The 72,089-nt window shown below is 35.1% G+C and overlaps 1 long non-coding RNA gene across 1 annotated transcript; it reads right to left on the bottom strand.

The window, feature by feature from the left end:
• Nucleotides 1-22,680: 22,680 nt before the first annotated feature.
• Nucleotides 22,681-47,895, bottom strand: LOC132597193 (uncharacterized). The gene is made up of 3 exons (XR_009563607.1): nt 47,795-47,895; nt 46,624-46,709; nt 22,681-22,764 (listed from the first exon to the last, which is right to left on the bottom strand). It is a non-coding gene; the product is annotated as an uncharacterized lncRNA (long non-coding RNA).
• Nucleotides 47,896-72,089: the final 24,194 nt, after the last annotated feature.

Below are 72,089 nucleotides of genomic sequence, written 5' to 3'. Positions count from 1 at the left end.
TGGAAGGAATAGAACTCTGCCGATCCATTTTGGACTTCTGACCTCCAGAATGTCAAATAATAGATTTTTGTTGTTTTAAGCCACTAATTATGACAGTTTGTTACAGCAGCAATAGGAAACTTATACACAGGGCAATAGGACTGGTAAGTACTGAAGCAGTTACTTTAACTCTTCTCTGTTTGACTTCCAAATTTCTGATTTTCCTTCTTATATGGCCAGCCTATCTATCTTTCCAACTACAATTGAATCAATGACAATGACATGAAAATCTTAATTTCAGTATTTTAAACCATTTTCTTCTAAAAATATGCATCTTAGAATTCTGCTAAAATGTTGCTTCCTGAAATGCTAACTTCAGTTTCTTGAATATATTCTGAATTTACTAATTTTTTAGCTGGAATCCTGTCCCCTTCCCCTCACCCTTCATACACACTGGCATGCACAGTTTCATCAGCACCCAACTCAAAAGGCTACTTTCCCCGTGAATGTAATCCTGATTCTTTTCAGTATCTGTAACTCCCAGTTGCACTGTGTACCTGTTTTACAATCTTTTATCATACTATGCCATGTGTTACAGTTATTTATATCTGCCTTCTCTCCCTCTACTAGATTGAGAGTTGCCTGCGTGTGTGGATGATATTTGCCTCTATTTTTATAACCATGAGTTCCTAGCCTAAGATATGGCTCCAGGTAGGTGATCAGTAAAAGTATGTCGAATTGAACTATGGCTGCTTAGAACTGTGTCTTTATAAAGCCTGCTCTCACCCATTTAATAACTTCTAGGTCTGCCACAAGACTTTAATAAATATGGTGCAAGCCCCAAAAATGCACTTTGGGGTCAAATATATTGAGTTCAATCCTCTTCTCCACAAATATTGCTGAAATGAGCCTGGATTCCATCCCAGTTTCTGTCAAAGAGAACTTTATAGGCAACTCCTGGCTTTGGCTGAGGCCTTTATCCCAGGGACTCAAAGCCCATTACAGCTGCAAATGCTTCAAATCATAACAGAAAAGGAGGTTATATTACTAAATTATGTGAACTTTTTCAAATTCAACACATCAATCATTCTCCTTAAAACTGTAAATTCCCTATACAGTACAACACATTTCTGAAGTAAAGAAAAATTATTTTATATCTTGCTGGTTAGCATTAGAAAACATAACTATTTTTAAAATGTCCCATCTAGTATCCCTACATTATTAGTTTCTGATTGGAAATGGCTCATTAGCAGAGACCATTTTTCTTAGTTATTATAGGTGCTCCTTTGCCTCTTCTCAATGTAGACATCTCTACTGGGCTATTTTGGACTTTTATTTGAACTCTTCTAAGAGGGAATATATAAAACTCCGGATTAAATCATGATACCTGTTTTATTTGTATTATACTTTAACTTGTAGTTTCCTGATACTACTTTAGTGGTTGTTGAAAAAGTCTTAAACATATACGTTCCTCTGGGGATGTTTGAAGGTTTGCATCTAGATACAGTAGATACAATTTTCTATATGTATTTAATCTGACAAATGTCTTTGTCAACTGAAGAACTCCAAAAATGTAGCTAGACAGGCATAGAAATTTTGTAATTGTGGAAGGGTTCTGTCATATTAAATTTCGTATTTTGGTGCCTCAGGTAATTTTTTTTTTTTTTTTGCTGTACTCGGGCCTCTCACTGTTGTGGCCTCTCCCATTGTGGAGCACAGGCTCCGGATGTGCAGTCTCAGTGGCCATGGCTCACGGGCCCAGCCACTCTGCGGCATGTGGGATCTTCCCGGACCAGGGCACGAACCCGTGTCCACTGCATCGGCAGGCGGACTCTCAACCACTGCGCCACCAGGGAAGCCCCCGTCAGGTAATTTTTTAAATACTTAATGTTAGTCATTTTTTATGCTTCAAATATCCTATATCAATCTTTGCCATCCTCGGCCACTGGTAGACTCATTTCTAAAGTCTTCCAATTTGAGTGTCTGTGATAGACTGTTTATGGAATGGCATTTTAAGAAATCAGATCTTCAGAGCTCACTTTTCCCGAAAAGGTAACTTTAGGGAATATTTCTACTCCTTCACAATCCCAAGATTTCCAGGTGAAAGCAATGGGTGCTGCCTTGGACTTTATGGCATTTAGCAATTGGGGGTTATTCTTAAACTGCTTATTTTCAGGATGTAGATGAATGCACCCATTTTTGTTGGGGGAGAGAAAGGAAAAGGGAGTCAAACATACTTTGGGGTCTTAGGAAGTTTGTTATTGATATTGTTGTTGGTCAATTTATTTTCAAGCACCTGTGTTCACATATTCAAAATATACTGCCATTACTGCTTTGTGTAAAATCATTATAATGTAGTGGGAAAAGTGAGGATGCTAGAGTCAGACAAACTTGGTTTAAATTCTCATCTATGTTCTTAATAAAGTGTGTCAGCTTCCTTGTCTGTTAAAATAGAGAAAATTTTTATCTACTTTGGTATTATGAGAGTCACAAGTGACATTTTACCTGCAGTTCATGATGTGTAATGAGCATTTCACAAAGTTATTATTATTACCTGCTTACAGTTAAAAAGAGAAAAATTAGACTGACTGTTTTCCATTATCATTTGGGAATTACACATATGAATTAAGATTCCTCACAGAATGCTGACTGACAAAAAGAAGTCTAAGTTTCAATTAGAGGAAAGGTTTGAATATTGTCAAATACTTTTTCACTAATTTTTAAATTGTGGTATTGGATATATTATAGGACTGTGGAGAGGGATTGTGGAAGTAATGTTTCGAATGGAAACATTAAGGGAATAAGGACAAAGGACAAGAAGGAGTAGCTGAAGAAGATTAGGGAAGAGAGAAAATTTAGAGGAGAGTTTTAAAAATATGTGCAGTGTATCCACAATCTTAATTTCCCCTCCTCCAAACAAAACTACAAGAAAGTCTACATTATTTTTCAATGTTTTTATATGAATTTGTATGTGTGTATATGTGTGTGCACCTACATGCAGTTGTGTCTATTTTCTTCACAGTAATAAAATACTAAGGTAGGATCTAGTGTAGTTCAGAGACACCCAATTCCTACAATGAGCATTGCAGCACTATTCACAATAGCCAGTGCATGGAAACAACCTAAATGTCCATCAACAGAGGAATGGATAAAGATGTGGCACATATATACAATGGGATGTTACTCAGTCATAAAAAAAGAACAAAATTATGCCTTTTGCAGCAACATGGATGGACCTAGAGATTCTCATACTGAGTGAAGTGAGTCAGACAGAGAAAGACAAATATCCTATGATATCGCTTATATGTGGAAACTAAAAAAAAGTCTACAAATGAACTTAACTACAAAAGCAAAATAGAGTTACAGATGTAGAAAATAAAATGGGGAGCAACGGCAGGGAGGGATAAATTGGAAGATTGGGATAGACACCTACACACTACTATATATAAAATAGGTAAACTAATAAGGACCTACTGTACAGCACAGGGAACTCTACTCAATACTATGTAATGGCCTATATGAGAAAAGAATCTAAAAAAACAGTGGATATATGTATTTGTATGACAGATTCACTTTGCTGTACACCTGAAACTAACACAACATTGTAAATCAATTATACCCCAATAAAAATTAAAATAAAAGACACCCAATTCCATTTAGGTTATACTTCTTGGGCCCACCTAAAATGATTTTTTTAATATATTCATACTTTAATCATTTTCAATGTGCTATTATTCAAAAGCATAAAGAGAGGTAAAGAGAGAGAGGCAAACAATTAATTTGGTGATCCACTTCTTATGAAAGTTAACTGAATCAATACATGCTAACTAAACTCATGAAGAAAAACTATCCACTGAAGCAGAAATATCACCTCATGTAGGAAGCCTTCAGTGGACAAACCCAGGCAGAATCGATGTTCTCTACCATCTGCACTTAAACCATCAGGACATGAACAAATATCAAGTAGGAGAGCTGCATATGTGCCTTTCTTTCCATCCTTTCAGATTGTGAATTTCCTCAGTGTAGAGACTGTGTCTTGCTCATTTTTATATGCTTAGCTCAATGAATATTTGTATAATTTTTTGCTTTAGTAAAAGTTTAGTTTATGAAATAGAATACCAATTTTTCACATAGAATAGAATTTTTTAACATTCCTTTCTACTCCCTGGAATAATTATATTTGCAAACTGTGGCATCTTTTTCTTACTATAAAAATAGATGCTAAGCATGCAATCCAGGCAGAGGGATCTGTGTGGTCTTGAGGGATATTTCGTTCAGGCTGTGGTAGAGCTTGGAAAATCATCTTTGCTTTTCTATAGACTACAACTTTCTAATGGCTCAAGCGCTGATGCCTCTCAAATAATGTCTTGTTCTCATTTCAATAGTACTAGAAAAATACTGATTTATTTAAACTTTATTTTCCCAAAATTCTACACAGAATGCCATGCTCCTGACAGGGTATATTTCTCTAAATAAATTAAAATTAGTTAAATCACAAACCTCTTGATTTACAACAAAGTTACAAACCATCTCTTTGGGTGGGTTACTTCTATAAATTATTAATTTCTTTACCATGAATTTATTCTTGTACTAAGAGAATGACATTTTACGACCTGGTCCTCAGATTTTTGGGGTGCACGCTTCTTGGAGTCTGCCGATGCTTTTGTAATCACGAAGACAGCAACAGATGAAAGGCGAGGTTTTAGGACTTCTGCTGTCTTCTAGATTTGTAAAAGAAATTGTTAAGAAATCAATCTCTTCTGTGCGTGTGTGCATGTATGTGTGTCTCTTAAAAATCAGGCAATGAAACAATCATTTTCATGTATTTTTAAAAAACTAAATTGAATGAATTTACTAGTTATTTTAGTTTCATGTAAGTTTAAGTTAAGGGGAAATAAAATTTGGGATACCTACTGAGTTAATTTCCATATCCATGTTAGATATTGGTCTTATGCCTTCCAGCACTTTTTAAAACATCTGTAACTAGTGAATTGGGACAAAATAGTGAAATGCAGCATCCAAATGGAACTATGGAGGTTTGGATTTCCTAATGGAAAACTGGAAAATATATCTTTTCATACTTAGAGAATTCTCTTTCTTTTGGCAGACTATTATACTTTAGGCCATAAATGAAAGAAATTAAATACTGCATCAGCAAATGGTGACAGGGAAGAAACATACAGGCATAAACATATTCTTAAAAGGAAGCTTTTGGGTGGCCTGAGCAAAACCTCAATTAAAACCAAATGTTTAATATGTATCCAAACTATAAAATTTACCTGTCAAAATTAACCCCACCCTTAGCCATTTAAAAACTCCAAGTCTCACAAACAAAATAACGGCTGTTTCCAACTTCTAAACCATGTGATAGTAGACTATTAAGCTGCCATCGTAGGGATTCTGTAATTTCTCTGAATAGCAGCATTATTTATATCTTTAGTTTATCACAACAAACATTTATTGCATTTCTATTGTACGCCATTACTGTGAGAAACACAAGAGCAAAGATGCTCAAATCCCAGTCCTTTCATTTAGAGAATCACAATCCAACAGGGTAGGAGGGGGGTAGGGTTGCAATTTACTTTTTAAATCAATGAGATTGATTGTAGTTTCTAAAAGCAGTCATTTTTTTCTTTTTATTATGCTTATTGGGTTTTAATAAGATGTGGAAGAGATTATTTAATGAATAAATTATTTGAAAATGAAATTACCCTCACAGCTAGTCTTAGATTGTGCTTACATGCATGAGAGAACTGAGCAGATTTGTCACCTAACGAAGTCACATTTACCTCTTTTCCAGAAGCACACTGTTAGCAGGAATATACCATGTACATGAGGATATTCAGGTTTCCAAGTTTTTTTATTCAGGTTTATTCAGGTTTTGTTTATTCAGGTTTCCAAGTTTCTTCTTTAAATCATACCAAAGACATGACTGTCCTCAAATTAAAGTTGCAAATCAAACTGCCGGAACTAAGTCTGCAAATGATGTTCATGCCTAGATATTTTGTATTCAAAATCTTTATGTCTGAGAGAGGTATTATATTTCTTTCTTTCTTTTTTTTTTTTAAACTACCTTAACAGCAGCTACATTCCAGTTGATTTGGTGAGATGAATGCCATTTACACTTCAGTTTGCACCTTTTTGAAAATGCTCATAAGGGAATAAATCTACACTTTCCAGAATAATTGTGCATAAGGAAGTCTGAGGCTGCTAAGGAGAGGTGTTAGACACGTATGGGAATGTACTAGTTACAATCACACCTAAACTTCAATGATTTCCAAAGTGATAGAGCTAAAGTATACAAGAGAGCTGAGAGAGTTGGCCAAGATTAATTATACTTGACTTTTGTTAATTATAAACAGCAAAAACTTCATAACTTCTGTTGGTGGGACATTTGGTTGTAAAGCTTTGTGGAAGCAGAAACAAGAGATTGCATGCAATTATTTGTTAAACACTTTAACTTGCTTCTTTGTACAAAGGAACATATGGGTTACAATGTCTTGGCATTAAAATAGCACTAGCTTATACGTGAGTAGGTTATCTAGATTTATCAAGAAGTTGATATGATTCTTCAACCATTGAGACAATCACATGGTTGTGCCATTTGCTTTCCTATAGTGATTTGTAGCAAAATTTTCAAATACAAAAAAAACCCCCAAAACACGTGGTGAACTTGAAAGATTATGTGCTACTCAAAACTAGGCATGTAGGGAGATGAAACATAAGAGACTGAATGGGTAGAATACAGCTTAGGCATGGGTGGAAGTAGCCCTAAAGAACAAAAGAAAGCTAGCAGATCTCTTGATGCCTTCAGCGGGGAAAGAGGCAAGCCCTGGAGCCAGCCCAGCTGTGGCCTAGCAAGGCAAAGTGTGGATTGGAAAATTCTGACTTTGGAGGCATATAGATTTGGATTCAAATCCTAGCCCTGCAATGTATTATTTATGTGATCTTAAAGCATCTTCAGAGTCATTGTTTCTAAACTAGTGAAAATAATACCTGCTCCATTAAGTTGTCATAAAGAACTAAAATAATGAAACTCATGTATAGGAGGAACCAACATAAGAGACTGAGAAGTGATGGTTGGGAATACAGGGGAGACAACAAGGATAGAATTCTGTTACAGAAGAAAAGGGTGTCTCATGATGAGTACATTATCAGCAAGAGAATGTCTTATGGAATGAAATGTTGCTGAATGTTACAGAAACTGAAAAGTATCTGTAGGATTTGGTATGAGATGAGTGAAAACGTCACAATGTACAGTCCTCCCTCAGTATTGGCTGGGGATTGGCTTCAGGACCCCTTGCAGATACCAAAAACCGCAGATGCTCAAGTCCTTTATATAAAATGGTGTAGCACAACGAATACAGTCACCTCGTCTTATCCAAGGGTTTCGATTCTGCAGATACGGAAGGTAGACTGTAAATGTTTTCCTGTAAATAAGGGCTAACAGGAGGAGTGCTGGATCCAGCCCAGAGTGGAAAAGACAGAGAATTGGGGATGAAAGGGAGAAATGCTGGTCAGAGTGGAGGAGTGGCTAAGGGGCAGATGAAAATATGGAAGTATGATCAATAAGAATGTTATATGGTCCCCACATTTATTTTATCCTTCTAGTTTGAAAGTTCTATTAAAATATATCAACTTTTTATGAGACATAAATCCTCTTAAATAATCTAAAAACACAGTGTTAGTAATTATGATATGAAATATTTATAGATTTCCCTTGGACAGTGTTAGTAATTATCATATGAAATACTTGTAGATTTCCCTTGGATAAGCGTTAGAGATATGAAACCCACATCAACACACTACGCTTGGACACTGATTTTTAGCATTGTATATTTTGTCAGATTCATCTTAGTGTTCATTGTAGAACCTAAAATTATATTCAAACATTAAGGCAATCAATTTTTTTTCAGTGAGTAAATGGAATTAGTGATAGGCAATAATGCAAGTCATTTGAGGTGATGATAAAAACATTTAATTTCTATTTCTACTTGTGAATAATACCAATAAACTAAAAAAATGTAACACCAAATAAATTATGATTAATATAACATATATAGTGTGATTGGGCAATTAATTTCTCTAGGCTTCTAAAAGAAAAATATATAAAATGGAGATTCAAAAAGGGTCAAATTGAAATAGGGTTGATTGTAATAGCAAACAGTACACCAAGGAAAATTACATGAAATTCAGAATTCATGTGGCAGGAAGTGATTTTGAACACAGTCCTGCTTGAAGAAGTATATAAGATTATCTTAAAGAGAAAATTGGAAATATCTGTCTCAAACTCTTTCTTATGAAGCCATCATGACACTGCACCTGTGTAGCATCCTTTGAATTCAGGAGAAGTTCTAAAGGAAGAACTGTGGCTTAGTGGAAAGGAAGGAACTCAGTCCTGTATGAGTGAACTCCAAGAAATGTTCTAAAAATGAATTCACAAAGAAAGTTCCAAAGCACCTACTATATGCCTTAGGGATAAAAGAATAGAGACTGCCAAGTTTTAAAATCAGTTTCTAAGAGGTTTCTAGCTTTGCAGCATACTTGAATTTTAACAAATGCAACATCTTCCTTTAGTGGAGGAAAAATAAAGAAACTCTCTCACAAGGATTTTGGATAGCTCATACAAAACTTTATTTTGATGATCTAATTTTAAATGGATTAGAAACATGCAGATTAAATTTCTCTAGAAAGAAGCTACTTAGGAATTGAGGGTAAGCTGCTGGGCCAACGATAGCTTGGCACTGGACAGCCTAGAGTCTTTGAAAATAACTCTCAAATATTTGATGAACACAAATGGCAGCCAAGTTCCCAGAAAATTTTAAGCGTTGGTGGTTACTTATATGTAAGCTAAATCTCCTAGTGGATTTACAATTACTAGGACATTAACTGTGGGATATGTAAGGAAGTAAGCCATCAGAAGAAATACAAATATGGCTAAATATTCCTTTATACTCAATTCCTAATTGACTTTGTTCCCCATGTAATAGTGTGTGTGTGTGCGTGTGTGTGTGTGTGTAAGTCTGTTTATTTGAGTCCAGCATGGTGGATACTTAGTTCACCATTCATAGTATAGTACCCTATATGCATATGTTGATTCTCATTACTATTGTTGTTTTGCAACATAAGTTTTAGAAAATAAAAAGTAACTTACAATTCTCCAAAAGCTTATAAGAATTTTAATCCATTTTGTTTGTATTGTGAAACATGCAAAGAAGGACAGAAATCACATGCAGAAAGAATGGGCAACCATAAAAAAGGTGAAATACCAAAGCTTCTTTGAATTTCTTGCATAATCTGCCATCTCTGCCTCCCTCCACTTATGTTTCTTCATCTGTCAACTAGCTTCAGAGCCTCTAATATCTTCAAATGTATTATACTCTGTTTTCTGGGTAATTTTTCTAAAAATTAGCTTATGTCCCCTACAAAACATTCCTCAGTTGAATGTATTGCTCATCTTTCAGCCAGGTCTCCACACCTATGCTCAGCCTTTTGGAATTCCTTGGCCTCAACACCTCTGCAAATCATAGTCCCTTTTTAGAATATGATACCTCTCCTTTTGTGTTGCTGAACTGTGCACATTTATGATGCAACTGTGGTGTCCATATCCTCTCTAAAGCATGACTTGACCTTCTTGGGCTTAATGAAGAACTTCATCTCCTGGTTTCCAGCCTGTGCCCCCACTATTCCCTTGATAAATGAAAGCAGATCTTAGATTCATCCCTGTAGCCTTGTATGGAAGAAGTGGCTAACCATACAACAAGAGTTATTCCCCCTCTTTTGTAGGATAGAGTTGTTTTTCATAAGCAGCTCCACAAGCACTATTTGATTTCCCAACTTCTCTTGCATTTGGATGGAATCTTGTCAAGTAAAAAAAAAAAAAAAAAAGTGGAATTTGCATTTCCAGGACAAAGTAATGAATAGGCAATGTTACCATATCTTTCCTTTTCTACTCCATCTTGTGATAAGAAGCATAGCCCTTTGAGGCCCAGGGGGATACTTGAGCAAGAAGACAGAAGGGACCTGTGTCCCTGAACCACCTCCTGAAGAAAGCTGCATGCCAACCAGGGGCATCGTCACTGGACGGTTGCATGAGCCAGAATTAAACTTGTATTTTCTTACACACTGAAATTTTGAAGTTTATTTGTTACAGCATCTAGAATTACCCTACCTAACATGCACAGGAACAGCAGGTAACTCAATTGTTGCTGAAAGAATAACATGTGATTGAATAAGTAGTGAGTAAAACTGCCCAGCTCTCTAAAAGCTCTCTTCTAAGTGCAAGAAACATCAGCCTGAGAGTTTATTCATCTTTGGTATTTGATCTCAATAAAAACACAAATGACACTGAAGAAGGCAGACCTATTATCAAATGCTACCAATTAAAAGTTTTAATTATGCTCTTTAAGGATTCTCAGAGTTTCCCATTTTCTAATATGTAACATGCTACTGGGACATCCTACTACTACTACTACTAGTACTACTATGATGATGACTAGTGGCAAATATTTACTGATTATTTCCAATGTACTAGGCATGTTGTAAGCATTTTATATGTATTCACTCATTTAATCTCACAACAATACTATGAAGACTAGTGTAGATAATGAAATTGAAGCACTGAAAGGTTAAGTAACTCCAGCAGTCAGGCTCTAGAGATTATATTGCTTAATAGGTCTTGGTTAAATTAAATTTGCACAACAATGTAATAAGGGTTGGGACTGGAGGAGGGCATGGCACTAAAAGGCTACAGACAGGGAAGATAAGTGTAGTGTATGACACAGCCCTGTCTAGGGTATAAATTGATCCAAAAAGTTAAAAATAAACTTTTACTGAATAATATCCTAGATGTTTACCAGTGAATAGCAAAGGGATCTTAAAACACGTTAACTCTGTTTTCAAGCAGTATACAGTCTATTACACTAGCTGGTGGGGCCCAATAGATTCCATTTATTTAAAGAGTTTTCTAAAGAAGTACATGGATCACTGTGGCCTCCAAAACCCCTGGGAATAGAAACACACTGTGGCTACATGCATCTATGCAGAGGCTCCTTTGAAATGTTAGCAATGAAGACATAAATTAAAAAGAAAAAAGGAAGAACAATGGTAGGAACAAAACTGTTTCTGCTTCCTTAGAATTCAATAGTTTTATCCCTTTATTTCAAATTAAATAAGAACCATTAGTTAGGAGGCTTAGTTCTCAAGAGCTCTAACCATATACAAATGCAACTCAGGTGGTTTCCTCTCCGAGGGCTCAAAATCAAGTAGAGGAGAGAGGAGCCAGGCCAGCAGGTCTTGTGGTTTCCATTGTTTCATTTGGCTACATTTGCAGCCTTTGGCTTGTTCCATATACTTATGGAAAGGCAAACCTCAAAGGTTTGGCTAGAACTTTACAAGTTGTTTGTGAAATTCCCAAAGACAGAAAAATAAACCACAGAGCTTTGGGTGAAAAATGTAGCACTGTGTTTTTAATGGAAATTCTCATAATAACTATCCTCCTTCAAGTGTACAATTTCTACCCTCAAGACTCTTTGCTTCACAGTATGCATTTTCATATATATCCTTATTTTTTTCTCTGAAAGAGGCTCTCAGCACAAGTAGGATAAAAATTAAAACCTGAAAGCAAGTATGGAACAGTATTGAGTCATTGAAATAGCTTGCAATTCAAGAGATTAGGGTTTTAGTCCTAATTTGCCACTAAGAATATATTTAAACTTTAATAGGTCACATGATCTTAGTTTCATGTATATAGATTTTTAATTGGTCATTTAAGATTATCAGAATTAGTTATACCCTTTCATTTATATTACATTCTCTTCAAGCTCCATCTTTTTTGTTGTTTTATAGTTTTCCTCTTCTACTCTGATAACTCTCTCTAGTTATTATCTCACACATAGAAACGCACTATAATTTGTATAGCTTATGTCTTTGGGTACACATTGTATAAGTCAATGGCTATTCAAGAAAACAGAAGCCATCTAGTGTTTCAAACAGAGGGAATTTCATGTAAGGGAATTGCTCTATGAGTAATAAGCCAAACAACAGATGCTGAAACAAATGGAATTAGGCAATAGCAGGAAGCCTTCAGGTTATTCAGTAAATTCCTTGCAGCAACACACCAAGTATGGCATATTTTGCCTCCAAAATCTAAAGTGATCTTTCAATTTAGAGGGATTATCTCAACATGCCCCAGCCTACAAGATCTGTAGAGACATCATCCAAGTGGATCTAAGTGTTCATGGTGTTCACCACCTAATCTCTGACACTGTGTGTCTCATTAAGTCATCTAAGGTTCTTGCTTCTTGCTGCTTCCAAGAGCAACCTGAATACCATCAATATAATTGACCTGTGTGATGTTCTGTGGAACGTGCTGATAATTAAAGTCTGAATAACATTATGACAGAGAGCAGAAAAGGTAACACAGCCCTGAGCTTCTCTTTTTCTTTCAGTAAACTCTTGATCACACTTAGAAAACTGCAGTCCTTGTAGCCATCACTGTTACCATGATGGTTACTATAGCCATTACTTAATCCTCCAAATACTTCCTTTCAGCCAGTGTTATACTTCAAGCAACTGTGTATTTAATGCCTCTGCCTGTCACAGATTGCTATTATTTCAGTTTCCATGTGCAGGGAGGTTATCATCATGTTAAAGATTAAGCAGATGAGTCTCCCAATCTTAGTATCCTGCACTAGAGTCTGTTTCCTGGGAACACTCCCAGTATCAAATACTATTTCAGATTCCAATCAGTAAATGTAAACCATTCTAGTATTTCGAGTGAGAAACTCAGCATACAAAATTAAACAGGTGGTAGAGAAACTGAGAAGGCAAACGGGATGGTGAAGCAAATCAGAGATTAGCAAAAGGAGAACACTAGCAAAGTAGACAGCAGGAGACCAGTACACTCCATTGGGACTGGAATGACACTAGGAAAGGAGTGCTATTCACCAGAATCCAGACATCAGGGAAATCCTGCAGGTTCCAGAACCATGTCCAGAATTGCTCTGGAGGAGTTAGGGCCACAGAAATAGGTTCTATTCAGTGAAGAGTGAGAACCTTGGAAAAGATATGGCTACTGCTCAAAAATGCCCACCCAAAACAGAGAGAGGAAAGAGAGAGAGAAGAGGGAGAAAGGAAGGAGTATAAGGGAGGGATGGGGAGAGGAAGAGCTTCCTGATTCCTTTCCTCTTCCTCTCCAACTTTAACCAGTGCTTCCATTAGCCAAACCTCACCAGACAGCAGTTGGCAAAGGACCTTTGGAAATGTAGCTTGCCGGTGAAGGCGGGGAATGGATCTGAGATCAAATAACAAAAACAATGGCCTATGTGTGAATCCTTGTAAAAGAGATAGTGCTGTGTAGTAAGTGTAGAAAATTTTTAATTCACATGTCATGGTATGGATTCGATTCTCTTATTTGTTTCTCTTGGTATCTGTTTTAATGGTTGTCCCTGGTGTGATACATACACTGCCGCAGTAAACAGTGTAGTATGGAGCCACAAAAATTTACATACTCATTTTCTTAATGATGACTACCCAAGTCGTCTTCACACCCCTGATACCACAGTCAGTGCTACAAAGAGCTTCCTTATGGACTTTGTTAATTTATGAAAAGTGAAATTTTTGAGTTTTGGGCTATGTGAATATTAATCTCATCAGGTATGACACATTTCTCCAGAATGGACCACTCCAGTATATACTACACCAAAATTACATATTTTTGCTATAGTCTCACTAATAATTAGTACTGATCAACTTGAAGGTTTTTGCTAATCTGAGCTGTAGCACATGTACTCATCATTGTCTTAATTGCATGGTTCCACTTCTTATAAGAATATCTCCAAGTATCTGTTAACCATTGTTTTTCTTTCCATATGTTGGTTAGTCATAACTTTAACTATATTTCTATTGTGTTTCCTTTCTTTTAGTTTTGTTGTTGTTTATTTTACAAATTCCTTTAGTATTCTAGATATTAGTACCTCGTTGGTTCAATTCATGCAAAAATCTTCTATTTTGATATTTATTAAAAGTTAGCATTTGGTGATCTGTATTGTAAAAACTATTTTTGATGTAACAAAATCTAATTTTTTATGGTTTGTGTTCTTCAGTCTTGTTAAAGAAAATTTCCTCTAACACAAATACACAAAAAATATTCTCCTTGCATACCCTTCTTTTAATTGTATAACTTTATTTTTACTCAATCCGTCATAGTTTACCTTTGTTTTTTTAAGAATGACCTTCCTTTTCCTCTAATTAGTGTGTGATTTTCCCACATCATATGCAAAACACTCCATCAATTCCCAAATGACTGGCATTTGCACTTTGAATTTCTCTGCTTATAAGGTACTCTCATTCTGACCACTCTATTTTGTTCCATGTGTATATTTGAATTAATCTTCATCTTATAAATGGTAAGTGAATGTCTAATTGAAGCAGATTTAGAATTCAGTGCTTTTTCTAATGAATGTTTTCTTGTGGGTGTTATTCTGTGGACTAATTTCCTAGAGTACAGAATATATATCTATAACACAGCGACTTCTTGTGTAAGCATTGCAGCAGCACTTTTTATATTATACAATAGTAGAAACTGGTTAAAAGACCAACCACATATTCAGATAATCAGTGATTGGAAAACAAGTTTATAGGCTTAGGAGACAAAAGGAGGGCTTACTTTATCATCTCTTCTTCATTCTTAAATACACATTTATCTTCAAAAATTTTAATACACTACATATTAATGCTCAATGTCAAACAAATAAAATAAATAAAGCACAGTCTCATACAGAAAAATAACTTGAAGGGGTTCAGTGAAAAAGTTGGAAGATATTAGGTATATTACCAAAACTTTAATGGTGGTAAAGACAGTTAAACAAAACAGTAAAATGAGAACATCCTGTACCTCCAGAGGAGACTATAAAGAAGGTCTTATAATAGCAGATTTGTCAAGCTAGTACTCTGACTGAGGCTGTTCTCTGCCTTTGTTTCAATAGTCCCCCAAATAAAAATGACAACGTAATATGGGTGTACATGTGTATGTATATGTCACTGACAACACTTTTACTATTTTTTCATAAGAGAGTCTGTTTTTTAGATTACATCTTTCTTACACTTTGTTGTCCAAAAATCCTTATTGTTCTGAAATAAATTATGGTTGTAAATTTTTTTTTTTTTTTTTTTTTTGCTTTTCTTAAAAAAAATGACTTCCTTCTTTGGCAAAATAAAAATGTTTTTAACTCAAAAATTCTTTAAAATTTTATTTGTATTTCAGAAATACAAAATTCTGAAAACTGCTGCTATTATTTGTTAGGTCTGTGTGTGTATCAGAACACCCCCTTCTCCTCGGTTGTTACACTAAATCTCCAGCAGTGTTAACCTGAGGCTGAGCGGCAGGTGTGTGGTCACATTTTGGGTGACTGGACTAATTTGATCAATTCCAATGATCACTTTACTTAATATCCATTGTCTATTAGGAAAGGCGAACTTTTGACCTGTATCTGAGCTGTTTTTCTTCTCTGTGGCTTCTGGCTCCTTCAGTGCCTTTTTATTAAATGATTTTTTTGGATTTATGTTTAGTTCATATTCTCTCAAAAGAAAATAAAGAATGTAACTATCAACTTGTTCAATTCTTGGATGGACTTTTAAACACAATCTATTAATTTTACACATTTTTTGACTGAAGATTTACTTATGACAAACCTAACACCTGATCTCTTTCAAGGCAATGAGTTTCTCATTGACCTGCTAGGCTGCTAGCCCTGGAAAAGTAAAGTGATAAGTAATCTGCTACCATGAAAATAAATCTATAGCACTGTGTTTTGGAAACTCACAATGACAAACAACAAACGAAGAGATATTATCAATTACTACAGATTTTTATATTAGAAAGGACTTTACAGGAAATTAAATAAAATGGTGAATTCATTAAATATAAATAATACTAACATTCATGTGAACAACAAAAGCATTAGCGTATTTTTTTGATTACTAGGCAAGGAACATTACAAATGCATTTAAAATGTATTTGTATTTTCATGAAATCTACCTTACATCATCTCGTCCGTTTTATATAGATTTTAGCACATACAAATTCAGTGCATATCTTTTTCTCTTCATCATAATGTGAATATCTTAAAAAATATGTATTCTCTTATGTATTTGTTCTGGGTTTACTTGATGTTTGGTTAAATCATTCTAAGTACATCATACTAAAAAAAACTATAATAAAAATTCACAAAAAACTTAACATTTGAGAAGGTACCTGGTATGCAGATGAAATGTATTTTCTTGGAATATATTCATGCATGCTATACTTTCTGCATATTTATTTCTTCTCTGTCATCATTCGAAACTTATTACATATATCATGAAAATGTCACTAATCTGATAAATATGGATCAATGAACAGTCAAAAATATGACCTTTAAATAAGACAAGAGAAGGAAGGGAAAGAACCAACATCTATTGCTTCATTATTATTTGCCAAGAACCCTGCTATGAGATTATATATATGTGTATGTATATATACACATATATATAAATCATCATATCAGTCTCATAAACTATCATTATTATCTTTATTCCAGAAAAGACAAACTATGTTGACAGTTTTTTTAAATGCCTAACTAAACATATTTATTACTGTACATGGAAATTTAAACCAGAGTCATCTTCCAGTCCTCTGCTTCCATCTATAATTGACTTGGATCAGACAGACTCTTCTGCCAAGAAACTACTAAAGCTGTCTAAAATTAAAACAAACAAACAAACAGCAGTTTGAAGGAATCTTGGAGCAGACAAGGAAGCCAGGATTTGAGGGGCCGCAATCCTGAAGAGAGGAAAATGCAATTAAAAAAAGCCCTCCATTCACCACTGATTTTTTTCCACTTCAGACGTTTGCAAGTCCCAGGACAGGATAAAGAGGCTGAACAAAAAACAACATCATAGATTTTGTGGCCAACTCACTCAGATGGGATGGGAAAAAATAGTAGAAATCAAGGTTACCATGGCAGCAGGAATTTGAGGAGCCAAATTAGGAGAAAAGGGAATCATGGAGAAGTGAAGTGACATTTGGTGTAACTTTCCCCTCAAATCTGAACCAATTCCTAATCTTTGCATGAAGGGGTGAAAAATCAAGAAACTAGGAGGAAAATGTTTGGTAAAGGCTGAAACACGCAAGAGTGCTTAATAATCTGACAGTGCTAGGCTGCTCTCCAAAAAGGAGGAGATCTGAAAAGCCCCAGCCTTTCCATTGAGACTACTCTGGGAAATCTGTCAATACACTGTAAGAGTAAGGACAGAGTAGAAGTAGACCAGTCCTACCAAAGCCTGAAAACAGCTTAGAAAAATTGTAGTCTCAAATTGGATCAAGGTGATCTTCCCATATGCTACCTGCCTACCAGATGAATATTAAGTCTTCTCTGAAGAAAGGTAACATCATTCAGAGTCTTTAGCATTCTTTACAAAGATTGACACTCAGTTAAAAATTACCAGTCATGGCAGAGACAGAAATAAATTATCAAAAACCAAGAGAAAAAAACAGACAATAGAAATAAACCACCAGTGGTCAAGATTTTGGAGTTATCAGAAACAAACTTTAGTACAGCTTTAATTAAAATGTTCAAAACCATTACGAAAATAGATAAAATGATGAACTTTACCAGAGATATGACATCTAAAAATAAAGCAGATGACTACTTTTGTACCATAAGTAAAATTTCTGAAACTAAATATTTAATAGATATGTGTAACAGCAGAAAAGAAAAATAGTGACTAGAGTATTGCTCAGTAGAATGGAGAACACTACCTATTTCTCTTTTTAATGTCATTACACTTGGTGTTACTTCTCTTGTGAAGAACTTGTTGAGTTTCTTATGACTAACTCAACATAAATATCACTTTTCAGAGAGGCTTTCTACAACTGCTCAAATTAGTAGGTCTCCTCTACTCTACTTACCTATCCATCACACTTTCCCCTTTGTTTCCTTTAAAACACTTATCAGTGCAAAAGACTTTAGCTGATGAAATTGAAAGGTGTAAGGACCATTTTTCCTGTGTAAGCTTAGGCAAGTTACTTACCTTCTTTGAGTCCAACTTTTTCTTCACATATTAATACTAATGCACAAGTTAAATATTGTTAGAGAGTAAATGAGACAATGTATGTAAAGCACCTAGGTCAATGTGAAGGCAATTTTTATTTTATCAAAGAGTAAAACAACATTCTGAAGAGTTGTTTTGAAGAGGCTATTTGGGAAATTAACTAAAACCCAAGGTGTAGCTAATACGAAAATGGCTGCATCACAGTGGAAACCATAACAGACCTGATATCAAATGGCTTGGACCAAGTTCTCATTCAAAACTTACCTGTGTGGTGGCACTGTTCTGTCAATTTCCAGAATTATAAAGAGTGAAAATTGTACACATCATAATTCTGAGAATTAAGGGGAAAAAGTTTCAATATAAACCTGATATTATCATTAAATCTGCCCACCAATAAACTAATTCACTGACCATTCCCTGATATATCAAACATTCTATGGTTTTCATTGTCCAAAAATTGATCATCATTTCTCTTTTGAGGTTTGGTAATGTATATTTTGATAATATAGCTTTGCTTTACTGCATCTTGATCAACTGGAGAAAGATATAGAAATGAGGTTCCTGTCTGGGAGTTTGCCAAAATCACATTGATTTTATAATTAAGTGCTGTTTCCTACATGAAGCATTTAATTCTCCGATGCTCAGGTACTGAAAATGATGTTGTCAAGTTAAAAAGAAAGTAAATTATCATTTGCTTCCTTGGATAAAATATTATTGAGGTTGGCTTGAGATCAATGAATAGATCATTTATGGAGACAACATTTTTTCATTCACTGTCCTAAGCAGATATATACAAAGTTGATTTTGTATTCGCTAAATAAGGAGTGCACAAGCTTTTCTCAAAGCAAATATTTTAGACTTGCCAGCCATAAGGTCTCTTTTGGAACTACTCAACATTGCCATTAGAGTTTAAAAGCAACCATATGTAAACAAATGGAACTGGCTATGATCCAATAAAACTTTATTTACAAAAGCAGGCAGCCAACCCATGGCATATAATTTTCTTCTGTTTTAAGTGATTAAGAAATTACTATGAGGAAAAATAAATGCACAGACAAGGAAATGCTTTACCTTTTTAAGAAAAATAATTTATCATAAATCAATGACACAGAAATTTTTCAGATAATCCAAACCCTAACAAAGAAAAATAAAGGGTTAATACTTACTTGCAGCAGAAACTTGCAAACTGTATCTATAATTTGTTCTTTTCTTCCTGGACACACAGACTCCCTTGCAGTGAGATATGGCTGCATTTTGGCCAACAGAAATGGGACAACTTTTAAAATATGTATCATTTCTAGGTTTGGGTCATAAAATCCCCCCATGTATTATCTTTACCTACTTCCCCATCTGTCAGCCAGATGCAGAGGATCCAGCAAAAGACTGAGACACCAGGAGATGGAGTAGCCTGAGTCACTAAGCGACTATGTGAAACACAACCCCTAGCTCTTTCATGCCATCAACAAAACACTATATGCATGACAATTAACTTCCATTTTACCAACTGACTGAAATATCAGAGCTGACATTTTACCAACTAGTATTAACAACCATAAAACGTAAATTAGTAGGAGAAATCTAAATGCATAGAATTGACTTAATGTGTTGGCAGCAGATGGTGAGGACACAGATGTAGTAGGCTTTTGAGTACAGACCCCTGCTCTGTTGTAAAACACCTAAAATGGGGGCCTGGGATACCTTAGAAGTAAGACCATGTGACAGTTCTTCCTGTGATTTTAGAGGAAGTTGCTGGAAAGAATCAGAATGCGGGTTAGTTGCCACTAAGGTCTTAGTTGCCTCTAACAAGGTATTACAAAATAAAGATGCGCTCAGACAATGACTGGCTGGCTTTCATGGTGAGAACAAGGGTTTTAGAGTTTGGAAAAGACAATGTTGAAGGTCAAAAATGGATAAAACTGAAAAAAATTTTTTGAGTGCCACAGACCTAGTAAGATTTCTCAGTTGATCCAAGTACTTGGTCTGGTAGCAAAGATCAGGTGATCAGATTAAGTGTGTTACCTTCCCACTCAAGATTACTTTTTTTCTAATTACCTTTAATTGTCTGCTATTATAAAGGAAGGAAAAAGGGAAGAGGAGAAGACGGTGAAAGAGAGAAGTAAGGATGAGAACAAAAGAAAGAAATCATGCTTGAGAATTATGTCTAGAAAAAATTTGGATGTGATTATTGGTACATGAAAGTGGATGGCAGGACATAACTTCAAGATCTTCTAGTTTTAAAGGGGGTTTATTTCCAAAGAAACCACAAACCTGGGCCAAAAAATGTTTTTGTGTCCAAGCCTTAAAACAACCTGTGGACCCAAAGGCAGGAAGAAGATTGTGAAAGCTCTTTAGTTCCCAAATATGATGGTGATGAATAAAAGAGGACAATGCAGAGCGTGGAGCTAGAAGCCTTGGAGAACATCTCCCAGAAAGTGAAATCTAGGTTTGGATTTTTCTCCCATTCTTCTCTTTTCCCAATGGGAAACCACCACAAATCTTTGAAATGAAATAGAAATGTTTCAAATAGATCCAATTCAAACAAAGGGGAAAAAAAAGCATTTTGATCATTACTACATATAGCAATGATACGACTTACAAAACTACGTATCTGTGTATGTGGGCATGCAAAGATATGTGTGTGCATGCATGTGTGTGCATACATATACACACATATATAGCTTTTAAAAAAACAGTATTTGCTTATACAGTTCGTAATTCATAGTCCACAATTCTAATGTCAGCAAGGGTAGCCAATGCCTTGGGTGTATGTCCTTGCCTTTGGCACATTCCAAGTGAAATTCCTCCTCAGTCCATGCACCTTCTCTAACAGTCCTTTCATAGGACCTTGTGCATGTCTTGTTTCTGTCAGTGTCCTATGGGGTGAGTAGAGCAAAACCTCAAAATGTATTCATCAAAATCAGGTAAGAATTGATACCAATTCTGCTCTGTCATTCCTAACACAAAGCTACCTTTTGAGTGACTGCTGAGCTGTTTCAGTTATAGATTGCAATGCTTAAAATCTATTCTTCATAAAAATAAAGTACATCAATTTAATGTTTGTAAATAGAAGCAAAACAATGCTATAAATATTTTCTTTCATCATGTATAACAGAAAAAATACCCCTTTACTAGTGTATAAAAAAGAATATATCAGGCTTCCCTGGTGGTGCAGTGGTTGAGAGTCCGACTGCCAATGCAGGGGACATGGGTTCGTGCCCCGGTCCGGGAGGATCCCACATGCCGCGGAGCAACTAGGCACGTGAACCATGGCCGCTGAGCCTGCGCATCCGGAGCCTGTGCTCCGCAACAGGAGAGGCCACAACAGTGAGAGGCCCGCGTACCGCAAAAAAAAAAAAAAAAAAAAAAGAATATATCTCATCTCACCTACTGACTTTTAATGCAGAAGAGCACTTTTTATACTACCAATTACCCAGATATAGTACATTTTTAATTCCTTTATAGTGACTGAACATCTTAGATGATTAAAAGTTAATGACCTGAAAAAATAGCAGAAGCTTAAGTAAGTGTGTTATTTGTTTTTATCCCTGTTTGGATTGTATAATCTAAATGATTTATAAGTGTTATTATCATTTATTGTAAAAAAGTGATTTTTCACTTCAGAATTCTCATGTTCAAATACCACAATACAGGAAAGCTAGAGATGCCATGTCATATATATATATATATATATATATATATATATATATATATATTTTTTTTTTTTTTTTTTTTTTTTTTGCGGTACGCGGACCCCTCCCGTTGTGGAGCACAGGCTCTGGACGCACAGGCTCAGCGGCCATGGCTCACGGGCCCAGCCGCTCCGCGGCATGTGGGATCTTCCCGGACCGGGGCACGAACCCGTGTCCCCTGCATTGGCAGGCAGACTCTCAACCACTGTGCCACCAGGGAAGCCCCATGTCATATATTTTGTAGTGGTGTGGGTACAGAAAAGAATTGCAAAACACATGTATTTCTATAAAATTTTATTATAAAATATATTTATACTTTTTCATTACTTTTGCAATTATAAATGCAAAAGAACCTGTTTTAAATCTGACACTAAGAAAAGTACAACTGATTCTGAGACATTTATCCTTGCATATAGTGCTGTTTTATTTAGATATTTTCACAAACAACTAAGCCAATCCAAATGATTATTAAGTTGTGTTGGGAAAAGAGCTAAGATTTAATCCACAAAAGCATATACTTAATATTTACCAGTTGCATTGAGTCAGAATACTTCCAGGACGTGAATTGCAGAAGTTTCCAACATTGTCTCTTGGAGCTTTGGGCAGTAAACACTAGGTCTGGTTCAGAATTCACTCATTCTCTCATCTTCATTCTTTGCTTTGGTTGTGGTTTGATGTGCTTGAAAAGCAAAAGACAGCTAAGTGGCAGTGAAAATAAAGTAGATTCATTTTCTGGTTTCAAATTTTTAGATGGCTTTAAAAAGTAACCACGTTTGAAAAAGCAAATTAAAAAACAGAAACATCACATGGACTTAAAGCTCATCTCATACAATAGATGATACAGGCCAATGAAAGAAAGAAAAGCTTTATGAATAGAATGCAATAAAAAAAGTAAAGGCAAGAAGAAATTCATACTTACCTTAGATGCCATGTGACAGTGCACCGAGATCTTTAACAGGTGATAAAGACACAACTTGGCACAATCAGCAATTATTTTTGGCACCTACAAAAGAGGTAGTGAAGCAGAAAACTCTGTCTAAGAATTAATCTGCAGTTGCACAACACAGTGCTTCATCAGCTCCAGGCTGTGATACGAAGCACAGTCAGGTATGTGGAAGTTCCTTAAATGTCAGACCATCAAAATAAATTTTTAACAATTGAGTAAAGAACAGATATTAATAAATAGATGCTGTATGTAAACACAGGTACAATTTTTCATATATTTTGTCTTTAATAAACTTAAGAATAAAATTGAATTATTAGCAAAATATCTTCAAGATATCTTCTTACTGTGTGCAACCCCAAATAATTTCATCCTTTTCAGCAGTACAGCTTTGGTTGCAACAGGATTCACTGACATAAGGGGATTCTATGCACCCAGTTCAGGTGTTCGGTGAAGCCCCTGCTTGAAACACAGGCATGGATGCCAAATCATGTGTACCAGTCACTCTTGTCATGACTAATTAGATATTGCCTCCATTTTCCACCTTCCACAAAAGCAAATACTCATATACATGTACAGGATATCCTGTCCATAGTGCTGTGTTGCATACATTAAAATCTGTCATCATTTCAGGAGGAATAATCAAATTACTTCCTATGGACAATAACCCTTGGCCTAGTTTTAACCAAGTAGTTGATGCTTCAGCTTCCCACTTTATTTAATTTAAATAAAGTGGGAAGAACGAGAATTATAATACTTTTAGTAAGAATTTATAGAATCACAAATATACAGTAAATTGATTTTTTTAAGTAAGTGAAAAGGATACGGCATTGGTATGATTTTTTTGTGTTATGATTGAATCACACTTCACTAAAAGTAATTTCCTTTTGCGAAAACTGATCAAGTGTTATATCCTTTTTTTCTTTCTTTCTTTTTCTCCTAGTGAATAATTATTGTTTTAGGTGACCTGACAATATCCGTCTCTCAGGATAAAATCTAATAACTAATTCATACAAAGTTGTCAACTCATGCATTTATTTAAATGCAGTGATAAATCCTGGTAGCTCTGCTGCACTTGATTTTTCTTAAACATCATGTAAAAATCAAATGGCTTAACAACTGATATTCAAGAGATTAAATGTTTAAAGATATTTCTTTTTCATCTACAAGGATTTAAGTTAGCACATTTCTACCTTATTTCCAATTCACTCTTCTTTATTTTTCTCAACAAGCTATCATTTAGAATTATTTATAAATATAAAAAAACAACAACTCAAAAAATATCTCATGCAATTAGATGCAATGTTATCTAATTCCTTGGACGTGCACTTCAGTGTTTGTGTGAGGACTATAAACTGAGCCAAAAATGCAGGATAAAATCTCAGATTTCCTCATATGTGAGTCTTACCCAAATAAATTGAAATTGCTCAAGGGTAATCAAGTGTACAACTGGAGTTAATAATTTTCATTTAGCCATAATATCATTGCTTTTTGAGTGCTGGCTTCTTGCCTTGTGCATTATGGGTTTTTTTGTTATGCTTAGCTTGCTTAAAATCGTAAATTTGAATCATTTGCAACTGAATATCATAACTAGAAAATATTCACTCTTCACTCTCATCTTGACCCCAATCTCTGACTTCTTATTTTCAGGCTTCATTTGTCTTTCCAAGTAATTAGGATCGTATTTTAAATAAAATTCACAACCACCCTAAGACGCCTCCTCTCTGAACTGATCATTTCTTCATCAAATCCTTAGGAAGCACCACGGGCCTCTTCTTCCCCAATAGCCAGCTGCTGAGCATTGTTGAAGCAATTATAACCTCGACCAATTGGGCCTTCCAGAAATTCACGTCAATACCAATACTACCATTTGACAATTTAATGATGCTCTAAAAGGGGAGGGTTCAAGGTTAACTTGTCTGTCCTTGTAATCCTGTTGCCTGGAACAGAAAGTCCTGCTTGGTAGATGCTCAATAAATACTTGATAATAGAATACGTTGCAGCTGTTTGTTCAAATCTTCTCCGATTTGTTCTATCTCTACTACGCTTCACTCTCAAGACCAGTTGATACCTGCTTCCATTTCTTCCTCTTGTTTTTTCAAATCGTAAACATTTTGTGATGAGAGAAGTTAGAATTACTCTTGTTGGATAGCTTCCAATTTATGAGAAAATTTTCGCAACACAACCTCACTACTTGTACATATCTTTACCTTTTCTCTTCTCCATCTCCAGTCTCTTAAGAAAGGCCAAAATCTGAGACTGTTTTGCTATCCCATTCCATGTTTTTTTTGTGTTTTTTTTTTCATTTTTTTTTCTCTTCACTCTTAACTGCATAGAAGCAGATGGCTGTAATTTATAGGTCATCTGGTTCATCTTTCTCATTTAATCAATGACATAAACAAGACAGAGAGGAAGAGTGACATATTGAAGGTCACAGGAAAGATAATCACAAAGCTAGGATTATAAGGAATGTTCCACACACCTGTACTAGGTTCTTTTTCTTATTCCACTACTATTGTCCCTTTTCACTCTCTCATTTTTTTCTCCTCTTTTGACGAAGCATCTAATGATGTCTACAACAGGCCAGAGAAGGCTCTCTCAAAGAAGGAACATTTGAGCACATCCTCAAAGAATAAATAAGCATTTATCTAGTAGTGAAGTCAAAAAAAAAAAACAAAAAAACAACTTATGTGAAAGCAAGCAGTCCAGAAAGTCTGGAAAGTATAAAGAACTTGCTGACCTAAAAAAGTTGACTAAAAGACTGCTAGATATTTCTTCAACAAAGTTGAGTTTATTTAGGATCAGCAGAGAATTGCAGTTTGGGGTCTGCACCTGTGGTGAGCCACGTGCAAGTCCCCTCACAGCAAGGGAAGAAGGCTTTTCCAGAGAGGAAAAGGAAATTTGTAGGGCTATAGTAAATAAGGAGTTCATGGCTTTTCATTGGCTCAGTCCTTGCCAGGAAAGAAGAGGAGTCTTTCTTTTTCTTGCTGAGCTCAGCTATGGTAGCAGGACTTGAGAGTTCCTCCTTCTGGTCTCCTAACTCTATTTAGTTGAAGTTTCTGTTTATTAATTTTTTCAAACTGATGAAGGAGTTAAGTGGGAAATAAAACAGCCAAATTTTAAAGTCCCTTTATGCCATGCTAAACAATTGACAATTTTGTTGAAAAGATTAGGAAGCCATTGAAGTATTTACAGTAAGGTGGTAACAAGATCATACTTTTGCTTAGATGCATGCCCCTGAGAGCCATGTGAAAGAAGAGTTGGAGTAGATACCGGGAAAAAACTTTGTTACTTATATGTGTAAACAAGTTACTTGGCACTACTTCAATAGGTTGTCACAATTTTAATTATCTTCAAACAAATTAAAAAACTTAAGAAATTGTTTTCTTTGCCAAAAATATTTGAACATTTTAAAGGCTTTGTTTTTCTTTTTTGAATTATGAAACTGTTTAATTATCTACAGATAATGCTACTGAAATAATTAGAACAAGATTGTGTGAAAATTTTCAACGTTTTACTTTGGTTACTTTGGAAATAATCTGGTTTCATATAGATAATATGTAAATTTATTTTGAACAGTTCAAGTAAACAGACCCATCTGCTTCTTGCACATTATATAGAAAAGGTTGGCAGTTTCTCTCTTGTGAGGTTACTTTGTTTTTAAGGAGTTTTTATGTGACTTTAAGGTACACTTGTGACAACAAATCCTGAATTTTTCCCCTTACTTCCTCCTTTCAATTCTTAGTCTCATAAAAAGCAAGTTGTTAAGTTTTTTATATTTTTTAATGGCTGATCTCGGCTGAATTCTGCTTCCAAATAAAGAAGCAGAAAATACCCTAATCTCAGATGCCAATTTAATGTAATGTGAAAAATCAGACCTTCTCCAAACTAGCCCCTGTACTCGCCTCTAGACCTCAAATTCAGGAGTAATATCTTACTCCCAAATGTGGTTGCATATCAAAATCATTTGTAGAGCTCCTTCAACATGTAGATTTCTGGGACTCAAGAAAGCCTTAGTTAACCAGAATCTTCATGAATGAGCACAGGAATCTGTGCTTAACAAGGCAGGAGGCTACCGTGTACGTTGGGTGTGAGTTCTCCCTAGTGGGCATGGCGTGGCCATCTCCACCCAAGGTTAGCAGCACCATAGTACAGTAGGCAGGTGACTCTTGCCCATTTCCAAACCAGGTAACAAAGAGTCCTGGCTTGAAGGTTGCAACCCCTTGAGGGTTGCCCAGCCTCTATGGATTGGGGTGGCCGGCCATGGGGAGGGGAACCGATTCCCTTACTACATGAACACACACAGGTTGGGTCATGAGTTCGAGCCCAGGGAGATGTATGAGGGTTTGCTCTCACCAGGAGAGTATCCAGTGCAGTAGGAGAGGACATTAAATAGCAAATAAAAAATACCATGACAAGAGAGAGGGAAAAAAAGAAATAAGTTTTATACTTTAGTATTTCAAATGACACTTTTTTTCACCTGCTTTTTAGACAGTGGCCCCCTCATTTTCATTTTGCAATGGATCCCACAATTTGCATAACCAACTCTGCCTGATATTGTTCATGGGTGATTTCCAACTTGATCTTTCATTAGCACAAGTTCCTAAGATACGGCTACATGGGTTTTTTTTTTTTTTTGTGGGGAGAGGAGCAATTTTCACATAGTTATCATAGTATTAATGGGAAAATAACTTTCTACTGGTCAATTAACTAAACTACCCACTGGAGGAGGGGGGCCTATATTGTTTTTCTTTAGTGACAATTTATATAAATTGTACTTCTCTAAAATGGCTTCTTGAAAAATGCTTCTGAGCTAATATATAGCAATAAATTCTTCAAAGTTCTAGAACTTGTAAGTCATCTTTTCTTAGTGTGTGTTTCACAGAAGGGTATTGCCTTAAGAAGTGTATATTCACAAAAAGATTCTCTAGATTTTTCTTTATTCAGAGCAATCAGAGTCTTTAACACACTAATGTGCTTTATGATTCTCCAGATGGAAGCAGTTTCAGTATATCATTTCTAAGATGTACCTATTATACCCCACTTATTAACATTTTGAAACCAAGATCTATCTGAAAAGTACATGTACGTTTACTATAATATTTCCATTTTTTAAAACAAAAAATGTGTTCTTAAATCTGCAATGTATCATGATTAATTCATTTTTATTCATTTAGCATATAATTGTCAAACAGTAAAATTCACCATTTTAGCATACAATTCTGCAAATTTTGACAAATATATACAGCTGTGAAACAAACAATATAATAAGGTATAGAACAAATTATCCCATATCCCTTTGGAGTTAACCCCTCCCCCAACTCGAAGCATTAGCAACTATTGACCTACTCTCTTTCCCTCTAATTTTGCCTTTTCCAGAAATGATATGAATGGACTCATTCATTATCTGGCCTTTTCCATCTAGATTCTTTCACTTAGCATTGGAGATTCACCCACATTTGTAAAACAGTAGACACTGAAGTAAATAACTTTATGCCTGTGCATGCATATTCTTCTGCCAGGCCTTTCGTGTGGAGTTTGTGTTAATCTAGTCAGGAATTAAACTGAGTTCAGATTGTATTATTATTATGTTTGCCTTCAGTGTACCACAGGTTTCAGGTTTCTCTTTAAGTTGTATTTTGGATGAGCACTGTGTTGCCAGAGGATTTTTGTCAGTGTCTGCTCCACACTCAGCGGCATATCCTTACTTGGCGCTGTGCCTCCTCTCTCTAGTCCCTCTCCTCAAATTAGACTGTGGTTACTTGCTATTCACTGCTTATTGGCCTCACAGTGGGGTGCAGGGGAGAGGAAATTCCCTGTTGATCTGCTTTGACCTCAGTCTTAAGCAGCTACATAGTGTCTGGGTTTCAGGAATGAAGAATTCTCAGTGATTTTTCCTTTCCCAGCCTTTAATTGTCTAGGCCCGGGGTGTATCTATAACCCTTGCCCCCCTAGAGAGGATGCTTTTCTGTTCCCTCCTCCCAGCTGCAATGGTCTTTTACCAGTGCCACAAGATGACAGGGTTGGCTGCCTTTCCACCAGCGTGGTGGGGCTCTTGTTTCCGAGGGGAGAAGGGTAGATGGATTGAGGTAGGGCTTTCTGCAACAGCTTCTGTTCCTGTCCCCAGGAGGGATGCCAGTACCATGAGGGATGCTTTCTCAGGTCTCTTGTGTTGTCCAAATGTTTCTTATGAGCACTTGGTGATGTCCATGGGGAAGAGCCCTGAGTGGTAGTAATTCACCTTGTGAATTATATGGTTTAGCTCTTAAGGGTTCTAGATTCCATGCTAGTCCAAACTCAGATTTTAGCAACTTGTTAAAATTGTAGCTGAATTCTTCTTACCAGCTTGTATGGTACCTGGAAGAAGCTGCCCCAGTAGGCAAGTCCTCCCTTCTTTACTCTGTGGAGAGACTATTTTCATGGATTTGGAGTTATTTGGTTGCCCTGCATCCTCAGACCTTTGTTGTTATAAGGATGAGAGCAATGTTTTTAGCTTGCTAACGACTCTGAAGAAGCCAGAAGTCTTGACTGAGTTTTATAGCTAGGACATGTAGCAGTATTTGTATTTTCTTAATATTCCCACCATTTAAATAACTTTGAGAGGCTAATCTGCTGAGGAATATATTTTAGAATGTTTTACTATCTACAGTATCTTTCTATTAAAGAAAATGTTTTGGTGGCAGCTTATCCTAATAATGATTCATATACATTGTATTATAAGGGTAAAAAATAAAGTTTTTTTTTTAAAACTCTATATAGAATTTTTCAATATCTCCAAGGAGAAGGTGGGGACACATTTGTTAGGAGAGCGTAATCTAAGAAAATATGGTATTTGGTAAGGAGATAGCATCCTGCTTGCTCTTACCTCCTGATAAGCTATGGCCAGGCCAGCTGCACCAGAGCCCACAGTATGGCAGGTCTCCACATGAGGAATGAGAGGTGGCTGTATGTAACTTTGGCACACAAGAATTTCCCTCTGTTGCAGTAAGGTGAACTCCTGGTTTGAGATTCCTCACAACAATCACAGCCCTGAGCCCCTAGAATTACTGGTGCATCCCCAGGATGAACAAGGAGGCAGGAGTGATCCGGCTCACTGTATTCTTGACCTTGCGTTTGTCCTCTGCACAGCTTGTCACAGGTTTGATCGTAAACTAAGGTGATAGCTACCTTAACCCGATCAAGTCATCACCTAAGCTCATCCTCAACATTGACCCAAATCAGATCACATGCATACATATTTTGAAATATTTTTGTCACTGAATTTTAGTAGACTTTTGGGTATATTATCAGTTAAATATATATGTAAACAAAATACTGAGAGTAGCTTAATAAAATATTTAAAAATTCTACATGTATTTTCTCTAATTTCCTTGCAGTGGTTAGGCTGATACTTAAATATTTGACTATAAAAAACCTGAGTCCCATTTTATTCCTTTTCTACATTTTTCAATACATTAGCATAAATAAAATGCTTTCAAACGTTCTGAATTCTCTTATACCTGACAGGGCTGAAAAGAAAAAAAACCTGAAAGTATAGAAATATATATTAAATATATCAAATATTTGATATCGTTAAATATATTAATTTTTAAATATGTTATTTAATATACAATTAAATATTTTCTACATTTAGTACAATAAATATATAAATATATAAAAAATAAATGTACAAGAAAAGAAAAAAAATGTAGATATATACTGACACATGCTCAGTTTAATTCTTGTATCTTTTGTTTCTTATATAAACAAGGCTGCTTAAACTGAAACCACTAATCCATGCCAAGTAAAGTGGCCCAATATCATATTCCAGCAAAGGCTTAACAGCAGAGGTCTTTGGTGGAGGGTGAGGAGTTTATAGTGTGGTTTTGCTTGTTACCAGGATCCAGAGCAATATTTGGGTACAAATAAAGCAGAAAAATGGCTACTTTCAAGATAAGTTCATATACTATATACTGTCTTAACCTATTTATTATTTTGAGATGGTTTCCAAAATAATATGTATTTTTTGCACATGTATCTTTCCTCTTTGAGCCTTTAGATTTTAAGGAATGATTGATCTATACTCATTGTGGGCTTTTTCTTGCAGAGCACAGAGATAAACACTAAATCCCTAGGTGGCATTCTGGTTTTCAATGGTGAAATGGAGTCATAGATAAAATTCCAAGTTCCTTATAAACCACAGCAACTTCTCTCCAAACTTGGTAAGTGGAAGCATTTTTACACTTATAACTCTTGTCTGTTTAACCATCCAATAGTACACAATAGTTTGTTTTGGTTTTCCAAATTAATATGGCAGCTTCTGAGCAGAAAGCTCTAGAGGCATTTGCTTCTTGTTGTAATAAAGCCTCAAAGGGTTTTCCTTGGCTAGTATTCAAGGAAGTTGTTTCTGTTGATCACGCCTCCAGCACAAGCCTAAGGAGTGATTATTCATTCACACAAACAAAAATTACTCAAGTAGATATAAATGACAACAATGAGTGCTAGGAAGAAAATTGTGAAAGATAGCAGTAGAAACAGAGGGCCATCTATTATGCACAATTTTTCATCCTCATCTATTTGAATAGTTGATATGTGATAGGCATTGATCTAGTTGTAATAATGTCCATTGTGTCCTTTTAGCATCACAAAATTCCTTTGAGTAACTATTGTTGCCATTTTATGGCTGAGCCATGTGAAGTTTGAAGAGAGAAAACTATTTGCTTAAGTACACACAACTATTAATTGACATTACTGAAAGTTTTTTCAGCTTCTCTGAATCTGAACCACAATCCTATTTGAGGTCATTTGAGGAAAGCTCTCACACCAGACAGAAAAACAAATGTGTCTTTAAGTCAAAATAGGCATGAGGTGTTGTTTCTCTAACTTTATTTTCATACAACCAAAATATTTATTGTGATATTTGCCCTGTCCATCAGCTATATAAGACAATACAGAGATAATTCTTTAGCTGTTTATGAATATATCAAAAAACTTTATAAAACCTTCCAGGACCCAAATTCTGTAATGAAAACTATAACTAGCATACATTTACTTGAACAAAATGAAATTATAGAAGATATGTAATAGATTTTTGTCATCCATCTTTGTATCCTCATCACAAAGCCTTGGTGATAATCCTTACTCAGTGTGAATCAGAAAGTAATTTATTTCCAGTTGTAGCCTCTTCTGACTTGTCTGTGCCAAGATCTCCCATTTTTGCTTCAAGTCCTATAGAACTTACTACTGGTAGTTCTTACTCTTTGCTTATTAATCCTGGTTTTGATTCTCCGACTATATAAATGGAGCATGCTGGTATGTTTTCCTTCTGGGATAGTAGTATTTCTTCCCTTTTTGACTTCTGGATCTGAACCTCATTCAAAGACCATCTATGGGTTGCTACATAGAGGAGAGAGGTTTTACTTCTTTGGGGGAAGGAGTCACTTTTTGAAAGTGAATTTCCAATTGCTGAGCACCATGTCATGTTGTAAGTAACCCTGTATACACCCTGGAAATAATTTCTAAGGAAGTTATCACTCATGCCCTAGAGTATGTGGCTTACAAATTTTACATAGTTTTGTCTTCTAATAAGGTCAGTGTCAAGGGAACAGTCTCAATCCCAATAATATTTTCCCAATAATGGTACAGTTTATTTTTATAATCTTGATAAGATGAAAAGACCACAGACTGCAATTACAGAAAAATATTTCTACTATTAATTCACATATCTTGCAAGATTACAAGATTGTGTCTTTTCACAGATAGTATCTTACAGGTTTGAGTCTGCTGTTTCTTTTTCATATATTCTGAACTTTAGCTAATGTGTAAATACTAACTATGAAATCCTTGGGGCTAGAACTTGGGATTTTACTATTTCATGCCTAAAATGAAAATGCATTTATTGGAGTTCTACAAATAAAATGAAATATTTTAACAACCAACAAACAAAAAGTTGGACGTTATTGTTCATTGAAGCTGTCTTGTGAAAGAACTTCCTAATGGCAAAGATGATAAAGCTACAAAGGGAGATCACGTAGTCTCTGTAATTAAAAACAGGTGATGCATCTGTCTTGTAGTGTTCTTTGTTTCTAAGCAAGTAGATGGCTTGATTATATAATTGCTTTTGGTCCTTAAATGTATATACTCTATGATTTGGTTTATATCACAGCCTCTGTCAGTTTAAGCTTTTTAAAAAATGTTCTACTAAATCTGCTTCTTTCCATTTGCCTTAATTTTTATATTGGGTTTACAGAAATACCAATGATCTAATCTTTAATAATGCACAAAGGTTCATGAGTAATGCATTATGTCAAATTAACACAAAAAAGTCTAATACTATTTATTCCTCCCCATAGTTCATTTTAATTAAAAATGTATTCCTAAATACTTCCTTGATTAGGGACTAATGCTCTATTAATTTGAAACACATCTACTGAGAACAGAGTAGATTCAGAAAGAGGAACTGACATTACATGAAACATAACTTATCATCCTGAAGAATACATTATGCCACTGTTCACAATGCATGCAGGTTTTCCATTATGCATTAAAATGCACAATACGAGCATAATGACAGATTTGGGGAAAAGGCTGTAGGAAAGGAAACTCATGAGGGATACTGTACAGGTATGTGTGCTAATAGTAGAAAAACATTTACAGTTTTCAATACCAAGAGAAAGATAAGCATGATGGATGAATAGATGTTCCACAGAAATATTTCCTAAAATGTAGTCATTGATTTCTTAGACTAAAAAATTACGCTAACTTATCAGTGACGCTCTTAAAACTTAAGTTGTATATTAAACAGTTAAAACTTTGAAAAAACATTTAAAAAAGAAACCTATAAAACCCAATTTCATCCACCAGGTGTTTGCAATCAAACCAAAGAGGCAAACATCAACACTCAACAAAGTTAAGACATCTAAAAATAAGCATTTTCAAACAGGAAATAAAAAAAAAATAGTTACTAAGAACTTGAAGTAAAGAGATAGGTTTTAAGCTAGAATATGAAATTCAATGAAAACTTTCTATTAAGTGAGAAGAGGAACTAAGCTATTCTACTTATAGCATAATGTCCAAATCACATTAAGAATTCAACAGGTTTGTGAGTGAGTAAAGAAATGAAAAGACATTTCATGGAAGTTATGCTTTGTAAAATGAAAATAAAGAGTTTGAATATTGGCGGATATAGGCCAGATAATGTGGGGAATCAGTAACTGAGAAATCAGTGATAACTGGTGATATTGGACTTTAATATCAGACTGAATATCATAATAATCATACTAAAACTGGTATACTACTATCATACTTTCTAGTTTTTTTTACTTTTTCCGAAGTTTTAAGTGTTTAATAAATCTTAAGGGAATCACTGATAAACTGATGTAAGCTGCTTTTTTTGTGGGCAGCATATAGTTGGGCCTGCCTTCTTCTATTGAAGTATAGTTGCTTTACAATATTATATGTTACATGTATGCAATATATGATTCACAATTTTTAAAGTTTATACTCCCTTTGTAGTTATTATAAAATATTGGCTATATTGTACAATAATCTTTGTAGCTTGTACCTCTTAATAGTTTGTACCTCTTAATCCCTTACTCCTTTCTTTCCCCTCTCCCCTTCCCTTTCCTCACTGGTAAGCAGTAGTTTGTTCTCTATATCTGTGAGTCTGCTTCTTTTTTGTTATATTGACTTGTTTGTTGTATTCTTTAGATTCAACATATAAGTAGTATCATAAAGTATTTTTCTTTCTTTGTCAAATTTATTTCTCTTAGCATAATACCCTCCAAGTCCATCCATGTTGCTGCAAAGGGCAAAATTTCATTCTTTTTTATGGCTGAGTAGTATTCCATTGTAAGTGTGTGTGTGCGTGTGTGTACATGTATATATATCTATATATATCTATATATCTATCTATGTATATAGATATGTATACCACATCTTCTTTATCTGTTCATGGGCAATTATGTTGCTTCCATATCTTGGCAGTTGTAAATAATGTTGCTATGAACAATGGGGTGCATGTATATTTTCGAATTAGTGTTTTTGTTTTTTCTCAGATATATACCCAGAAGTGGAACTGCTGGATCATATGGTGGTTCTATCTTTAGTGTTTTGAAAAATCTCCATACTGTTTTCCACAGTACCAATTTACATTCCCACCAACAGTGTATAATGGTCCCCTTTTCTCAACATCCTCGCCAACGTTTGTTATTTGAGTTCTTTTTGATGACAGCCATTCTGACAGGTATGGGGTGATATATCATTGTTTTGATTTGCATTTCCCTGATGATTAGAAGTGTTGAGCATCTTTTCATGTGCCTGTTGGGCATCTGCATTTCCTGTTTGGAGAAATGTCTATTCAGTTCTTCTGCCCATTTTTTAACTGGGTTATTTGGTTTTCTTGATGCGGAGTTGTGCTAGCTGTGATATGACTAATAAGGGGTTAATTGCCTTTTTTTAAATCCATTCTGGCAATCTTCATCTCTTAATTGTGTTTACACTGTTTAAATTTAATGCGATTTTTGATATGACTAGATTTATATCTACAATCCTAAACTTTGTTTTCTACTTGGTTCACTTTTTTCTTTGTTCCTTTTGTTCACTTATATGTGATTAAATTTATTTCATGATTTCATGCTATCTCTAATAACAGCCAATTTCTATAACTATTATTTTATTTTTATTTTCCCTTGTGTTTACAGTATTTATCTTTCATTACAGTCTAACTTCAAATAATATTAAATCATATCAATTATAAAATGAAGGAACACACAATGTATTTCTAATTCCTTTCTGTCAAATTTTATACTGTTGCAGTCATGCGTTTTACTTTCACATACTCTGTAAACACACATTGCTACCATTTTTGCATTAGACACTCAATTATTCTTAGAGTTATTTAAAATTCCCTGTGTCTATTTTTCCTAAGGTTTCTATACTGTAGCAGTCTTTTCCATTCAGCCTTGAACACTTACCTAAAAATTTTACCGGTATTCTTACATTCCTATATGACAGCCAGAATCTCTTTCTTAAATTCTATCAAAGGTGAGCCAAACCTCACTCCCCATCTCCTCTTGGAGAAGTTTGTCTTTCCTTAGATTTCAGACTGCTTATTTACTCTGCATCCTGTCTCTGATGGGTTATGAAAAGTTATGGTCTTATAGTTTCTTCATTTTTTTCTTGTTGTTAGATTGGTAGCAATGCTCTTTTCTTTTCTACATTATACATGGAAGCAGACCACCTACAACTGAAATTTAAGAAAGAAGAGTTGCCAAGGTAAAAGGTATTAATTTTGAACTTATTGCTTGGTGCATTAGGCATACACTGTAGAAGAAATGAGTTAATTTGTTACCCGAAGTTATATTTTACGGAATATTCGATTTTAAACCGAATGCTATATGGTTTTGTCATTTAATTATCTGTGTTCTATAACTTGAATAGGTCATTCAAATGATGGAAATTACTGAAGTGATTGTCAGTATGGTATAAATATATAGACAGCAAATCCATTTCAAATGTTTATACAGCAAATAATTATCAAGCCCACTATTGAAATTTAGGATGTTCATGTAATAAAGACTGTTCACACCCCTTCTCTGGATGTACCTAGAATTTCTGCTTAGAGATTATATTAACAGCAAAAGAATGATAAAAAAAGATGGTTTTTAAGTCATGGATATAAAATACAGAATGGAATATTTGCTGATATTTGTGACATATTGTGAAGAAAAGATATTGAGACATCTGGGTATCATTTACAGAAAGAAAATAATCTGTCTTATATATTAAAAAGTGAATGCTAGAGACAGAGCAATAATGTATGAGAAATAAATATTTTCAAAGAAATAAGGATTAATATTAGTACCTAAGAGCCAACATAAAGGCACAGTGTGTCAATTTTGGAGCAGTAGTTGAAAATGAAAGGCACATTGAGCAATTCATTATCAGGTGTGTACTAGGGTTCTAGTTAGCTCTAAAAAGGCTGGAGCAGTCTATTAACTCTCAACTTTGAAATAGACCCGCAAAAATTTCCTTCCAGAACATGATTCCACATTGAGAAAAAATTCATGAAAATAAAATTTTTAAAAAGTAGAACAGAGAATATAGAAGGAAAGAAAGAGACTTTCTGACTTCTCTGGTGGCACAGTGGTTAAGAATCTGCCTGCCAATGCAGGACATGGGTTCGAGCCCTGGTCCGGGAAGATCCCACATGCCACAGAGCAACTAAGCCTGTGCGCCACAACTACTGAGCCTGTGCTCTAGAGCCTGCGAGCCACAACTACCGAGCCTGCGAGCCACAACTACTGAAGCCCGCACATGTAGAGCCCGTGCTCCGCAACAAGAGAAGCCACTGCAATGAGAAGCCCGCACACCGTAACGAAGAGTGGCCCCCACTTGCGGCAACTAGAGAAAGCCCGCACACAGCAACAAAGACCCAACACAGCCAAAAATAAACAAGTAAATTAATTAATTAAAAAATAAAATAGTATTATTATTTTAAAAAAAACAACAAAGAAAAGAGACTTTCAAGAGGAAAGTAAGGGAGCAGACCAAAGCAGGAAAAACTCAGAAATCAAATCATCGTATTTTTGAAAACTGCATAAAAACAACAGGGAGCACCTCTTTTAGGCAATAAAAGCTACCCTGAACTAACCTCCTTTTAAATATCCAGAAAACCTGATTTCACATAAGAGTGAGCAATAGGAAAGCGTTATGGCCCAAACCCCATAAAAAGTTATTATAAGGAAAAAGAGAGTAAGTAGCAAAATAGTATACCTGCAGAAAATAAAAGTACACCAGAAAGATATGAGTAGAAAACTGATCAAAACTATGTTTAAATCAATCGTTTCTCCATGATACTGTAGGAAAAAAAATCTTACTTTTGAGGTGAACAATTTTATTATCTTGCGAACTCATAAGTTAAGGGAAAATATTTGTGTTGTCTCTACTAGATGAACTGTACCTCAGGATAACAAACTATTGGAAGGAGGAAAAAAATCTCTTTTTAGAAGAATTCCAACTAATAATTGAAAGGAAATGATAAACTTAAAATATCATCATTTTTTCAGCTCAATCTAAATACATGGATCTAGGCACTAAGCAGCAACAGATGCTAACATCATAAAAAGTGAGACAACCAGATACAAAACGCCTCTCGATGAAAGAACACAACATCATCTAGAGTTGCTAAAGTGATCAAATCTAAGTGGCTTTAATTCTGGATCCATTTGCAGGAAATACAGAGGGGCAGAAGTATGCAATCATCAAATAGCCTGGGTTCTTCAACAAATTAACTGTAAGGAAAAGAAAGAAATAGATGAGGATTGGTAGAATAATGGAGACTCCACAAAGTAAATAATAAAAAGGGGTGAACTAAATTTATGCAATTAGCTATGCATATTCGGGTCATTAACCTATGAGGAAATATAAGTGATAAATATGAATTTCAGAAGATTGAATAATTTGTAGGGGAAAAGGTAGTGGGATTAAGAAGGTGCACATGGGAGACTCTTTAGGATCTACACTAAGCAAATAGCCACATTACAGACACACCATTACTAAAACAGGGAGGAGGAGGCAGGCTCAGAGAGGAGATTCCAGTATATTACAAACAACTCAAGTCTGTAGCAACTGTATAATGTAGTAGTTTAGTGACTGGACTACAGAGCCAGACTGCTGTCTGGGTTCAAATCCCAGGTACACTCTGGCAGCAGGGCTTTGGACTGGTTTCCTCATCTTTATAATGGACATAGCTTCCCTCACAAGTTAGCCATAAGGATTAAAATAAATATTGTGAAAAAAATTAGTTTTACATTTTGTAAATGAGATATTCATTGAATCCTTGTGGTATTATTCAGAAGCGAACACGTACATTTTTTAAATGTCATTCCAGCAAGGGTCTCAAGATTTCACCTAGGTTAGACTCTGAAAGTAAGATTTAAGTCTTATGAGTTGAAATTTGAAATGTAAAATATAAAACTTCAACTGAAGTCCTCATTGATTGAACTAAATTCATAAAGCATAATGTGTCTTTCAGGTGAGGTAGCAAATATTTTTTAAATACTACTGATTTATTTAAGCTCTATCAGTTTCATTACTAATTTTTGTTCAATATCCTTATTGCCAGTCCCCTTTCTCTTTCTCTTGTTCTCTTGCTCTCTCTCCATGTCACTTACTTGAAAAGTTTTCAAGAAATGTTTTAGGAAAGGCAAGCTATTGTGCTGACTGCTATGATTAGTTGAGTCAAATAAGTATGCACTATTTTGGAATTGTATAGAATATTATTCTAAAAGTTATACTGAATAAATGGCCAAACTCAATTAAACTGATTCTCTTATAGATGAAATTAAACTTTGCATAGTCCTTTTCAGATTAAATTTAGGAATAATTTGTATATAAAACTTGTAGAAAATTGGCACATGTTTGGTTATAGTTTTATTTAATGGTTCATTCCTTTCAAATAGTAGTTCCAAAATAGATTTCATATTTATGGTAAATATTCTTTGAGATTCCAACATTTAAAGTTAATATATTTTACCTTATTATCTTTGAAAATATTAATTACATCCTGGTCTCCCGAAAATTAAGGGCTTAGCTACTATTTTCATATTTTTTAAATTACTTTGTGAAGATAAATTTTTTTTTTTTTTGCAGTACGTGGGACTCTCACTGTTGTGGCCTCTCCCATTGCGGAGCACAGGCACCGGACGCGCAGGCTCAGCGGCCATGGCTCACGGGCCTAGTCGCTCCGCGGCATGTGGGATCTTCCCAGACTGGGGCACGAACCCATGTCCCCTGCATCGGCAGGTGGATTCTCAACCACTGCGCCACCAGGAAAGCCCTAGATAAAATTTTTAATGTAAAAAAACTTTGGTGTTTTTAGTGTTTTGCCATAATTCCTTTGCTCTGGTCACAAATGGTTAAAATATGCATCATCATAAAGAACTATTTCTTCAAAATTTTATCCTCTTTAAAACATATTTTTTCTGATTACAAAAGTCATAAAAAGTTATTTAAATTCATACTTTACAGAAATCTATACTGTACAGACACTGTCTCCTATAAATCCCCAGAGATGTTACTGTAAACATATTGCTCAAATGTGTCTTTTGTGTACCAAGTCATACACATATGTATATATACAGCTTAAGTGTAATCATACTATTCATAGTTCATCTACTTTTGTAGATCAAGGAGAGATTGTCTCATGTAGAAGATATATATGTGCAGACATATGTAATGCAGCTTTTAACACTTGATAAAGAAGTTTGAAACAAAAGTTAAGTAAAAATTTTGAGAGAAGCCAATACCTGTAAAACACTTATTCACACTGGCCAATAGCATATTTAAAGAACCATTTGAATGAATGTCTAATGTCTCATATTTTTAAAAGGTTATCATTTGGAGCTATTAATAAGATCCAGTCCCTACATAACACTGTAGACAAGAGCAAGCCTAGTAACCTCAGAACACTCATGTCCATATTGATGGGTGAAAGAGAAACTTTTGTCTTATTAAGTCACTGTTTTCAGATCTCTTTTTCATAGCAGCTTAGCATGTAATTTAATACCAGAACCCCTAAACGCTAAAACTGCTCTATAAATACACTGAGACATTTTATGCCATTTCTTTATAGACAGAAAGTTATGAAAACTTAGATATTGGAATATAGTTATTCATTCAAATTATTAATTTATTCAATAAATATTTCTCTAGCAACTACTATGGGCTGAGCACTATGTAGCCACAAGAGACACAGCACTGAGCAAAGACACTAAGTTCTGCTCTCAGATACGATTATTTTGGAAACAGACACCCATCAAAAATAGCAAATAAAAGTCTAAAAATTACTGATGTGATAATTGTTTCAATGGTAGGTACCTGGTAATACTGAGAAAATAAAAAAGATTAGTCTCAATCACAAATATTTACTACCTAATAACTGCATAAAATAAATAGTAATAATGCAAAACACCTGCCCTCCATTACCCCAGAGTCTTTGAAGGGAAATAAGGAGTAAAAATATAATCACTAAGCAAGGCAGTATGTTGGTACCACATAAGCACTAAGAGATGAATGGGCGTATTATAGGCATGACTAAACCTGCCAAATGGTTTTCTAATGTAATGACAGATGTAATGCAAAACAATACACTGCTTCACAATGTGTGTACCTCCTAATAGAAAACATCTACATCTGAGCTATGAGAAAAATACACTGACGTTGTATCAAGCTACACATATTCATTTTTTTCACATAAGCATTGATTACAAGTCTTCCTGACTAGTGGTTTCAATCATGATTTGAAATGATTTGATTTAAATTATATCTTTCCTGGAGGAGATTTGTCCAAACACATAGAGCAAATCTTCCCCTAAAGTCTTCCAGGTTTTAAATCAATCAGTAAATGGAATTTTAACAGAGGTAACCATATAACTTACATTTCCAAAGTCTGACTTAACTATTGTGAAGAAATTGCTGAATACTCAGGATGAGTTCAACCAAAGCTTGTCTGAGTTCATTCCCAGATTTGTTAATCATTGGGGGAAAATCTTACTGTGAATATAGAATGCACTGGAAAACAAAGGAAGACTTGCTCAACCTTCACTAGGAATGATGGTACAGAGAGCTAACTTGACTTTTGATCCAAGGTTAGGGTTTGAACTTCAGGATATGGTAAACTTGTATTAGTGGCATGTAAACCCTTGTCCTAACCTCCAGAGAACTGGAGAGCTGGAATCTAACAAAATTCTGGAAAATAAATAATATATATAATTGTGTGTGTGTATATATATATATATATATATATAATATGTATCATATATATGATTTAGCAGTTTCAAGAGTGGTCTTGCAGATACTTAGTGTTGAAAAGTTGGTTAAATTAAGACTTCTCAATTTTCAACGCTCATGGTATTAAACGATGATGCTATAGACTGAATGTTTATGTCTCCCCAGAATTCTTATGTTGAAACCTAATCCCCAATGTGCATCCCCAAATACCATGTATTTGGAGGTGGGTCCTTTGGAAGGTGATTAGGTTGTAAGGATGGAGCCCTCATGAAGAAGACTAATGCTCTTATAAAAAGAGACCTTGGAGAGCTCCCTGGCCCCTTCACCCATGTGAGGACACAACAAGAAGACAGCCATCCATAAACAAGGAAGCAGGACGCCAACAGACCTTGATCTTGGTCTTTTCAGTCTCCAAAACTGTGAGACATAAATGTTGTTCCAGTCACCCAGCCTATGGTATTTTTGTTACAGCAACCATAAGGGACTAAGGTACATGAGACGAGTGAGAATGCCTGTTTTTTTTTAATCAGCCTCTGATTCTCAAAGTAGTCTTTGTGGCATACCTTTATGCAAATTTTCATTCATCCACATAAAGGATAATTGAAGAATGTGCATTTTCCAAGCACACTTGGGAATTTCTGAAGCACATTCTTGCCACGAATTTACATTAATAAATTTAATTTTAAAAAGTAAAAGGTAAAAATTATCATATATGCCAAGATTGTGCCTACATTGTAGATATACGGTTAAATCACATACAGCTTTAGGTTGGATTTTATTCCCTTTTCTAGGTAGACCTTTGAGATCTTGGTGTGCATATCTAGCAGCCCATATTTTCTACATGCACTGATTGTTGGAAAGAGCCAATAATTCCCCCTCAAGTCTGACTTGGTCAAATCACCATATCTTACTGCCACTAGGGCTAATCTCTTCTAGTCTTTCACACATATTAGCAAGCCCTCACTTTTATATCAAGGAGAGCAACTTAATGTTGTTGGTAGTTCCTATATTGTCTCTCTCCTTGTTTCCTCATTTTTTCAGTTTGTGGAGAATAACTTCCTTAGGGGCCCCTACGACCATGAGCTATTCCCACATGGTAAATACCTTTGTCACTGTCTAGCCATATATGTATATATTATTGGCTCACTTAATTCTATTACTAGATTCATTCATTTTGTTGGCTCAAGTTTAATTCCTTGTTCTTTTACTTATCTTTGGAAATTCTCAATCTCCCTATGATTAAAAAGAAAGAAAAAAAGTGAGTTATCTGATTTCTAATTTGGAACAGATAAACAGTTCTTCTGGACTGCTGTATGAAATAAAACAAAACACCACCACAGAAACCTCTCTCTACATGTTGTGGTTTAGTCCAAAAAGACATGGGAACCAGTGCTCTTCCTAGTCAATTAAAATTTAGTGCTTGAATATGTCATGATTTGTTCTCTAAACTTGATGGATTAACTTGAGAGATGTCAAAAGTAGCTGCCAAGTTTAGGGAGGAAAACAAGATAAGATCGATCTATATCTATAGATCTCTCAACATGTCTGGTTTTTATCACTTGCGTTGCCAAACAATTGTATATTCTAGAATGATCTCAGGGAGTAAAAGAATGAAAAGATATATTCTACATCTTTTTGCCAACACTGTTATATATTGGATTATCTGAGCTTTAAAATTATGACAGGACATGAATAATGACAAGTATAACTACAATGTCAGAAACCTGTATTATATAGTCCAGGTGAATTATCATAGAACTTTGGAATTTTAGTGCTTCAGAGAACTTTAGAGACAATATAACTGTTTACCTTTCAATATTTTTCCAACATTTATTTTAGCCTACCAATCAATTGAAATACATCTTTTGTATAGACAACGTTAAGAGTGAAACATTCTTACATTTCATTTCTTTAAGGTGAACAATTGCTAGTTTACATCTTAAGGATGACTGAAATGCTTCAAGTAGACTTTATATTCTATAGCTATAAATGGCAAATTACTCAGATTTGAAGCTGCTCCCAGAACATTCTATGGTACTGTTAGCGGACATGACTTTTTAGGAAGCAAGATCCTTCTGTTACTTACTGTAACTTCAAAATTCATATTAGTGCTAAACATTCTAACTATATTGGAAATTTAAGAAAAAAAATCTCTCGGTGTAGGTTAAAATATCAACTCTTCATCAACCAAACAAGCTAGATTCTAGCACATTCTTCTGGTGCTGAGCAACAATTTCATAATAGATTATTCATTGCACCTCTTTAGACTTTAATTCAGTAAATTTTCACTCCATTAATACCTCCATATTTTTATCTATTTGCTCTCTTCCATTTTATCAGTAAGCATACATGTTGAAAGGAATAATAATATGTCATGAATAGACTTTTTGAGCATAATTAATTAATGAGCAGAAATAAACAATTTAAATATTGCCCAGTCCTACATAGTTTTAATAAAAATTATTTTGTGATGTGTTCTTCATCAACGTCATAAGTAACCTTCATCAAATCACACAGTCTTTGCTTTGCCACATTTCATCTAACTGAATTAGCTTCTATAAGTCTAGCTACCTTCACTGCAAGGTGTCATAGGCACAGCTATATTTGAAAAGGAGTGCAGTTTCACAACTACCACCTTGGCAGACAGAATGATGAACATAATTTTTTCATGCATACTTTCCCTCTGAATGCCCAGTGGAAACTTAAATTCAAAATGGTTCCAAAATCTGAAAACATATTTCATATTTAAATATATTACATTGATGCTATACTTTCAAGAAGTAGAAATTAACACAAATATACACACTACTATATATAAAATAGATAATCAACAAAGACCTACTGTATAGTACAGGGAGTTCTACTCAATATTCTGTAATAATCTATATGGAAAAAGAATCTGAAAAAGAATGGATATATGTATAATTGAATCACTTTGCTGTACACAGGAAACTAGCACAACATTGTAAATCAACTATACTCCATTATAAAATAAATATTAAATTAGGGCTTCCCTGGTGGCGCAGTGGTTGAGAATCTGCCTGCCAATGCAGGGGACACGGGTTCAAGCCCTGGTCTGGGAAGATCCCACATGCCATGGAGCAATTGGGCCCGTGAGCCACAGCTACTGAGCCTGCGCGTCTGGAGCCTGTGCTCCACAACGAGAGGCCCGCACACCGCAATGAAGAGTGGCCGCCCCTCTCAGCAACTAGAGAAAGCCCTTGCACAGAAACGAAGACCCAACACAGCCAAATAAATAAATAAATAAATTTTTAAAAAAAGAAAAAAAATTTTTTAAAGAAATTAACACAAATCTAAAGTCTCTATAATCCTTTTTAGCAAGGTATATTTTAGTTTTTGACAATTTTTTTGTCTAATTATAAACTTGATGATTGAAATTTTTGTTGTTTAAGGGAATACTGTTTTATAATACATAAAATTTAAAAATTTAAGCAGAATATTTGATTCTTATTATTATTATGGCATATTGTGAATAATGACAAATGTAACTACACTGCCAGAAAATTTTGATTCTGTAGCTCATTTATTTAATAGAAGTCAAATTTGAGAAATTAAAATTATAGCAAGACAATAAGTTTCTATGTTCACTTCCAACTCTAAAAATTGTCATGCTGTAGTATCAAATAACTCTTTTTAAAGTGGGAGTACTCAAATGTGAAACAACTAGGGTTTTCTTTCTTCTGGCAAAATAAATTAATACATTGTGAGCACATACTATGAGTGCTGTTTCCACATCACCTCTACCACTCCATTCTTCCACCTCTTCCCTTAAAAGGACAGAAAAAAAGACAAAAAACTACAGTGAAAACTAGGTAAACTGTGTCAAATGTAACTCTTCTTTTATGTGACAAAGAGATTGTTTTGTCAGAGAAGCTGAGGCTTACTAAGTTCAAGCACCTGTTACCATGCCGCAGAGAACACCTTATTTCATTTTTACTTTCAAACCCTGTTTAACAAATCTGGCTTCCAGCTCTGTTCATTTTTTTTCTCCCTTTAGGGTGAAAAAATGTATCTCTTACTTTAACCAGGCTGTGATCACAAGTTGCTTTTCAGCAACCTGTCTTCCCTTGATATACATCTTTATGAGAGAACTATTATTGTAACTGTGGTTTCAGTCATCTTCCCTCTTGAGTGAGTGTCTGTATAAATCAACAGTTTTAACTAATTATATGGAAAAAGGGATATTACCAATTTCCACACTAGCCTAAACAGATATTATATCTTGCCAAGCTACCCTGCTGTGGTTGTAGTTACTTTTAATATTCAAATACATACATTTGTAAATAAATGGCATAGACACACTACAAACATGAAAATAAATATGAAAATATTGATTTTATAAATATATGCAAATTTTATAGAATCATTTCAGGACAATTTTATCTTCTCCAAATTAAATATTCTAAAGATCAGGAAACATTAGCTATTAAGTTTTGGTTATTTATGTAGTATTCTTTTTTTTTTGCGGTACGTGGGCCTCTTACTGTCGTGGCCTCTCCCATTGCGGAGCACAGGCTCCGGACGCGCAGGCTCAGAGGCCACGGCTCACGGGCCCAGCCGCTCCGCGGCATGTGGGATCTTCCCGGACCGGGGCACGAAACTGTGGGATCTTCCCGGACCGGGGCACGAACCCGTATCCCCTGCATCGGCAGGCAGACTCTCAACCACTGTGCCACCAGGGAAGCCCTATGTAGTATTCTTTCTCTGCTACTTATGACTGAATTTTCTAGAAGAAAATAACTATCTACATATATCAAATATTCACTATTCTTTTAAGAGCTAATGTTCCTCCATCTCTTTGTGAAAGAATTTTTAGATGAAATATTTGAAGAATATTTTGGTATTTGTTTCCATATACGCTTTGAGGGAAAGTCAAAGAAAATTAAGCCTACACTGTTTATTTCTTTGCTGCTAACAGAAGTTTCGACAACTTCAAGTATAGTTATATTCCACTCATTGAATAAAAGTTTTAAAAAAGCTTTCATGGAGATCAAATATTTCTCTGTCTCGATATATTTGTTTATGTAAAAAACAAAACTTCTGGCAATCTGGACATATTTAGGATTTTTTCTTTTCCTTTAAGTTGAAAAACACATGATAAACATTTCTTGTAAATCATAAGCTTACCTTTCATTCTTGGTTTTGATCCAGCAAGTGTTCTCCATCACAGACTGTTCATCTGGCATATTTAACTGATGACTCTGGAGATAAAGCTGAAAGAAGATGATTTAACAATTCCTTTTATGTTCTAGTGGCAGGTTAAGTACCCGTATTTTACATTTATTTCAAATCTTTTTCTTTTCTGTGTAAGTGCCTCTAAGTTTTCCTTCCTTTGCATACGGAAAAAGATCCTTTTACAAAGAATTATTTCCTTTTTATTTTTATTTTCCAGAGTAGCCTTTAATCTCTTTAAGAGCTCTGCTTTCTTTTAAAAAAAATTTAAAGGACGCTCCAATTAGCACCTATTTAAGAAACAAGCTCTATTAAATTCTTAGTATATGCTAAGCTCTAAGCATAAAAAGATTACTGAAATTGATCTTTACATAAAGAAGTCTTGATATATCGACATATTGGCAATGAAAAGCAAAGCAATAATTCCATTCAAGGTAGATCATGCTGTAAAAGAAAAAAAAACTGGTTTGGAATCTCACAGACCCGGTTAAAAATCAAGGCTCATTCACTATCAAAGCGTATGACTGGTCAAGTTCCTTATTCTCTCTGAATCATTACAGTATAATCTTTAAAATAGCTTCCCATAGAGAAAAGAGAGTACAAGGATCCTTAGCTGTAGGTAGTGCTTTGTCCATTATGTATAATTCTCAGGCATATTCAAAAAATACCACTCTACAGAAGGAAAAAATAGTTTAGAAATCTGCATTTCTAAAGGAAAGTGTGAGAGAATGGAAGACACCTGCAAGAGTGATGAATAGAATAAAACAGAACAATGTGCACTTCTACTTTCAGCCCAAATGGAGTCACCCCATTTCTCCAAGATTATCCCACCTACAACTAAAAATCTCCTGGATATAACACAACAAACAAGTATAAGATTCTGAAAGGTAGAAACAAGAATGTGGACTGCCTAGGGACCTTGGGACTTGAGGAATAACACAATGGTGGGCCCCCTGGGTTTCCTTATTGCCGCCCATGTATCCTAGGCAGAGTGTTGCAAAAGATTCTAGTCCAGAACCTACAATAGGCAAAGACAAACAAGGAAACAAACAAACAAAACCCCTGAGGGAAGGCTATTCCCTAAAGGGACTTAACAGAACAGAAAAACAATTTTGGAAATACTCACCCTATTACAGCCAAATACCAACACAACCCCTCTCCTGTATGGTTTCAGTGAGGCTGAGCTAGGGGCTGATCTTCCATCCCACCCCTTTTCTATCAAAACACTTGGCAGCACACTGACCCCCCCCCCGACCCCCCCCCCCCACCCCGCCACCAGCCAGTGGTGTTAGCTGGAACAAACAAAGAGCTAATCTTCCACCCTCCACTTGGTGGAAGGAAGTACTGCCTCGATTCGCCTGCCAGCTGGTGTTGACAAACCAAGTAGGAAGCTGATCTTCCTTTCCCCACGCATTCATTTTTTTCCCCTATAGAACTAAAATAATAGACCAGAGACTGAATACTTTTTTTTTTCACTACTTTTACACTGCCTGTCACCATTTAATTTTTTTTAAATCCATTTCTTCTGCTTTCATCACAGTTTTTATACTATGTTCTGGTATTTGCAACAATCTTGTTATATTTTCTAAAATGTTAATTTAGTCCTTCTGCCAGACACCTTCTTAATTCTTTCTATTCCATAAAAAATCTTCCCTAAGGAAAGTGAAGTGCAGTGATAATTTCCACTTAAACACTCTTCCAAAATACTGATTACAAATTATTTGCATATTTATAATAATTTTTGCTTTGTTTACTGCATTTTAGAAATGGTTGTATATTTGTATCTGCGTTTATGTTTATAAAAATGTTAATATCAGAATTAAGTTTATAGGCATAAATAACAATAATATATCAAAGTAACATTGAGAACTTAAAAATTAATATTTGGTGAAATCAAGAATAAATAGGCATATCTATTGTTAATTTCTTGAGGAACCACCATGCTGTTTCCCATAGCAGCTATACCATTTTACACTCCCACAAACAGTTTATGAGGGTTCCCTTTTCTCTACAACCTCACCAACACTTGTATTATTACTATTATTTTTAACAGTAGGCATCCTAACAGATCTGAGGTCATACTGTATTGTGGTTTTGATTTGCATTGCCCTGATGTTTAGTGATTTTGTGCACCTTTCCTTGTACTTCATATACTTCGATCTGTTTTTATGCCAGTACTGTATGTACTGTTTTAATAATTAAAAATAGAATTACCATATAATTCAGCAACACCAGTTTTGGATATATACCCAGAAGAATTGAAATCAGGATGTGGAAGGGATATCTTCTCTCCCATGTTTACTGCATCATCATTCACAATAGTCAACCTGTAAAAGCAACCTAAATGTCCATCAGTGAATGAATAGATTTTTTAAATGTGACATACACATGCAAGGGAACTTTATCCAGCCATAAAAAAAGAAGGGATTCCTATGGCATGCAACAATATGAATGAAAATGAAGGACATTATATTAAGTGAAATATGCCAGTCACAGAAGGACAAGTACTGCATGATTCTACTTATGAAGGATCTAAAAAATCAAACTCATAGAAAGAGTAAAATGACAATTGCCAGGGGCTGGGAGGAGGAAATGAGGAGTCATCGTTTGATAGGTATAAATGTTCAGTTAAGCAAGATTATTAAGTTGTACAACGTTGTGCCTATAGTTAACAATAATACATTGTACACTTAAAAATTTATTAAGAAGGTAGATCTCATGGTAAGTGTTTCTACCTCAAATAAATAAATAAGATTTTTAAAAAGAATAAATTGGTCAGTTAATCTATGACAAAGAGGCAAGAATATACAATGGAGAATAGATAGTCTTTTCAACAAGTGGTGCTGGGAAAACTGGATAACTACGTGTAAAACAATGAAATTAGAACACTCCCTCACACCATGTACAAAAATAAACTCAAATTTGGTTCAAAGACGTAAATATAAGACATTATACCATAAAACTCCTAAAAGAGAACATAGGCAAAACATTCTCTGACATAAATCATAGAAATATTTTCTTAGATCAGTCTCCCAAGGCAAAAGAAATAAAAGCAAAACTAAACAAATGGAACCTAATCAAACTTAAAAGCTCTAGCACAGCAAAGGAAACCATCAACAAAATGAAAAGACAACCTTAAGGAATGGAAGAAAATGTTTGCAAATGATGCAACCAACAAGGGGTTAATACCCAAACTATACAAACAGCTCATGCAACTCAATATTAAAAAAAAAAAAAAAAGGGATCAAAAAACGGGCAGAAGGCCTAAGTAGACATTTTTCCAAAGAAGACATACACATGGCCAGCAGGCACATGAAAAGATGTTCAACATTGCCAATTATTAAAGAAATGCAAATCAAAACTACAGTGAGGTACCACCTCACAGGGATCAGAATGACCATCATCAAAAAGTCTACAAGTAATAAATGCTGGAGAGGATGTGGAGAAAAAGGAGCCCTCCTGCACTGTTGGTGGGAATGTAAATTGGTGAAACCACGATGGAGAACAATATGGAGGTTCCTTAAAAAATTAAATATAGAACTACCATATGATCCAGCAATCCCACTCTTGGGTATATATCCAGAAAATAAATATGGATGGACCTAGAGAATATAATATTTAAGGACGTAAGTCTGACAAAGGAAGACAAATACTATATGGTATCACTTATATGTGGAATCTAAAAATGGTACAAATGAACTTACTTACAGAATAGAAACAAACTCACAGACATAGAAAACAAATTTATGGTTACCAAAAGGGAGAGGGAGGGAAGGAAGGACAAATTAGGAGTGTGGGATTAACAGGTGCAAACTACTATACATAAAATAAATAAGCAACAAGGATTTACTGTAAAGCACAGGAAATTATACTCAAAAGTTTGTAATAACCTACAATGAAATATAATCTGAAAAAATTACTGAATCACTTTGCTGTACATCTGAAACAAACAGTCTTTTAAATCAATTATACTTCAAGTTAAAAAATGAATAAGTATAGTAAAAAAAAAAAAATTGCCTTAAGTTGTAATTCTAAGGCTATGGCAATATCCTTTTACCCTAAACTCAGAAATGCATGAGAAAAATGTTGCTAATAATTTTCATTTTGTGCCCTTTTCATCTCACATTTGCAGTTTCATAATGTAGTTAATTAACACTGAGAAATTAGTAGATACTGACAATGCCATCTTCCTCATAAAGATATATGTTTTAAAAAATATTATTTCAGAAGCATTTTTTTTATTTTTAAAAAAAGCAATATGATTTTTATACTGTTTCATGTGCTTGTTCTGAAACTTTACTGAAGATTAAAAGAGATTCTACTCAGCTTATAGCACTTTTTCACATAAATAAATAACTGTGGAAATCTGGACATGTAAATAATTTATAATGTGTTGAGTTGTTTGCAAGCTGATAAGTTCGCAAGTACCCACAACTGGATTTCCTTGGCTTCCCTCAGTTGACTTTACGGTGTCTCATATCAAGGCACACAGCTTTTTATCTCACCCCTATTTCACAGGGTCAAGAATTGATATTAACCCTTTTCCAAACGAACAACTACAACTGAAAAATCACATAGCAAAAATATGTCCGCAGGATATAAAGAAAAGTAGAAGGGTAAAAGGATAGAAAGGTGGCTTTTTTTGAGAAATAACCAAGTGAAAAAAAATGATATTTTTAGATTCCTAAGTATCTTGAAAGAGAAAAGAAAATGAAAGAACAAGTGATAGGCTCTTGCCTGGAACTGACACTGTACCAAAAGGAAAACGCAACGAAGGAAATGAAAAGCTGCTCAATGACCTTTCCTTTAATGTACTGAAGATAAGGTTTGCTTGTTCTTTCTAATAACGTGGCTGGTAAAATAAGAATTCTTATACTTTACATTCTCCAATTTCCCCTATGGTACAGAGAATCACCTATTGCCCTTTGGGGTCTCAAACATAAAATATGAAAAATTACCGAGGTACTCATGGTTTTAGCTACTTAAATTTTATTCACTTATAAGTCTTATTACACACAAGCTGTTTTCATACTAAAGTGAACTGAAGGACTTAGATATATGTATATAATGAGAGCTCCCTGGGAAAGGTACATGGATCAAAGTCGGAGGCCCCAGAGCTCCAGTAACAGTGCAGAATGGGGCAAAGAAGGAAGAGGATTCAGAAGGAATCAAGAGACAGAATTCCTTAATTATGCTTGGCTCAAGATTTCACCATCACTTCAGGGAAGAGAGGATACATGTAATGTAATTATAATGATAACAGCAAAGGAAATGAGTATCTTATACAATAGCAACAACGGCTACCAAATATTAAGCACTCAATTCCTGCTAGGCACTGTGTCCTACACAAGTTACTTGTAGTATTTCATTGAATTCTTTTAATAATGCTAATTCTAGAGTTTCAAATGATAAAATTGAAGTATAGAAAGATTAAAACAAATATCTAAGATCCCATAATTCTCAGGTGGAAACAATAGGCTCCAAACTAAGGCAATCTGGTCATTTAATCTATGTTTTTATCACTGTATTATATTGTATGTACTTACATCTAAATATCTAAATGTTTATTTTTGCTCAGTAAATGCTACATAATAATATTCATAGTGTGAGTACATTCTTTTCATTTGCTTTACATATTTATATATATATGTGTGTGTATATTTATACACGTACATATATTTATACATACACATATATAACAAGCAAAATAATATATATTATATATGTATATATATTATATGTGTGTAAATATATATATATATATATATATATATATATAAAACAAGCAAAATAATCCTTCAGTTTATGCAGGGCAAATTAATCTAGAGTTGGATCCATAAAGTCAGCTGCAGTTGAGATACTCTGGTTCCTACATAGCACAGAGGCTGATTAAATGGTTTTGTACAGAAAGCCTGAATGAGATATCTTCCTTCAAGACAATGCCACATGCACAGATTTGCTTTCATTGGCAACTGTAATTGACCCAGCTAAAACTGCTGAAATGTATAGTGAATTTTTAGGAAATGTTCCATTTTCATGCAGTCAGTCTCCAACTATTTGCAACAGAATTATGTAAACCTGTTAATATCTATCATTTTTTTCTTCCTCAGAGGAAAATGCATTTCTCAAAACATGAAACCGATTTAAAACATGAAACCGATTTAAAACATGAAACCGATAATATGTTGCTGAGGTCCTCTGATATATATTTCCTAAAGTATTTTATTAATTTTTCTTTCATTCATGTTATGCAAAATAAAAGTGATTGTTTATTGTACAAAGTCATTCTTTCTTGCTTATCTTATCATACTTCTTGTAAGCTTACTCATGCTGTGCAAATGAATAAAAAAATACTGTTTATCACAAATACCACATTAAAATAATTGCTGTTTTTTTCATAGGAGAAAAAAATTATCTGAAATATTTAGATTTTATTTCCTTCATATTCATTTTCCCCTCTACAAAAGAAAAATTAAAACATAATCAAAGGCTTCCTGTCCAGGACTCAGGGATTCTGCAGGCTTTCATGTTTCATCTATATTATTATATTGATCTTTTCTAACACACATTCACATTATGACATCATTTTCACTAATAACCATTTAGCCTGATAGTACCACCACATTCCATATACCTTCTACATGTAAAATGCCTGATAACAGTAGTATAAATTTGTATGACATTTAACACAGCATTTTTACAACCTATTCTAGGTAGATCAGGTGTGATTTTCAAGCTTCCACAGTTGCATCCTCATTTATGTTTGCAAACTAGTCTTCCTATATTCTTACTCCAATTAAACTGGCCTACAAAATATTATTTTTATAAGGCTGCAAACTTGCTTTTGCATTTGCCACTTTTTATTTACACATAACTAAACATCTCCTGTCACTTAAGATCCAGTTCAAATATCTCCTCCTCTATAAGAATTTGCCCATTTCCTCCATCTGATAGTGATATATTTCCCTCTTCTGGATTCCTAGAGCACATTATTTTCTCTTACAATATTTTCCCTTCTCTCTTATTTATATAATTAATTAAACATATGTATCATCTCTCCCTTTACATGGTAGGCTTGTTGTTGCAGCTTTCTCTTCCTGTTTTTTTGGTTTTGGTTTTGTTTTTTCCCCTAGCCACATCTAGCATAGTACAATACACATCATTGGAATTCCATATAGTATTTTGCACTGGTAAGAATTAATAAACCTTAGAAGAGTATGCATGTGCATTCTTTTATTCTTTCCATGCAAAATACTATATGTAATTCCTAAAATGTGAAAAGAATCTAAAAAAGAGTGGATATAAGTATATGTATAACTGATTCACTTTGCTGTACACCTGAAACTAACACAACATTGTACATAAACTAAACTCCACTAAAAAAAAATTAAGGAGAAATAAAAAAAATAAGAAGAGAATTCATGAACAACTTAAGTGGCTTGCATCAGAATTAAACCTAGGAATTCTGACTCTTAAGCCATTACATGGGAAAATAAAGTAGGATGAATCCTAAAAGCCCCTCGAAGTTTTACCACATGCTAAAATCAAGTCACTCTACCCTCAAGCATGGTTCAGTCATTTTATCTGGAACTTTTCAGGATCTCATGATTTATAACTGTGAATTCATGTTTTGGTTTTTCTCCATCATGCTTTCATGATTTGTCATGTACTTTCTTAGATTTCTATGGGGAAAAGTATTTTTCAACATTATTTCACCTTAAATCCTGCACGTTTATCTAAAACTCTCTTTGAATGTCTGAATTAAGGACAAGCAAATGAACAAAAACTGGTTTCTGAAAACTTAGTAAGTCACTGGAGATATTTTTAATAGAAAATAGAGTCATGAACATAGTTACCCTGGCCTTAATATTGTTTTCAACACACTGCAAGAGTGTAGCAGGTATTCCTTTCAAAGTTGTACAGAAATTTAAAATACCATAAAATCTTTAGGTTATGAGAAAACTAAAGAAATGATGATATTATAATTAGAAAAAATTTGAATTGGGCATCTACTAGGCTTTTGTGCTTTAGTTGCAAATCCACATTTTGTTTTACATAATTATCAGGAGCGTGCATTAGCACCCTCTCCCTAGACTGCTTCTTTTCTAGGTACCACTGGCACTTTTAAATCATTCTTTTCAAAGAATTCATGTGATTGCCACACTTTGTAGGCAATGAATGTAATTCCAAAATGTGTCAAAATCTGTCACAGACATGCTTCATTATTTAGTTAAAGTTGAAAAAAAAAGAAGATATTTTATCTCTATCCAAAGGCATTTTTGTAGAAGAAATTACATACAAACACACAACACAAAAGAAACTGAAGGAGAAAAGAAAATTGACATTTTGATTTGTGGACTCTCCAGTAGGTCTATCATTCATCCGGAGAAATATCACTATTGTCACTCTTCTCGGGCAGGGAGACTAATTGGTGCAGCTGTGGCAGAACACAGGCTTTCTGCGGGGAAAGCTGCCTTGCAAAGAAACAGAAGCGCTAAAGGACCTGCAGGTGTTACGAATTGAGTCTAAAAGATGAGACTGTGTCTGATTAGAAAGAGCACGAGATGTATAGATGTGTCTTTCTGAACACCGAGTTACCAATATGCTTTTTTGTGTAGATGACAGTTCATTCTTTGAGCAGATATTTTTCAGTGTGAGCTCCGGACAAAGCAGTGTGCTAGTCACTTCCTTTAGCTTAAAAAGCAAACAAAATTTGACACGCTGGAAAAGATGGCAAAGAATCAACATAGAAAATGAACTTACACTCTGAGGTCATGCAGTGCCTTGTTTTGGTTTTCTTTTACAGAATGTGACTCCTATCCAAGTCATTCTAGAAACCATAAAGGTGATAATGATAGCTAATATTTACCAAGGTGCAGAGAAATGGAATCATTTGCCCAAGGTCATATCCAGGTTTCCTGGTTCCCAGTTAAGTGAAACACTGATTATTCTACTCTTCTGTGAACCAGTCAGATAAGAGTTCATGACCACAGCATCTATTTGTACCACCTTGGTGCTTTAATAAGAATTATTACTTATAATTTCGGGGTAATGGGGTCTTGCTCACCAACCTGGAGGCCAGGTGAAAGGAGAAATAAGATCAGTCCTTTGCTGCAATGCAAGAAGCTGGGATTTTCCAGGCAGCAAGAAAAAGCTCAGACCCTGTATCTCCCACCTCATAAGACTGCTTTATCCACCATTCCTACCAGTGTTTAGGGGGAAACTCTGGATGGAGAGTGAGAAGACTTATTGTTTGGGCACTCTTGGACAGGTTTATTAACCTCTGTAGCTTTCAGTTTTCTCAGCATCCTCAGGCTACCTCTATCAAAACATTTATTCTACTATATTTTCTTTCTTATCTGGGTGTTCTTGAGGACAGGGATTGTGTTTTATTTTTTATCTGTGTAAGACTTAAGCCTAGACTAGGACATGTCAAACATTAAATGATAAATAACTAGCAAGTCAAAGAATAACACAGGGATAAAATATTCTCCTTATCTACCTCATGAAATTGATATAAATTTAAATAATGGAAACTTTGTGAAAACACTGTAAATCTTTAAAATGCTGTGTAATGTAAATGAGCATAACACTTGTGCTTATAATATCATTATTCTAAATATTATTTATTTATGCTAGTTTCCTTCATTCTTATAAAAACTGTCTAGAGAGAATAATTGTTATTCCCTTTTTACAAATGTGAAAACTGAGCCACAGAGAGATGAACAAAAACGTCCAAGGAAATTTAACCAGTACTTGTATGAGCCAGGATGTGTGCCCATGCAGTCCAATACCAGAATCTCTGCTCTGAACCAGTGCCTGTTATTGCAATCGGGTTTACTGGTTTATTGCTTATCAATATGCATCTATGTTTCCCAACTGAAATATCAGATGACTAAAAAAGAGTAAGTTACCATTGGAGACTAGTTGATGAGGCAATGTTGAGATATAGAAAGACCACTAAGGTGTGAGTCAGACACAATAAATCCTCATCCTTTGTGTAACCTTAAACTTCTCCCTGAATGTACCAGAGACTTAGTTTCCTCATCTGTGAAATGGATGTATGCTTTACCTGTAGGATTGTTCTAAGTATTGTATTATATGGCACCAAGTAGGACTTCAGTAATACGTAGCGGTTATTATTATTATCATTACCTTTACTAATTTTCCACTTTTTTTATTCCCATATTTTATTCTTTATATAATAATCCTTTCAACACTTATGGATTGAGCACCTACTATGAGTCAGGTACTGCTCTAAGTTCTGGGGATGCATAAGGGAATAAAATAGAAAAATATAGCTGTGCTCATAAAGTTTATCTTCTAATAGAAAGAAAAAGGTAATACTCAGATTAACTATGTAAAGGAAACTGTATATTAGAATATGACAAGGGCTATGGAGAAAAAAAGAAAGCACGGAGGTTGTACAGAGTATCTTAGAGGAGAGAGAAGGTTTATAATTTTAATGAGGTGGTAAGAAAAGACCACATTTTAAAAGTGACAATTCAAAGAACACGTGCATGAGGTAAGAGAGGGCGACCAGGTGAATATCCTGAGGAACAGCATTTTGAGCAGAGGGCACAGCTCGTCTAAGAGGCCTGGGATGGGATTGTGCTGGTTTATTTGAGGAACAGCAAGAAAGCCACTGTGGATGGAGTTGACTGAGGGAGGGGGAGAGAAATAAGACTGAGATCAGAGAAGTATGGGTGGAAGATGGGGTCATCAAAGGAAGGGCACTTTCTAGAGCCCATTGTAAACATTTTAAGTTTTATTCTGAGTAAGATAGAACACCACTGAAGTATTTTGAGAAGAGCAGAGCCATGAGCTGACAGCTTTGGCTGGTATGTTAAGCAGAGATGGTAGAAAGCGAAGGCTAATAGCAACAAGTCAGTCTAAACCTTTTGCAGTAACCCTGCTGAGAGATAATGATGTCTTGGGTCAGAGTATATGACCCTGGTGGAGCTGCAGACAACCTTTTGGGTCATGTTGACATTTGATTCCATTTATTGGCCCAAAAGTTAATGAGAAAAGAAGGAGGCGGATTCTGAGGAAGGCAGAATGCATCGTGCATCACCTCAGATGCAGACTCAGCAGAGTCTACAGGCAAGAAGAGCTGGTTCTTCTGCAGCTAAGAGAAGCAGGTCAATTCTGCTCTTCAGAGAGTTCAGAGAAACCTGGAGGTTCTAGTTCTTAAGCACATCAAGCTAGATTTTCCCAAGCCGGTCCCAGGGCCACACTCTTTCTCTCTCAGGGGCCAGAAGTTAGCATCGAAATTTCAGCCTATTTCAGACTCTATTATTCTCAAAAGTGGGTCCTGCACCTCATTTTCAGCACAACCTGCTCTCTGGCTGCAGAAGATAAGGGTCTGTTACACATTGCATCAAGACCTTCTGGCTTTCACTTCGTGCCCTGAGTTGATAGTTGACTGATTTAGTCATATGAGTTTCTTCCTTCAGTGCATCTAAGTCACTTAAAAACAACCAATAAATAACCTCCTATATTTACAGCTGCTCTCGCAGAGTAGCTTACTTAGGAGCAATGGTAATCATTATAAGGACTGGGGTGAGAGCAGGAGACTCTACTAGGAAAGCGAGGAAGTGGAGTGGAGAGGGAGTTGTTACCAAGCAAGTTATCAAAACTGGTAACTAGATCTTAATCTCCCTGGGGAAGTCTGAAAGCTAACTTAGAACTCAGCTCTCAGACTGAGCCCAGCAGAACCGCAAGCTGAGTTATTTATACATACTCTCCCAATGCTCACTGTTTTCAGGCTGCTCCCAGAGAGCACTAATTCTCTGGCCTTACTTCCTGAGGTGCCTGTGGTAGAGTGAAATCCAACCAGTCAAGAAGGGCGTCAGGCAATGAGTTACAGATGTGAGCAGCTGGAAGTCAGTCTGGTGTGCACTACAATGGAAAGGTCCAAGATGTCTGGCCAGGGCACTGTCAGTGTCTAGCGTGTCATTCTACTATCAATGAACATATGGGTAGCTTCTAGGTTTGGGCTTTTATGATTAGTGCTGCTAGGAACATTCTCACAAATGCCTTTTCTTGAACACATGTATGTGTTTATATTTGGTATATACCTAGAACAGGAATTACTGAATCATGGCGTACACGTGTGTTCAGCGTATTAGATACGCAAACATTTCTCTAAAGTGTCGTACTCTCAGAACGGTTTCGGAGGATTGCAGTTGTTCCATGTTGTTAATAATAATTGAAATTTTCTGTCTTTTCTCATTTTAGTCATTCTGTGAACATATTATTGTACATGTGTGATTTTAATTTACTTTTCCCTGATTATTAATGAAATTGTGTATCTTTTAATTTGAAGATTGAACATCCTCTATTTTAAGGTGCCTGTTCTCATATATGTCTTTTTTACTTAATTAAACGACATTGTACTGCAAATTTGATTTTGTTCTTTTTTCATTCATATGTTTGATGTTTTTGAAACCTACCAATGTTTTACATGTAGACTTCATTTATTCATTTTACCTATTTAATATTATGTTTATACCATATAGTATTTAGCCATTCCCCTAGAAATGGGCACCAATTTAGCTTCCAATTTGTTTTCTCCCATGAAAATGCTGTGAAAATCATTCTCATTCATGGTTTCTTTTGATCAGTGTGAGGGTTCCTTTGGGTTATATATCAAGAAGAGGAACATCATATTGTGGGCTATATACCAAATAAAGTTCAAAACCTATTGCAAGACTAAGAGTAACAATTTATATTCGCCATGAAATCCTGAGTGGTAATCTGTTCTCATATCTTGGCCAGGGCTTACTATTTTCCAACATTCCCATTGTTGCTTCAATTGCTTTCTTCTGATTACTAGTAAACTTGTGCATCTCTCCCTACATTTATTTGTTGGTTATTAGCCTCATAGCAGAGATGATGTACATGTCATACAAGTATAAAGTAGATTTATTGGGAAATTCTTAGGTAAAATTTGTTTATATGCAGTCCCCTGTATCCTTACTTTCCCACTGGTCTAGTACAACTAGGCCTAATGTAACTGGACACACTGTATTATAGCTTGTTTGTTTGTTTGTTTTTTGCAGTACGCGGGCCTCTCACTGCTGCGGCCCCTCCCGCCGCGGAGCACAGGCTCTGGACACGCAGGCTCAGCGGCCGTGGCTCACGGGCCCAGCTGCTCCGCGGCACGTGGGATCTTCCCAGACCGGGGCACGAAACCGTGTCCCCTAGCATCGGCAGGCGGACTCTCAACCACTGCGCCACCAGGGAAGCCCCTAAGTTTTTTTTATATCCTTCGCTCATTTTATTCTTGGTTTTTCTATTGACAAGTAAAATACTGATTCTAGAACTGACTGTCTGCGTTCAAATCCCAGCTCTACCAGTTAAAAAACTGTGGGACTTATTCTGATTAAATGAATTAATATTTTAAGCACTTTCAAAAATTCTGGAACAAAGTAAAGCATATTTATTTATTACGTGAATGAATTGAGCTTTCTTGTCTATTTCTTGCTTATTCAAAGAAATGTTTTCTACATACCAGATATTAATTTTTTATAGATTATAGGTGTACACATATCTTCATATCTATGTCCAATTTGTTAATACCCTTTATTATTAAAAAAATCTTACATGTTATCTAGTCAAATCTCTCCATTTTTTTCCTTATGATTTTGAGGTCCAGTTTAAGAAATGTTCACTATACCAAGTTCAAAAAGATATTCTTCTGTAATTGTGTCTGTTTACCTTACAATTTCATCTGACATTTAAGCATTTAGCTCACTTATTCTAGTATAGTCGTCCCTCGGTATCCTCAGGGGATTTGTTCCTGGACCCCCGACAGAAACCAAAATCTGTGGAAGCTCAAGTCCCTGACAAAATCCATGATGGGTTGAATACAAATGTGGAACCTGTGCATGCGGAGGACCTACTGTATATATAACATGTGTTAGACATAAAGTTCATTTTCCCAACAAAGCTGACTATAAATGAATCCATTGTCTACAGATTTATCTTGCTATCGTTTAGCCCATGCCAACTTCACATTTATAGTAAGAACTCTTTCTAAAATATCCTGTTACATTGGTCTATTTATCTTTATACCAATACCATCATGTTTTAGTTATTGTAGTCTTATAATATATATTAATATATTGGGAAGGGGAGTAAATCTCACCATTTTGCTCTAATTTTTTGAAAATTACCTTAACTGTGGGTGAATCTTTTCCTTTTACAGACTGACTATATCAAGAAGTTTCCAAAATCCTTCTGGCATTTTCTACTAAATTTGGTGTTAATTTGTATCTAAATGTTCATAGGATTGGCACTTTTATGATTTTAAGTCGCTCTATCCTTGAATATATGATTAACTTCTAGGACATCATGATTTGCAAACTTAATTTTCATATAGGCTCACATTCAAATGAGCTTTCTTAATGGAAGTGTTCCTCATTAACTTAGATTTTCACGCTGTGAACTCTGTATCCCACATTCAAGTCCAAAGAAAAAGGAAGTATGTTGTGACATGGGTCAACCTCATCGTAAGATTTCACTAAGATGCAGAACATCTTACTTTTTTGTTTCTGCTCATGGGGAGTCAAACAATATTGATCGTCACCACACACATTAACTTACAACTGTTTTGCAATGCATACAGAGTTGACTGAGAAGCTAGGTGATCCAAGATTCTCTTTCCAGGTGCTATGATATATTACCCATGCAACACCTTAAACAAAAGTTTTAATGGAAAAATCATATTTGGCCTCTTGGGAAAATGTAGTCGCATCCAACTGCATTCTATTTTGAACTAACAGATATTGGTTTTATATGACCTTGCTATGAATAGTCATTTAGTGTGCAATAGAGACGGAATACTTTCAAATGTGCCTTATAAAGTGAGCAGTGACATGATCACTGCGATGCTTATATCAGAGAAATCTATTATTAAGGGTTGCATTTTTGGGATTAGAGAAAAGCTGATTATGAGAAATACTCAAATAACATCCAAAATTTAGGTTTTTCAAAGCATTTGGTAATGCTTCTGTCATTTTACTCGCCACATGGTTTTTCACATAATGAAAAATAATCCAAATTATTTCAAGGTTAGGGAACATGGACCTGAACATCAACACAGTGTTATTAACAACATTGTATCGTTACTCAGCTGATGAATTGCTTTATTCTGACAATAGCCAGTTTTGACCCTTACTACATGCAAAGTTGCCCTACAAGGAAAGGTAGAGAAAATAATCACGAATAAAACACATTCCAAGAATTAATGGGATTTGCAGGACAAAGGAGTAGGTTTACCAAACCAAAAGCCTGGATAAAGCATAAGTTTATATATCATATTAACTTGGCAAGAATCTATGAGAGTACAGAGGAAAAACCACCCAATTTAGTCAAAAAAGAGGTGAAGAGTCAGGGAATAAATACTTCTCAGAGATAACAACACTAGAACTAAATCTTGAGGAAGGAGTAAAAGTTCAGACAGCAGAAAAGACTAGGAAGATGTTTTATTTTATTCATTTTGTTTTTAAAATTATTTTTACTTCTTGAAGAAAAATATTATGCTTATGGTAGAAAACCTAAGACATATTTGGGAAAATAATAAATAATACATTTTAAATGGTTACATTGTTTTGTTTACTTCTAGTCATAGAGCTACATACTGGCTGTGTAAAGACACAATTTGCTGTAACAGCATTGATTAGGCTTTCTGCTATGTCCAAGCATTGTTCTGCACATAAAATATCAAGTGATCATAACACAACTTAGAGAATTTGAACAATATTTTTACCTCTACCTAATTGTATAAAGTCTTTCTACCACAGAGAGAACAAAAGAGCCTTTCATGTGTCTGGTTTTTGACAAGGGTTTTTCTCTCACTTCTGTGTCCCATTCAAAAATTGTACAATATTGATTATGGAGCTCTTATGTGATCCTTAGGATTGCTTTATTCCATTGAAAAACCATCTTTTAGTTTGTGTAGTTATTATAGCACTGCAGGAGTCTTCATGGATGCAATTATCCATGCATTGTTATAGAGTAAATGCCGCCACAAGGGGAAAAAAAACTATATAAAACAACTGAACCAGATGGATATTTGAAAATAAAACACTTAAGATATATGTAGTTTTTGTGATTAACAACTGTTCAACAGAAAAAAAACAAAAACAGTATAAATAAACCTTTGCAATTCCTATAGCCTAAGGTGGTTTTGTTGATGGTGGTGTTGCTTTTAATTCTAATTTGCATGTCTTTAATTACTTTCAAAAGAAAGAACCAACAAATATTTTCCTGTTGCCTTAGTGGTTAAGGGGAAAATAGTTTATCACTTCCTCAGGCAATGCCAGGTGACAGGATAAGAGTCAACCCCCAGGAGCCTATGGGAAAATTACCAGTTACAGAAAAACAGTAAACACCACATTTGAGACACTGTGACCTCCGAGGTGTAAAATTAGAGCTTAAACTGGGCATGGCCTTACAGGATATATTACTATCCTTGGAACAATGAGGAGATAAAGTAAAGCAGACTCCAGGTGGAGAGAGCAGTAGTAAGGCTTCATTCCCTTAAAACCAGAAGAAAGTTGAGCTACAGGACAACAAAGGGCCAACTGATGTTCAAATAATGTCAAGATTGTCCAATAGCAAAGTCACCTTACAATCCTCCAATTTCCCCTAACACTGACAGTCTCATCACATATGACCTCATTGACTGCAAATGGAAATGAGTTGGCTTTGTTTTGTACAATGCTGACTTGTGGATGCTGTTTCTAGTAGTGGCATCGTAGTTGTGTGGACTTATATTACTATCTGAAAAGATTGATATAAGTGCCAATGTTGAGGTAAATGTGTGAGCTCTGAGGTTAGTTTGCCAACATTTATTCATTATTTCTCAGCAACTACTTCATCTCTCTGTGGATCACTTTCCTTCACTGTAAAACAGAGGTAAAAATAGCTCCTTGATCAGAGTGAAGTGATGATGCACATAAAGGAATTGGTCCAGTGTCCGGCCCATAGAAAGAATGTAACAATATTAATGCTTATGAATACTGATAATACTATGAGCAATAAACCAAATGACTTTGCCCAATTCTACATGTAAGGGGTTAAGATTTCAGGAAGAAATATTTTTAGCAATGGAAATCTTTACTTTGGCCTTAAATATAATTTCTCTTCTCTCTTTTCTGCCTTCCAAAAATAAAAGAATTTGATCTTTTGAGTTATTACATGATGTAGTTAATAGCAGTTTTAGAAAATAAGCTTTCAAAATTTACTAATTTTGAGAGTGAGGCTGTTTTTTGTCTCTTTGGGGCCTCCTGATGTTTCGTGCTTATTTCTGGTGACTAGTACTTACATTCGGAAAGATCCATAGACTAAGAGCAATGCAACATCAGACACTGGATTCAAGTATTCCTCACACAGTGCCTGGTACAGAATGCTTGATGAAAAACAGGCTCTTTTAGAATCAATGGGTGTACGGACAGTGAATCAACGACATCATACTCATGTATTATAGTGTATAGATTATAAGAAGCATAATGTTTGTCCATACCTTTAGCCATTTTAAGTTTTATTCATTCATAATCTGACCACTGAAAGCTAAAAATGATTTTCAGGGTTTTTTTAATGTAGATAAAACCCTTTTACTAAGTTGCAATCTACAACTTACGTTCACACCTGAATTAATGTGGTGATGGTGAAGACGCCCTCAACCAGTGGCATTTAGATAATTCACCAAATTTGATGTTTCTTTCAGAATTTAGTGCTAAGATAAACTTTGTTTACCCAGAACTCATTCCCTCTCTTGACAAAAATAAGAAGTATCTAATGTAACACAGCTGACTTTCTTGCAGCTGGCAGGAAACTCAGACAAAAGTTTTATAATGAATCATAGGAACCATTTAAATATCAAAATCTTTTTTTGCTTCCCTCAAGTCCTTATTTTCTTCTTCTATTCCTATTTCAGTGTTCTCAAATTATTTTTTAGAATATATTGTTGTCTACAGGAAAAATAGTAACTAGGTGTTCCTTAGGGGAGAAAAAAATGTTAGTTTAGGACACACTGACTGGATAAAGTTCAAAATAATGTTTGGCTGCAGAGTATCTCCCAATTCTGATGTGCCCATGTATATTTTGAATTTCTAAGAAAGAAAATTACTTTGGATTAATTTTAAAACTTATTTAATTGAAGAACCTCTTTTCAAGAATATGAAGAAGAAGATTTAGGACATCTTATCTGGTATTATCTGTAGAAGATAGATAATCTTTTTTAGTTACACAAAAATACACACGAATACATGCATGCAGTATACAAGAGTACACACTGGAAATTTATAGTTAAATCCTTTGACCTTTTATATTCATAGCTACTGATATCAAGTTGATGAATATTCATCATACTGCTGCTATGCATTTACATATGTATATTCAAAAATAGTTTTTTTTTTTTTTTTTTTTTCTTTTGGCGGTACGCGGGCCTCTCACTGCTGTGGCCTCTCCTGTTGTGGAGCACAGGCTCCGGACGCGCAAGCTCAGCGGCCATGGCTCACGGGCCCAGCCGCTCCGCGGCACGTGGGACCTTCCTGAACCGGGGCACGAACCTGTTTCCCCTGCATCGGTAGGCGGACTCTCAACCACTGTGCCACCAGGGAAGCCCAATAGTTTTGTTTTATATCACTTGTTTTAACATAATGGGTGTCGTACTGTATGGATACTTTGATGATTGGTGTCTTTTGTAATTAATAATATGTTCAGTAATATATTTATGTCACTACTTGTGATTCAACTTTATTTTTTATAGTTATATACTATTATATAGTGTATATGTATCTCAATTTATTTAGCAACATACAAATTTGTGAATATTTGATTATATTTTTTCCTTTGAAAACAAGCAGTAAAAAATGCACTGGTCCAATGCCCCTGTTAAAGATAGATACTTATAAGAGTTGAATGATTCATTACTTAGCTTTTGTTGTGGTACAAAACAAACAAACAAAATTCTCTAAAACACATATTTTGAATATTTCAGTATAATGAAAGTCCTCTCTTCCAAAGGCTGCATTAATATTCATTCCAATCATCACTGCATGAAATGAGCAATTTCTTCACATTTCCTTGAGTCCTAGATATTATCCACCACTTTCCTTAACTTTGCCATTCTTATAGATGAATTATATATCATTGAGTTAATATTTATTATTAATTTATTTTGGAGCGATCCCAGATTCAAAGAGTTGAGTTATTCAAGTTCCTTGGTCCATGGTACATGATAGATCTAAGGCCCTTTTCTTCTTTCATTTTATTTCACTATTATTTTTTCATTTCCTCCATCATCATTGTCAGTTTACTTTTAGCTACAGTCCTCCTGCCCCCTCCAAAAAATACTGTAGTAGGTGTCTTTGGATTTGTAAATATCTGTGAAAAATATATGTTCTTGCTTTTACATGTAGGTACTTTATTTTGCAATAGAATATTATATTACAGAACACATCTGTTTCCTAATTTTTTATTATGCATGAAGTTGTAAGATCACTGTTGCTGCATATACACCTAGTTGACTGCTTCTAACTGCTGCATTATGCAAAGTTAACCAGCCCCCAGATTGTACTTACCCATTAGCTACCTTAGCTGCCTCCAATGCTATACGGCCACAAGTACAGTGTGACAGACAGCCTTGTGCATATCCCCTTGTGGACTCACATGCGAGATTCTCAGGGATCTATCCACAGGCAGAGAATTGCTGTGTCACAGTAGACACACATAATTAATTTTGCTAAGCACTGCCAAATTGCTCTCCAGAAAGCCATAATAGTTTATGCTACAGGAACACTTCTCAAAGATTCTCATTTTCCCACATCCTTGTTGATACTTCTTTTATCTGACTTTAAAATTTTTTTCTTATCTGGTAGGTGGAAGATATAGCTCATTGTTTTGATCTTTCTCTGATTACCAGTGAATGTGAGCATCTCTTTATTCTTTACTTGACTATTTGGATGTCTTCTGTAGAAGTAACCATCTGAAGCCTTCATAATTTTTTTAAATTGGGTTTACAATTGGTTCACTGGTCGCTAAGCAGAAATTCTTATGTAGCCTATAGAATATTCCTTTGTAAGTCTTAAATATTTAAAATGTATTTTCAATCTGTCATTTGTTAGTTTTTTTGTTGGTATCCTTCAATGAACCTTAAATAGCAACTTTAATTTTGTCAAATCCATCACTTTTTAAAGTTATATATTCTATATTTGGGTTTTTGTTTATGTACCTTTCCCTCACTCCCTTGAATAAGTGACAAAAATACTCTTCTACATGCCTTCTTTTTGTATTATTCAATATAGAGTACTTCACATTTGCATTTTTAATCACCTTTATTTAGACAAGGTATAAATAGCCAGGTTCATTTTTTTTCATTGAGTAAGCTGGTTTCTCCACTTCATGTACTGAGTAATTTATATACCAACTTGACATACATATATATATATATATATATATACACATATACATATATACACACATATATACATATGTACATGTATACCAACTTGACATATTATATACCGACTTGACATACATACATGAATCTACTTCTGAGCTCACTGTTATCTTCCATAGTTTAATTTTTTGTTCCTTCACCAATATTTCAGATCATTCTGACATTTCAGTCTTCTTGCTATCAGTATAATTCAGTGGATAAATATTGAAAAAAATCATATAGGATTTTTCATTGGATCCTAAAACTTAGGATAAAGGTCAGTTCATTATATGGCCAGTTTCACTGATAAACATTGATTTAACAATCCTAAAAACTCAGCAGTGTATAAAAGAATAGAACACTTCATGACCAAGTTGTGTTTATTTTAGAAATGGAAGGTTGATTTCACATAAAATATAGTACTGTAATCCACTAGATGAATAGTTTAAGTAGAAATATAAAGCATAATCTCAAGAATGGAAGACATCATGCATACGATTTCTCTCCCCTCTCCCTCACTGGATACTCTGCTTCTGTCTACTTTATTGTTTCTGTATTGTCTCTCCTACTACATAACATTGAAGTACACTGGGGTTCAATCTCTGGAATACTTTTCTAAACTATGGTCAATACTTTAATAATGGCATTGAGTCTCATAGTTTGAAATGTCATTTATAAGCCCAAGACTCTCAGATGTGTATCTCCAACCTGGACCATTACCCTGATACTCATCTATCTGAACGCTGACCTAACATTTCCATTGGGAAATAAAGTAGGTATTTCAAATATTTTCAAGTTTGGTTTCAAACTTTAACCAAATCCACAAAAACCTGTACTTCTATAGCCTTCCCCACCTCAGTAACTATCGTCATTCCCCTCGCCGGTTTTTACATATTTGAGGTAAATGCATAAAATTGCAATTGCTAGGTTGTATAGTTATTGTACGTTTATTTTAATAACATTGCCAAACTGTTTTTCAAAATGGCTTTACTATTTTACATTCCCACCAGCAATATATGTGATCCAGTTTCTCCACTCTCACTAGTTAGTATTTGTTATTGTCAATTTTTAAAAAAATTTCCACAATTCTGATAGGTATTTAGTAATACCTCATTAGGGTTTTAAATTACATTTCCCATGATGGCTAATGATGTTGAACATCTTTTTGTGTGTTTACTTGCCATCTTATGTCATTTTCAGTGAAATATCTGTTCATGTCTTTTGCTCAATTTCTAATTGAATTGTTTGGGTTTTTGCTATTGAATTTGGGGTTATATATTCTAGATTCTAGCTCTTTATCGAATATATGGTTTGCAAATATTTTCTCCATGTTGGTGGCTTGTCTTTTCATCCTTTTCATATGAACTTTCACAGAGCAAAAGCTTTTAATTTCAAAGAGGTCCAATTTATCAATTTTTCCTATTGACAAATCGTGCTTTTGGTGTCATATCTAGGGACTCTTTGCCTAACCCTAGATTCTGAAGATTTTCTCCTAAGTTTTTCTAAAACTTCTAGACTTTTAATTTTACATTTAAGCATACGATCTATTTTTTTTTTTTTTTTTTTGTGGTACGCGGGCCTCTCACTGTTGTGGCCTCTCCCGTTGCGGAGCACAGGCTCCGGACGTTCAGGCTCAGCGGCCATGGCTCATGGGACCAGCCGCTCCGCGGCATGTGGGATCCTCCCAGACCGGGGCACGAACCCGTGTACCCTGCATCGGCAGGCAGACTCTCAACCACTGCGCCACCAGGGAAGCCCTACGATCTATTTTTAACTAATTTTTTTTTATAAAGTATGAGGTTTAGGTCAAAGGCTTTTTGTTGTTGTGCTTTTTGGGTTTTGTTTGTTTATTTTGCCACCAGATGTACAATTAATACAGCATCATTTGTTGAAAAGGTTATTCTGCCTCCATGGAACTGCTTTTGCACCTTTATAAAAATCGGCTGAAGATATTTTTGTGCATCTGTTTCTGGACTCTCTGCTCTGTTTCATTGACCTATGTGCCTGTCCACCAGTACCACACTATCCTGATTACGGTAGCTATAGAGTAAGCCTTAATATCAGGGAGAATATTTCCTCCTACTATATTCTTCTTAGTCAATATTGTTTTCTCTCTTCCATGGTGTGTACCTTTCTATATAGATTTTAGAAAAAGCATAAGATTAAACATACTTGCCCTGTTCCCAGTAAGAGGGCACGTTGGCCGCCCTGCTACTCTTCAAGCCTTCCAAACAGGCTAGCAAGTCAGAGCTTTGGCGCTTGCTGCGTCCTCTAGCTGAAATCCTTTTCTCACTATCCACATGACCACCTCACTCATTTACTTTCTTTAGTTCTCGTGCCAATGTCATTCTACCGGAGGACCTCTTTGTCCTTAATTTTTCTTCACAACATTTACTGTCAATTGACCTCATATCATATATTCATTCATTTACTTATTTATTTTTTATCTGTCTCTTAGCTCTATGGGTCAGAGATTATTTTGTTCACTGTTTCATATCCAGCTCTTCAATTAGTAGGTATACACAGTAACTGTTATTAAATTTATGATTCAATTTATTAAAACCCCAAACTGTGCTTACTTCCCTGCAAATTTCCTAACTTCTCAACTACCTCTCTTGCCTCCTCTCCTCGCCCTGCTTACTCCACCTTCTGGTGATATCCTGTTTGAAATTTAATTGTTATGAAAAAGAAAAAAAATTTAAAGATACATATTTCTGCAGGAGCACGTGGGTATATAGATATACTTTTTAAAGTAATTTACTCATTCTTACTTTCCTTTGTTTTAACATTTTTCTGATTTTTTTCTTTTAACTGATACACTTCCTGTAATAATGTTGTCCAAGATGATATTTAATGTGAAAATTCTGAGACCTTGAAAGATTGAGAACTTTACTTACTTTACCTTCGCATATAAATGAAGAATATAAATATTGAGGTGTTAAAGTTTTTGTCCCCCTCACAATTTTTAAAATATTACTTCATTATCTTCCTGCATGACGTTTTAACATTGAGAAGTCTCATGGCTCTGCCTCTGTTGTTAATTTCCCTAAATGTATTACATTGTCATGAGGGAATGTATCCTGTAAAATTATGGGCATTTTCTAATTTATTGATTTTTCCTTTTGATCAAAGTTGCTGTACAAGATTTAAAATGTTTTATGCATTTTTAAAAATAAAATGTAAGGACTTCCCTGGCGGTCCAGTGGTTAAGACTCCGCACTTTCAATGCAGGGGGCACGGGTTTGATCCCTGGTCTGAGAACTAAGATCACGCATGTCCGCATGTCCCACAGCATGGCCAAAAGATAAATAAAAGCTTAAAAAATAAATAAATAAAGTGTATTTCCTAGCTATTGGCTAAAAAGTTCACACATATCAACTGTGATATTTAAATCTGTTATGTCTTGTCTGTTTTACTTTCAGAGATTTCATTTTTGAGATTTCGTTTTTTTTAAAGGTGCCTAACTCTCAACCTGTGATTATGAAATATCCCATTACTCCCTGAAATTCTAGTAGGTTTTTTTGTACACATTTGAATTTACTATGGTAAACCCATATAGATTAATGAATGATGGGTTTTTTTTTCTTTGGCGGTACGCGGGCCTCTCACTGTTGTGGCCTCTCCCGTTGCGGAGCACAGGCTCCGGACGCACAGGCCCAGCGGCCATGGCTCACGGGCCCAGCCGCTCCATGGCATGTGGGATCCTCCCAGACCAGGGCACGAACCCGTGTCCCCTGCATCGGCAGGCGGACTCAACCACTGCACCACCAGGGAAGCCCTGAATGATAGGTATTTTTGTACATTTTTATTCTTACCCTATTAAGGCTTTCCAGGCTGAAACCTCTAATATCGAATAACAAAATTGCTATACCTATTTACTTTTCATTAGAATCTCCCTCCTTCCCCATATCATTTGAACTGTTCATTTTCAATCTTAATTTATCATTTTGATTTAGATAGGACCATCAGTATACAGCAAGATTTTTTTGTTCAGTTAAAAATTTTGTTTTTAAGCAGAGAAATTTATACCATGACCACTAATTGAAAATTTTGTGTTTGCATTTGTTTCTACCTCTTTGTTTCAGGAATGCATCATCTTCATTTATCTCTTTGCATACGTGTATTTCTTTCAAAAATCTTCTCCTTTTTGTGCTTTACTAGTTGAAAAATTGTTGGATTTCTTCAAATGTTTGAGATGATGTTTATGTTTCCCGTATGTTCCTCCCATAATTTTTGAGGTGTAAGGTGGGCCTGAGAGAAGTTGCCAACACATTATGTTCTAGATATTGGAGAAGTTCATTCCTCCTATAGGTCACCACCACACAGGGCTGAAGGGCAATGCCTTTCCTTCCCTAAACCAAGTCTTCCCACTCAAAGCCTCAGTCTGAAAACAATGCCCAGTGCTGGGTACAAATGGATTTAAGAGAGGAAGGTAAGGGAAAAAGACCTCTCAGGGTGACTATTATAAATTTAATTTCTGAACAATCCCTGTAGCATTGTCTCTGCCCAGTAAACACTCACAAAGCTGCTCCCATCTTTCACAACAATCCTCTTTATTATGTATTCTAGATTGTTTTTCCTACTTCAACTTAATCACATCGGTTTTCAGTTTTTTAAAAACACTTCTCAAAATTTCTGGTTCTTTGATCTCTTTCTAATTTTCCAACATTTTTAAGCCTTTAAATTTTTTCTATTATAAAACAAACAAGAAAATACTTTCAGAAGAAGAGAGAGGTAGGCACCTATCTATTGTTTTTTGTTTGATCCAATCTTAGATGCTGACTTGTGTAAAAATAGATTACTTACACATGGTAGCTCAATGCTTCTGCTTAGAAAGCTGAAAGATTGCAGAGGCAAGAATCCAAAGAGATTGTGTGTCTGTGTGTGTTCACACAAGAGCTGACTGTGCTTCGTTCTCACTATTCTAATGTGTGGACTAGGAGGCCTGTTTAACTACCTTTTAGGTTTG

Source organism: Globicephala melas, chromosome 4 (assembly GCF_963455315.2).
Source record: "Globicephala melas chromosome 4, mGloMel1.2, whole genome shotgun sequence".
Lineage (NCBI taxonomy): Eukaryota > Metazoa > Chordata > Mammalia > Artiodactyla > Delphinidae > Globicephala > Globicephala melas.
Note: the sequence above shows the minus strand (reverse complement) of the source record. Positions and strands in the feature narration are given on the sequence as shown.